At 31.6% G+C, this 72089-nt stretch overlaps 6 protein-coding genes and 1 non-coding gene across 8 annotated transcripts in view; 4 read left to right on the top strand and 3 right to left on the bottom strand.

Moving 5' to 3' along the window:
• The window catches only part of LOC124925609 (probable E3 ubiquitin-protein ligase ARI8), a 7737-nt gene extending 7245 nt beyond the window's left edge, over positions 1-492 (bottom strand). The window contains exons 1-3 of the mRNA XM_047465663.1: positions 352-492; positions 141-265; positions 1-28 (exon numbers count right to left, since the gene is read on the bottom strand). The exon at positions 1-28 is cut by the window's left edge and continues 78 nt beyond it. Of these exons, the coding sequence (XP_047321619.1) occupies positions 1-28; positions 141-265; positions 352-492 (294 nt within the window). The remainder of the gene's footprint in view (positions 29-140; positions 266-351) is intronic.
• Positions 493-20829: 20337 nt separating this feature from the next.
• Positions 20830-20901, top strand: TRNAD-GUC. The gene has a single exon. It is a non-coding gene; the product is annotated as a tRNA-Asp (tRNA).
• Positions 20902-22101: 1200 nt separating this feature from the next.
• Positions 22102-29713, bottom strand: LOC124925600 (probable E3 ubiquitin-protein ligase ARI8). The gene is made up of 15 exons (XM_047465652.1): positions 29573-29713; positions 29362-29486; positions 29144-29249; positions 28983-29073; positions 28682-28854; positions 25919-26023; positions 25729-25817; positions 25529-25636; positions 25353-25431; positions 25169-25255; positions 25004-25051; positions 22846-22917; positions 22532-22631; positions 22307-22439; positions 22102-22222 (listed from the first exon to the last, which is right to left on the bottom strand). Exons 1-15 carry the CDS (start codon positions 29711-29713, stop codon positions 22102-22104), a joined length of 1578 nt encoding a protein of 525 aa, XP_047321608.1.
• Positions 29714-37259: 7546 nt separating this feature from the next.
• Positions 37260-37880, top strand: LOC124921381 (protein-S-isoprenylcysteine O-methyltransferase B-like). The gene has a single exon (XM_047462034.1). It carries the CDS (start codon positions 37286-37288, stop codon positions 37877-37879), a length of 594 nt encoding a protein of 197 aa, XP_047317990.1. The 5' UTR covers positions 37260-37285; the 3' UTR covers position 37880.
• A 3079-nt stretch (positions 37881-40959) lies between these two features.
• Positions 40960-42920, top strand: LOC124922453 (ras-related protein RABA5c-like). Its single transcript, XM_047463180.1, has 2 exons — positions 40960-41397; positions 42350-42920. Exons 1-2 carry the CDS (start codon positions 41058-41060, stop codon positions 42664-42666), a joined length of 657 nt encoding a protein of 218 aa, XP_047319136.1. The 5' UTR covers positions 40960-41057; the 3' UTR covers positions 42667-42920.
• Positions 42921-55594: 12674 nt separating this feature from the next.
• LOC124920881 (protein-S-isoprenylcysteine O-methyltransferase B-like) lies at positions 55595-57120 on the top strand. 2 transcript variants are annotated; one of them, XM_047461457.1, is made up of 3 exons: positions 55595-55958; positions 56177-56258; positions 56379-57120. In XM_047461457.1, exons 1-3 carry the CDS (start codon positions 55953-55955, stop codon positions 56963-56965), a joined length of 675 nt encoding a protein of 224 aa, XP_047317413.1. In that variant the 5' UTR covers positions 55595-55952; the 3' UTR covers positions 56966-57120. The 2 variants fall into 2 exon arrangements, with proteins under 2 accessions (XP_047317413.1, XP_047317414.1); XM_047461458.1 differs by having other exon boundaries at positions 55596-55958; positions 56097-56258.
• A 344-nt stretch (positions 57121-57464) lies between these two features.
• LOC124921847 (uncharacterized protein At3g49140) lies at positions 57465-59871 on the bottom strand. The gene is made up of 10 exons (XM_047462546.1): positions 59734-59871; positions 59543-59645; positions 59386-59450; positions 58918-59040; positions 58738-58845; positions 58420-58579; positions 58246-58349; positions 57971-58120; positions 57800-57895; positions 57465-57730 (listed from the first exon to the last, which is right to left on the bottom strand). Exons 1-10 carry the CDS (start codon positions 59866-59868, stop codon positions 57644-57646), a joined length of 1131 nt encoding a protein of 376 aa, XP_047318502.1. The 5' UTR covers positions 59869-59871; the 3' UTR covers positions 57465-57643.
• Positions 59872-72089: the final 12218 nt, after the last annotated feature.

The raw sequence follows: 72089 nt of genomic DNA, 5'->3' as shown, positions 1-72089 counted from the left end.
CCATGCGTCATGTACATTGGTGGCACTCCTGGGCAGTTCAATTAAATATTTATTAAATCCTTGTGCATGCAACTAAAAGTTTTAGAAGAATGAAAACAGAGTTTTCAAATAAGGCAATGGATCAACGTTGAACATTTTACCAGTGATAATATTGAAGTAAGATACTTGCAGCTGCTCTTGGTATCGAAAGAATAGTAGCGAGAGTTGTGATATCCTCCTCTTGACGAATTCGAATATCTGCCTCTTCTATGACATTATAATTTTTCTGAAACAAATTGAGTAATTAGTTTGAATTAATTATTTGAAAACCATTTGATCTGTTTTCAGATCAATCACCACAATATAATTCACCTCTTCCTGCCTAAGAGACAGGGTCATATATTTGTCAATCAAATCGTCATAGAGGTGGTCGAAGTTGTTCTGCTCAGCGGAGTCGCCGCCAAAGGAATCAAGTGACTGATCATGATGATGGGTATCGTCATTGGAATCCATTTGTAAAGAACAATCAATATCAAAACCCTAAATTTGTCTAGTATAGCTTCTTCAATGTTTTGGTTTTGGGAGGTAGAAGAAATTGTAGACAAGGGATATATGAAAAATGATTCTTCATTTCTCATATCTCATGCTGACTCAATGTTTAGTAGTCTAAGACTTGTTTGATTTGGATTATCTGAGATTTGATTTAAACAATGTGAGTTTGATTGAAATGGTTGATATGAATAAGCCGAAACAAACAAGACTCGAAAAATAGTAAAGATTATCAAATTCATGTTGCTGGTGGGACCCATATATTTACTTAATTGTTTTATTTTTTATTTTAAATATATGATTTTGGTAATCCTTATTAAATAACATTTTTACCTAACAAAAGTTATTTTTTTCCCTTGGTACTCTACTTATTTTGTAATTAATCTTTTTTTATTATTTTTTTTCAAATCACATTTATTATATTTTATTTAATATTATAATTGTATTTATTTGTATTCAAATAGGTAAAGATTATCACATTCATTAATGAAATTCATGCTGGTGGTGGGACCAATATATTTACTTAATTTTTTTTATTATTATTTAAATATAAGATTTTGTAAATCTTATAAAATAACTTTTTTACCTTAAGAAAGTTATTTTTAACCTTTGAAAAATATTGGTACTCTAGTTATTTTGTAATAATTATTTTTAAAATTTATTTTTTTATTAATTTTTTCAAATCATATTTATTTTATTTTATTTAATATTTATAGTAATATTTACTTTTATTAAAATAATTATTTTTTTTAACATAAAACAACTTTGTTTCCTTGTCTAAAAAAAATCTTCTTTAATTAAATAATTCCAAATCAAACTGCCTTACTATTTCAAATTATTTTCCATATTTGGGTCAAGTAATTTGTGATTATTGGTTGGGTAATGGGTGTTATGAATAAGAGATTTTTTAAGTTATTTAGAATTACTTTTTTTTTTGGGAAAAATAAATATTTTTTTGTTAAATAAAATTTAATTATTTTTTAGCTGCTTCAATTATTATAATATTTTTTCTATTTAAAACTTAGATGTTATATAAATAAAATAAAAATATTTTAATATATTAACAAATAAATTGAGTGATTTGGATAATTACAAATCTGATAAATGAACTTTTAGTAAAAGAACGAAAAGAATAAAAATCATTATATGAAATTAGTTCAAGTGGGAAACATAATTCACATTTTATTTTTTTTATTAATTATTGGCTTGACAATTCAATTTGGACTCTTTATTTTGTGTAAATTAATTTCAAACTGTGAAACTTTTTATTATTAAAATTATACAAAATGATGTTTGATCTTAACGATTTCAAATGTCATTAAATTATCATTGCGTAATATTTATAAATAACTATAATATCAATATCACTACTTTAATTACCGAATTTCCGCAAAAGTTGTTGACTACAAATTTTCTAAAATTAAGTAGTTAAAACATTTTAATTCCCTAAAATTTAGTAGTTAAATTAAGGAATATTAATATTTTATTTAATTATTTATAAATATTTACATAAATAATAAGTTAACGATGTTTCAAACAGTTAAGATAAAATCTTGTTTTGTATAACTTTAACCATAATCTCTAAATTATGAGACTTGAAACAAGAGGTTTAAAATCTCAATTGAGCCCTAATAAGGATTCTGAATATGAAAATTCAGCCATTCATTATTTTTAAAACATTTTTTTAATTGTGTTTTAAATTAACATTCCTTTATTATTTATAAATATATAAACATATTTTGATCATATTATTTTAATTTTTTTTAAAAAAAAAACTAAGATTAATTTTCCTTTTTATATATAAAAAAAATAATGTCATATAAAATAAAACTTAATTAATTATTATTTAATCACAATTCTGATATTTGGGTAAAATTTAATTGATAATATTGTGTGACAACAAATAAGTTATAAGCAATTAAATAATTGATATATCTCATTTTTCATAATTGGACAAAGTTTATTTAATTCATTAAGCGTTAGAATTATCTTGTGACACAAAATAAGCTAATTACTTAAAATAATAGTTCACCATTTTATAATTTTATCGGTCCCAATTGTCAAATTGAGATTCCTTAACGAGAGCCAATTGAGATTCCAGACTTCTTCTTTCAAATCTCACAATTTAGATTTAATTATTGTTAAAGTTATACAAAAACGAAGTAACGATTTTAAACACCGTTAACTTATTTTTTATGTGACATTTATAAATAAATAAAAATATATATCAATAATTTAACTACTGAATTTAAATAAATTGAGGGTCTTGATTACCAAATTTTAAAGAGAAAAGTGTCCCACCAAGGGTGATCTGAAGGCTATCATTGTAAGGAAGTTTCTCAATTGGACTGTCTCACTTGCCTCCAATAATGACCCATCCCCTATTGCTAAGGGAGTTCATTGAATGAAAGAAAGGGTTAACCTTAACTTTTTCCCTAAGTTCATAAACTTACCAAACATCGTTCAATAAAAAAACATACCTTCATTCCACACTTACGAATCTTAACACGTAAGATATAAATATATAAGTGACATAAGACAACACATACACTATAGAAACAAGTTATAAGTAGTAACCAGCCTAAAAATTAAATCTCTAATCAAGGAAACAAACTTGTTGTTTGCTTTAAAGGAGAAAAAAACTGAATTAAATCTCTAATCAAGGAAACAAACTTGTTTGCTTTAAAGGAGAAAAAAATCAGTTTTTAGAAACCTGGAGAGGGGATGTTGATCAATCTCTTTTTTTATTTCTATAGTAAATAAATAAACTACTCTTTAAATAAATAAATTATAGAAAGAGACATTGAGCCAATTCTATATTTAACCTAGATAATTGAGGAAAACTTTATATGTAGCGAAATTTGTGAGCCCAAATCAGAATTGTATGGCTCTCATTCACTGATATATTGTTAGGATTTGTATTTCCCAAATTCGACCTGCTGGAAATAATTTGTAAAAAAATCGCAAGAAAGAAGAACAAAAAAAACAAAGATTTATAATGGTTCACTCAAATTGAGCTACGTCCACTTCAGCCGATACTAGATTTCACTATGAAGAAGAAGAAGGAATACATAGTTTGTGCCTCACACTTTCTCTCTCTAGAATTTTGTCTTTCCAATGTAAACCCTTAATAATCACATATTTATAGGGTAAACATTCAGGTAATAAACATAAATAACTCTTGGTCAGGCCTAAGTCTAAAACCAAATACAAACTCAATAAACTCTAATTAACAATGTAGAGTTTATTATAAGTGTAGGCTCCCAAAACAGCAAGGTAAGAAAATTAAGGAAAATACAATTCCTTATAGCCCTGCTATATGGGAAAAACAGAAAGGAAGAAAAAGTAAAGGAAGGGGAAGTAAAGTTGGAACATCTTCTTTTCATTAATGAATTTAATGACATGGAATATTAGAGGGTTAAATGACCCTATAACAAGAAGAGAGGTTAGAAGAATAGAAGAAATGAATGAAATCACAGTATTTGGAATTATTGAAACAAAAGTCAGACAAAGTCAAATAGAGAATGTTGCCCAGGGTTGCTTCAAAGAAGAATAGGAATTTATTGATAACTCTGATGAGGTTAAAAGTAGAATCTGGGTAGGATGTGATAAAAGATGGGTTGAAATCAAGAAATTTTTTGAAAGCAATTAAGTTATTTTGACAGAGGTTATCAATCTGGTGACAAGGGTAAAAATATTATTTGCGGTAGTCTATGCAAGCAACTCTGCGATAGAGAGGAAGACACTTTGAAATGATTTGAGAAGAAGAATTACGGACGACGAACCGTGGGATATTATGGGAGATTTTAACGTTACAAGATTCAGAAATGAAAGAGAGCCTGAGACAGACATAACACAAGACATGCAAGATTTCAATGAAGGCATTCGAGACATAAGCTGCATTGAACCGTCTTCCTCAGGTAATCTATTTTCATGGTCAACTACAAGAGGGGCGGACAATATGAGAAATAGAAGAATTGATAGAGGCCTAGTGAATGAAAAATGGGTGGAGTTTTACCCAAGAAGTCAAATCCATGTTTTGCAACCATGTATCTCTGATCAATGCCCTTTGAAATTCTTTTAGGAGAAGGAGAAAAAACAGAAAAGACTCTTTAAGTTCTTCAACTTATGGATGAAAGATGAAGAATTTAATGAAATCCTTAATGAAACTTGGAACATCAAAATTAATGGAACAAAGATGTTCAAAGTTTGTGAGAAACTAAGATTACTGAAAGGGAAACTAAATAAGTTAGACCAGAAAAAATATAGTGGGATTTCTAAAAGAGTAGAGGAAGCCAGAACAAAACTGGAGGAAATACAAAGCAAGGCACTAAGAGCCTCAAATCTACCTTATAACAGAGAAGAGGAAAAAGAGGCTCTTACGCGATTTAGAGACCTCTGTTCTAAAGAGGAAAGTTTTGCTAAGCAAAAATCTAGAGAAAATTGGCTTTCATTAGGAGACAAGAATACTTTTTTCTTCTATAAAAAATGTTAATCAAGGATTTTAGAAATCAAGTCCTAAGGCTCACAAACTCAAATGAAGATGTTTTATATGGACAAAAGCCAGTTCATGAGGAAACAATAAGTTTCTACAAAGAGCTGATTGAAACAGAAATGAGCACAATAATAGAGGACAGCCAAAGATTGCTTCAACAAATTGTGCAAAGAAAAATCAGTGAAGAAAGTGGTAACCAATTGATTACAAGAGTCAGCATGGAAGAAGTCAAAAAAGTTGTATTTTCGATGAAAGGGGATAAAAGACCAAGGCCAGACGGTTTCAACGCGAACTTATTCAAAGAAAACTGGGAAATAGTAGGTAAAGATGTAATCGAAGGGGTTTTAGAATTCTTCCAAAACAGGAAAATGTTGAAGCAATGGAACGTCACAGTGTTGAATTTGATTCCTAAGAATTCAATTCCGGAAAAAATTCAGGACTTTCGTCCTATTTCATGCTGCAATGTTATTTACAAAATTATTTCAAAAATTATTTCGCAACGTTTGAAAATGGTTATTGATAAGCTTGTAGGATTAGAGCAATCAGTATTTATTCTTAAATGCTCTATTTCCCATAACATCCTACTCATGCAGAGCTTATTGAATGGATATGGAAAGAAAAACATATCGCCATGTGTGGCTTTCAAAATTGTCATTAAAAAAGTTTTTGACTCGATTAGATGGGGATCAATCCACGAATTCCTCCTTGCTGTAGGTTTTCCAATTATTTTCATTGATTGGATTATACAATGTGTTTCCACTCCTCACTTTTTTGTGAGCGTGAATGGTATTCATGGAGGCTTTTTCAAGGGTGAAAGGGGAGTAAGGCAAGGAGACCCTATATCTCCTTACCTATTCGTCTTAATAATGGAAATTCTTGACTGCATTTTAAAAATGCTTTTGAGAAGTCATCATTTCAAATTTCACCCGTACTACAAAGAAGAAGCAATAACCCATATATGTTTTGCAGATGATCTATTTTTTGTGGCTTATGAGGATTTTGAATCTGTTAGTATAATCAAAGAAGCTCTAACAATCTTTTCGAGTATTACAGGTCTATACATCAATGAGGACAAAAGTCAGGCTTTCTATGGAGGGGTTAATGAAGAAAGGAAAGAAAACATATTCAATATTATGGGAATCAGGGAAAGTGAACTACCAGTGAAATACCTTGGAGTACCCCTGTCATCAAAACAACTTCGATACAATCACTTCAGACAACTAATAGAAAAGGTTAGAAATTTTGTCTTGGGTTAGACTACGAAAAAACTGTCTTATGCATGTAGAATCGAGCTCGTTAAAAGAGTCATCTTTGGAATTATTAGCTACGGGCACAACAAATAGTCATCCTAAAGAAAGTAATGGCTGAACTCGATAGAATCATGAGAGACTACATCTGGGGAACACAAGGCAGAGGAGGAAAAAAAAGTCAAATGGAAGGATGTTTGCACTCCCATAGAAGAAGGCGGACTAGGAATAAAAAGTTGTGCTGAATGGAACAAAGCCCTCACCATCAAGAACTTATGGGAGTTGGAGCAAAAAGTGGACTCCCTATGGGTCAAATGGGTGCATACAAGATTTATGAAAGAAGAACAGAGTATCTGGACACAAAGCATCAATGAAAGAATGTCATGGTCATTGAAGAAAATCCTAAAAACAAGAAAATATGCCTTTTAAATGGTAAAAACCACAACTGAAAATGGAAGAGGGTTACTATTCTGGCATGATCTTTGGCTGGATAATATTCTCATTATATTCAAAGAATAAATGCAAGGAAACAGAGTTAGAAAAGAATACATCAAGTACTCATTTAGAGACGTCTATGAAGGTAAATGTGATTCACTTTTGAGGAGTATTCTAGAAGGTGATAGAATCCTAAACCTAATGAGATAGAAGCAACTCAATGAAAGTAATGATGAAATATGCTGGAAAATAGAAAGCAATGAGAAGTTTATTATAGAAAAGGCATGGGAAATGGTTAGAACAAGAGGATATGAGGTAGATTGGAATAATATGGTATGGTCTCCAAATATTAATCTTCGTCACCAATTTATTCTCTGGCTGGTATACAGGAAAAGGTTGACAACAAAAGACAGAATTCGAAAATACATAAACATTCCTGATATCAACTGTGTTCTATGTTCGGGAGTTGAGGAAAGCATAAACCCTTTATTTGGGGAATGTTCTTTTGTAATACAAATCTGGAGGATATATGCTGCAAACATGAACATCATCAACTTTCAAGGAATATGGGAAGAATCCAAGAGTGGATGAAGAATAAAGCAAAAGGAAGATCATTCTATGTAAGTATGTTGAAATGCTATTTTGGAGTAGTAATCTATAATATCTGGAAAGAAAGAAATTCAAGAACTCACAGTGGAAGAAGTAGAACCGCTGAAGATATTTGGAGAGATATAACTTCAGATGGAAATACACTCATTCAATCCTGGAGAGGAATCGAAAGGAATGAAGAGAATAGAAAGCTCTGCCAGATATGAATATTTCGTTTGAGAAAGTCACAAGTAGAATAAAAGTAAAAACGTTGTAGGCTCTAATTGATTATTGTTATTGTCTGTAATTCAATTATTGTTTCATTGTCAAATCTAGAAATTGTCTAGATCTGATCCTAAACTTTTGTATTTTTTTTCCCTCTTTTGGATTTTTTTTAATGAAATGGCACTAAGCTGTTTTCCCCCAAACAAATGTGTAGGTTCCATAACTCAACATATATTTAAATTTCCCACGTTTCACCCGTCACGTGGCTTTAATTTGATACTAAATTAAAAGTTATGATCGTTTGAAATTCTCAAAAAAAAAATAAGGACTTGTTGCACGCGAAAAATAAGTCTCCTAGACGTAACGATGTGTTCTACCATCTAGGTGAATTCCAATGTTCGCCTCTCAATGGTTACATCTCCTTTATTTTTTTTCATTTTCTAAAATAAAATTTCTTAAAATTTATATATATGAACTTATTACTCATTTTATATATCTTGGTTTATCTAACTCAAAATAAATTTTTTTGGAGTCCAATCAACACGAGAATGACTTAAAAAATAATTATTTATTTAATAAAAATACGAAATAAATAAATAGATTAAATTATTCAAATCTAATCTATTAATTATCATATTAGTTATAGTTCGAAATTAATTATTTTCGGAGTCCAAACATGACGATGACTCTAAAAATAATTATTTATTTACTAATACATGCAATAAGCTCGTATATGAATTTTAAAAAATAATAAGATCGAGATTTATTAAAATATATAAACTATAAAATTTAGGAGTAAAAAATAAGTGTTTACTGTATACAAACCTATAATATTTTACGTTTACAAACGTAAATTTAGAGATCATTTTTGAGTTCATTGTTTGGTTACACTCAAAAAAGAGCATTTACGTTATGCCTCTATGCGTGTTAAAGAATGCTCTCTAATTTATAAAATTTTAGCCATTTAAAAATTTGGATTTCATGTTTCATATATCCAATTATTTTTCTAAATCTTTGATATATATATAAGTCTGACATTTTAATTTTAAAGCATTAAAATAATGTCAATACTTACTATTGATATCGAGAATGGTAGAACAATGCACCTAAAAATATCGAGTAAAAGATATAGATTTAAAAAAATAAATCCAAACAAGTCTTAAATAAATAAATAAAATTCTATTGTTTTAAAAATATTTTAAACGCATTTATATATATATATTTTTATTTTTAAAAATAATTTGGAGTCTTTAAAATGTTAAAACATTGGAAATAAAAAAACAAAACAAAAGGCCTAAAGGCCACTTGGACCGGGCGCAAAATATGACGTCGGTTATTGGACACGGATCAGGAGCGACTCTTGGTGCGATTTGGATGCGGTCTAGGTCGGGGTCAATGCCGTATGGTCTGCAGTCAATGCAGAGTGAGGCACAAGTGGACCAAGCGCGACACGAAAATGACTCAGGGGTCGGAGGTCGAGTTTTGGCTGAGTTGAAATTGGACTTCAACTTCTCTAAGGTTAAAACTGCAGGTTTTGGGTTTGGAATCCTCAAACTCTAAGCCAAACATATGGGAGGCTTTTGAAAACCATTTAGAGCATGTCTATAATGGTATGGGCAGAGCCGGTCCCGAGGTTTGGGCTGCCCTAGCCTCGGTAGAAAAAAATCAATATACTTTTTTTGCTCTAAGTCTAGTTTTAAAATTTGATAAAAAAAATTCATTATTGGTGAGATTTAAACCCATAACCACATTGAAACTTTAAATGCATATCTTAAACCACTAAGCTACAACCATTTATGTTTAAAATTACAATAAATATAACTAAATATTTTGATATTTTTAACAAATGGGCTGCCCTGGGGAGTGGGTTGCCCTAGCCCGAGGGTTTGTCGGGCTTACCCCAGGGTCGACCCTGGTAATGGGGTCATCATTCTTTGTGTAGGGGTCGTCAAATCTTCAACGAAAAAGGAATTTTTTGCCAAAAAATTATTTTTTGTGATTTAAGCTTTCAATTCAAATTTTAACCTTATTGAAAGCTTCCTGAAGCTTGTTAGAACTGAAAACAACTTATTGACATCAACTCGCTCAATTTTTTCACCATTTTTAAAATTAAAATTCGAGAGTTTTTAGAATTTTTTTAATTTCGATCAAACATGCATTAAATCTCTTGAAATTTGTTTAAAAATACTCCCAACATTATTTACAAACGATTGAGATAATCATTCAGTTGTACGTCATTTTTGAGTTAGAACTCAAGAACAACAACTCTATTTTCTAAAATTTTAAAATTAAAATTGGGTATATTTTTTGAGGTTGATTGTTGAAAATTAATTTCGACAAAATGTTTGCAAATGATCTTATTATCAAATTCAAATGAAATAATTAGATAATCATGCAATATTGAAGAACACATAAAAGATATACATTTCAATTTTTGTTTATAACATAATTATAACATGTTAGAATTAAGCCAATTCCATTAATGAATGGAAATAAGATTGTAAATAAATAAAATCAAATAAAATTCACACAAATTCAAACGTGAATTAACGGTGAATTTAATCCAAATTATAATTAAATATTAATTGTTTAATTAATATTTAATGCCTAATTAGAAAATTAAAGCATAATGTTAGGATAAACATTTAACTTAAAGTGGCCTATTGGCTAACGTATGGACTCTTCAATTAGCTAGCATTGAAGGTCTAACATTGCATTTCTGCAAATCAATGTATAGACTGATGTTAATTAGTTATGGATTAATTAATAAATGAATGAGCAATATATATTGCTAATAAACGTTTGGATGGTTTTATTTGAAGATTTAATTCTCAACAATATATACTCATTCATTATTAATTTAACATCACTAAATCATCTTATATTTTCTCACTCTAGAATTCCAAAAGTCCTCTTCTTGTTTTGTGATTGTTCTTCGAGTTCTTTGCTCGATATTTCCGTTGAAACCCGATGATAGTTCAGGTATGCTGGTCAAGTTCGACGAGTAGTGATTTCAGTGCAGAATCAATATTGGATTCGTTGTACCCTGAGAGACAGCCATCTACGATAAGCTCCTGCACAAACGAGAGACGATGGAACTGTTTTAAGGGAAATGTGTCTAACAAATGCCTCGAATCAACATCTCAATCTGGTGATTTCATTCTTTGTAATATTGTTTTTCTTTAATTTATTTGTAACATTATTTTTTATATATATTCTGTTATTTCAAGACAAGATATCTAACAATCTTAAAACAGTCTCATTGTGCTAAACTATTTAGTAGTTTGCGCTATCGAAATCTGTTGTCTTTGATGTTTCTGAAATACGAGATGTGATGTTACAAAAGAGATGATGAACGATGCTTGAAGGATGAAGCTAAATCTAAATCTTTTAAAAGAGTTGACAATGGTTATTGTTTAATGACGCTAAACTTAAAAAGGGCAATATCTTATTTATATATATATAATGCTGAGATAATATTATATATATTGGAAAAGAAAATAGAAAAAAAGTTTTAATTAATAAAATTAATTAATTGTGTTATTTAAAATTAATTATAATTGAAACATATGGTTTCAGTTGTATAATAATTAATTATAAATATATACATTCTTAAATTAATTAAACGTGATAATTAATAAGAATATGATAACTAAGAAGAGATAATATATTTATTTATATAAGTATATATTGTCTTATATATTACATTTTGATTATGATGTTAAGTTATCAGTTTAAATGTGTATATATTCATTTGTTGACAGAATTTAGTCAAATATGAAGTATAAGTTGTCTCCGGAAAAAGACAAAAGGTCATAAAAGTGGTACAACGATAAAAAGGTGCATTGGCGTAGTGGTTCAAAGTTCAGACGCAATTGTGCGTGGTGGAAGGGAGGTCATGTGTTTGAATCCAGCTGATGAGATGATTTCTTTTATAGAAATCAGATTTGCTAAAATGGTTGTGGTCATTGATGTTAAAAATCATTCCAATTTCTTGTGTAGAAATTATGAGTTGAATGGAGGGGCTAAGGTCATTGATGTTAAAAATCATTCCAATTTCTTGTGTAGAAATTATGAGTTGAATGAGGGTAGTCAATGATTTCTTTATAGAAATCAGACTAGCTAAAATGACTTTAGTCGTCATTGATATTGAAATCATTCAAATTTCTTGTGTAGAAATTATGAGATGAATGGGATAGTCAATGATTTTTTTGTAGAAATCAGACTTGTTAAAGTCATTGATGTTGAAACCATTCCAATTTCTTGTGTAGAAATTATGAGATGATGTTGGAGATGAATGGTGTAGTTAATGATTTCTTTATAGAAATCAGACATGAGTCTTGATGTGAAAATCATTATAATTTTCTTGTGTAAAAATTATGAGATTGATGGGTTGATAATGATTTTTATAATATATATATATATATATATATAATGATTTGTCTAAATGACATTAATCATGAATGTTGAAATCATTATAATTTCTTACGTAGAAATTATGAAATGAATGGGGTATCCTAACGATTTCTTATGTAGAAATTTAATTTCTCAAAATAATGTTGTCATTAATATTTTGAGACATTTTAATTTCTTGAGATTAAATAAGTTGTTTGTGTTAGAACTTATTCTAATCATGCATTTAAAGAGACACGGCTATAGAAATTAGTCTCGGTGAGAATAAACTACTCATATATGTTTTGAGAGTGCATACTCACTTCACGTCGATTATTGTTCAAAACATGGCAATGTAAGTGCTTCAATTAAGACATAAAATATATTTGTAGTTATATTTAATTTCATTATTAATATAAATCACGCATATTAACTAATAATAGGATGATTCATGTTCATTCATAATAAGTATGATCACCTAAAAATTTATATACATATATAAATAAAGATTTCTTTTCTATCTATTTTATTTTAATAGATAATTTTGAAATTTGTCAAAAATTATGTGTTCTTTGATTGACAAAGATTTGTTATAGAATGTTAAATGTAATCTAATTAATTAAGAAACGAATAATTGATGACATGAATATTTATTTATATAATTAGTTAGTTTTCTATTTGATTAGAGATAAATGGTCAACATTCTAATTAAGTATAATAATTAATATTCTCATTAATTATCATGTATTTTTTAAACGTATTTTTCTTGATAAATGAAATTATATATATATTTGTTTAATAATATATGACATATTATTTATTAGATTACGTTTCTATGTTATTGACTATATATATTATAGTTGTTTTGTCGTGGTGACTAAAATTAAAGAAATAATAATATACAATATCATATATATATATATATATATATATATATATATATATATATATATATTAATTTTGGTTTAATATAATATATTTGATATACATTGTTCAATGCATCATTAAGACTTACTTAATTTGATAATTTTGAAATCAAATAATTACAAGGAAAGTCTTGTTTGATTTGAGAATAATGTGGCAAACGTGCCAATATTACTGGATGCAAACGTGCAACCGAAAATAAATGTTTAAGCGGCTTCGGCCAAAGATGCTTGAAACATTATGATTTTTTTTGTAGAAATAATGTGACATGGTGAATATTTATTTGATTAAATATACTAATTTCTTTTATAAAAATAATGTAATGAAATAAATATTTAATTGATTAAATATTATAATTTATTATGTAGAGATTATGTAAAGAATGATTTATATATTAATAAACATTCTAATCTCTTGTATAGAAATTATGGTTTATACAATTAAATATTTATAATATAGTTATCTTATTCATTGTATGATAAGTATAAAAAAAAGAAATTTGTAAAAGAATTGTGTGACAAATTCTTGATTAAAAAATCATTAATTTAAATCATATAAATGTGTGTGATTTAAAAAAAATGGTACCAACACGAATTTGGGGGAAAATATTTTATTGATAATAAAACAAAAATAATTGTGTATATTATGATAAATAAAAGATAATTTATTGTTAGAGAAATATGTTATGTACAAAAGATAAAGTTGCGTAACTTTACAAAAAGAAATAAAATAACAAGAAGATGTCTTGTTTGTATTTTCTAAGTTTGTGCTCAAATTGATATTATAAATTTGAATTTTGAAATCAAGAAACGTGTCATATTTTGACAATACTTTCATAAATATTTGAATAACGAATGTCTTCAAAATGATTTTATGAAATAAATAGAAAGAAAAGTTTATAAAGTCTTGACATGACTTATAAAAAAAATTATAATAATGATATGAAAAATTGATCATACTTTTATTATAAAGTGGATGTGACAATTATATATCATGAAGACAATGAAAATTGTTTCATTACGTATTTTTTGTACGATATTATATTGTTGAAAATTACGATAAAAATTAATAAATTCATTAATGATATGAATTGCACTACACGAAATATCATGTTGTTATCAAATAATATATTGATATTATTAAATGAAAGACTTTACGTGTACAAGTGAATATGTTTACACTTGAAAGTGCAATCTACGTAAAAAAAAATTCTAAGAAAATTATGATTGATAGATTAAACGTTATAATCTATAATTTGACTTATGTCAAAAAAATAAAATGTTTTTATGCAAAATATATAATCATTTACACGAAGGAGGAATAGTTCAAAGACATTTTGTCTACTAGTTAGCCAAGTAAACAATATTTTCATAAAAAAAATATTTAAATGGTAAGCATGTACGAATGACTATGCTTCTTATTAGAAGATATTCCAAGATTATAATAAATTTCTAATTATTAAAATAATAATTTTAAATTAGATAAGTTTAGAGTCAATGACAAATCTAGACATACACGTCTTAGACATAATATCATTAGACTGCACTCTCTAATGGAGTTATCAAATTTGACTATGTAAGTCAAAGATAACATTGTGGATCCACTAATAAAATTATTGAATAGAGAGTTTGTTTGAAAATATTTTAAGACATCAGCCTACTATAAGTTGGTATGAAGGAAAACCCAACCTATGCAGACTGGAGATCCCAAAACTAGGTTCAATGGGACAACCTAATTGTACTAACTTGGAAAATTATTGTTGAAGATTAATCCTATAACGAAACAATATATATTTTGACGAGGATAAGCATATCGCTTTTAATGATTCTTTGTGAGCAAAGAGATCACTATGTGAGAGAGAAATGGGGCCGCTTTGAAAGATTTGCACGGCTCAATTCTAGACCCTCTTACAGAACCAGGCACGTGTTCCATGGCCAAAATGGACACAACCATGAGAGCATGAAATGTATCAGAGAGAATTTTATGTGAAAGTGTGTTATCGTTTACACAAATGGCAGAATAATTCAAGGACATCCAATCTACTAATTGGCTAGTGAAGTTATATACTTTCATGAGGAAAGGTTTAAAAGGTTACACATACCTATCCTATGTACAATTCAACTGTTGAACCTTTCACTATGTTTATCTTTCAATTTCTATTAACGTGGGGATTGTTGGAATTAAGTCAATTTCATTAATGAATGAAAATAAGATTGTAAATAAATAAAATCAAATAAAATTCACACAAATTCAAACGTGAATTAACGGTGAATTTAATCCAAATTATAATTAAATATTAATTGTTTAATTAATATTTAATGCAAAATTAGAAAATTAAAGCCTAATGTTAGGATAAATATTTAGCTTTAATTGGTCTATTGGTTAACGTATGGACTCTTTATTTAGCTAGCATTGAATGTCTAATATTGCATTTCTGCAAATCAACGTATAGACTGATGTTAATTACAAATGAATGAACAATATTTATTGCTAATAAACGTTTGAATGGTTTTATTTGAAGGTTTAATTTTCAGCAATATATACTCATTAATTATTCATTTTGCATCACTAAATCATCTTATATTTTCTCACTCTAGAATTTCAAAAATCCTCTTCTTGTTTTGTGATTGTTTTTTGAGTTTTTTGCTCGATATTTCTATTGAAACCCGGTGATAGTTCAGGTACGTTGGTCAAGTTCGACGAGTAGTGATTTCAGTGCAGAATCACTATTGGATTCGTTGTACCCTGAGAGACAGCCATCTACGATAAGCTCCAGCACAAACGGGATACGATGAAACCGTTTTAACGGAAATGTGTCTAACACATGCCTCGAATGAACATCTCAATCTGGTGATTTCGTTCTTTGTAATATTGTATTTATTTAATTTATTTGTAACATCATTTTATATATATATATTCTGTTATTTCAAGAGAAGATATCTACCACAACATTAATGATTGTTTACATTAAATTGGAGAATACTCCTACACACTTGTTCATGTTTTTGGTAGAACCAAAATCGAGCTTAAAATCTCTCTACAAAATTTTCTAAAAACTTGAAAACTTAAAAGAATTTTAATGGCGGATTGGCGGATTAATGTAGAGAATGATTGATGGCTGTTCTAATAGTCTTCACTGGGGTTTCCTTTTTGATGGCTTGTTCTAATAGTCTTCACTGGGGTTCCTTTTATAGGAGGCCCAAGCCAGCAAGTGGCTTAAGTCGATCTGATTTCGGACAAAAGCCATTAATGGTTGTCCACTTTCTTAACCAAATTTTATCTTTTTGTCGAGTAAGACGACCTAAGCTTGTATGTAAAATGATAACACAACTACTATGATCATTTCTATTTTTTAATTTCAACATTTGGTCAATGAATGAGGAAGATAAGTTCAGCTAAATTTTTTTAAGAAATGATCGTTCTTATCCTCTTGTTGCGAGGAAGAAGACGAAGGCTTGACCATTGGGCGCTCCGTCGGTTCATGTTTAGCGTCGCATGACTTGGGCGTTGGCTCTCAGTGTAAGTGAAATTTGATTACCCAATTGAAGAAGAAGGGTTGAATAACTTGAATTGTTTCTGCAGATAACTTACCATATGAACAAGTAGCTGGATTGGAGCAAATGTTTCATATGATGGACACTGATAAAAATGGACATTTATGTTTAGAAGAACTTAAAGATGGTTTACAAATGATTGGTCATAATATTCCTGATAATGAAGTTCATATGTTAATGGAAGCTGTAAGTGATAATCATTAGTCATTACAAATAAAAATATGAGACATTTTTGTCGTTCTTTCGAATAGGCTGACATTGATGGGAATAGAATGCTGAATTGCGAGGAATTTGTGACAATATCTGTTCACTTGAAGAGGATAAACAACAACGACGATGAAGAACAACTTCAGTTAGCTTTCAAGTGTTTTGACAAGAATGGAAGCGGTTACATTGAATTTGAAGAACTTAGACAAGGATTGTTAGAAGACAATCTTGTTTCTTCTATAAATGATGAGGTCATTCGAGATATCATCTTCGACGTGGATCTAGACAAGGTAAAAATAAGTTATAATTATGTATGACCTTGCCGGGAAATGATTAAAAATAAATACATAGGATGGAAGGATTAGCTATGAGGAATTTCGAACTAGGATGACAACCGAAGTAGAGTGGAAGATGGCATCGAGGCAATACTCGAGGGCAATGCTGAATGCACTTAGTCAAAGGTTGTTTAAGGATAATAAATCAATACCATATCAACCAGTAATAAAACCACATAATACATAAACAAGATAAAAAAAGAGAGGAGAATGAAGAACAAATTCTCTATGGATATTTGATGCGGTGCGAGTCGAAGAGGCGTTTATGCGAAAGTTGCAGCATCCGAAAATATCTCGCAAGTGTCAGATTTCGACGATTGCCTAGTGTTTTTCGGGCGGAAACGAGGTGTTGTGAAGAAGTCATGGCTTTGCCATGAGGTGTGATGGTTTAAGGCCATCTGACGACGTTTAGGGGTTCAAAATCGCATTTTTATTAGTTTCGGGTGTTTTTTGCAATTTATTAAAAGTTGTTTATTTCTTTTGCAAGCTAGGGTTTGAGTATTTAAAGAATCTTAAAACACTTTGTTATGGGAAGATTATTAATCAAAAAACGAGGTTTCCTCAATATCTATCAACTTTCGGTATTCGTAAGAATCAACGAATCTTGATAAAGGTTCATCCTAGCCACGCACGCTGCATCAGTTGGTATCAGAGCCCAGTCGACCCTGAGGTATGTCGCCCCGAAGACAGCCGCGCAACCCTACCCCTGGTGCTGATGATGGTGACCTTGCTGAGTTGCGACGTGAAAACGCTGAGTTTCGCCGTGATAACGACGATTTGAGGCGGCAGGTTGAATGGTTGACGCAACGGATGGATGCATCTATGCACATGCACCACCCTGAAGATGATGTTACGGTGACAGGTGAAAACCCTCTCGGTGGTCTTCGGAATCATCGCTGGGAGCAGGCTTTCAGGGTGGACATCCCTAAGTTCGATGGTAGTCTACCACCGGAAGAGTTTATTGATTGGCTTTCTCAGGTTGAAGAGATTCTGGATTTCAAGGAAGTTCCTGCAGATCGTCGTGTGGTGCTTCTGTGTTTAGCAAACTGGATCTCAAGAGTGGATACCATCAGATTCGTATTCGCTTGGGTGATGAGTGGAAGACTGCCTTTAAGACTCGTGAGGGCTTATATGAGTGGCTGGTTATGCCGTTTGGTCTGTCGAATGCTCCTAGCACCTTTATGCGTGTGATGAACCAGGCTCTTCGCCCTTTCATTGGGAAGTTTGTAGTCGTTTACTTCGACGACATCTTGATTTACAGTAACAGCGAGGTAGCACACCTCTCCCATCTTCGTGAGGTGTTATCTGTTCTCCGGCGTGACAAGTTCTATGCTGCTTCCTCGAAGTGCACATTTCTTACTGATTCTACCCAGTTCCTCGGTTATGTGGTGTCTCGGGAGGGCCTGAAAGTGGACCCAAGTAAGGTACTGGCTGTCAATCAGTGGCCCCGCCCCTCTTCGATCACTGAAGTTCGCAGTTTTCATGGCTTGGCTTCCTTCTATCGGCGTTTTATTCCTCACTTCAGCAGTGTTACGGCTCCTATCACTGATTGTATGAAGGGGGTTAAGTTCTTCTGGACGGATGATGCCGAGGCTGCCTTTGTTGAGATCAAGCACCGACTCACTTCAGCCCCTATTTTGGTTCTTCCTGATTTTTCCCAGCCATTTGAACTGCATTGTGATGCTTCGAAATTGGGTATTGGGGCTGTACTTAGCCAATCTGGGCGTCCTGTTGCTTATTTTAGTGAGAAACTGTCTAGCGCTAAACTTTGTTTCAGTACCTATGATATTGAGTTTTATGCTATTGTCCAGGCAGTCAAACACTGGCGTCATTATTTATTTCAGCGGGAGTTTGTCTTATATACGGATCATGATTCCCTCAAGCATCTTGGTGGTCAGGACAAGATTTCTCATTGTCATGCTTCGTGGGTCTCTTATTTACAGCAGTTTACTTTTGTGATTAAACACAAGGCTGGTGTGTCTAATCGCGTGGCTGATGCTTTGAGTCGTCGTCATGGGCTGTTGGCGGAGATGCGTGTCCATGTACCCGGCTTTGATTCGTTTGTGGACCTCTATCGTGATGATCCTTTCTTTTCTCAGGTCCTCATTCGCATCCAACAGGGGGATTCGAGGGACTTTGTCTTGGAGGATGGGTTCCTTTTCTGCGGTGTGCAGCTGTGCATTCCAGATTGCAGCCTGCGTTTGAGGATGATTCAGGAACTCCACAAAGAAGGCCATGTTGGGCGTGATCGTACCTTCCAGCTTCTTGCAGCTTCTTATTTCTGGCCTTCGATGCGCAAAGAGGTGGGGCGTTTTGTTGCTCGCTGTCGTGTTTGTCAGTTGGCTAAGGGCGCTTCGACTAATGTCGGGTTATACTTGCCTCTGCCTATTCCCACTCAACCATGGTCTGATGTCAGTATGGATTTTGTCCTTGGGCTGCCACGTACCCAGCGTGGTTCTGATTCGATTTTTGTGGTGGTTGACCGATTCTCGAAGATGGTTCATTTCATTCCCTGCAAGAAAACCTCTGATGCTGTGGCTGTTGCACAGCTTTATTTCAGGGATGTGTATCGCCTTCATGGACTTCCTGCCTCCATAGTTTCTGATCGGGACACTCGCTTTGTGAGTCACTTTTGGAGGAGTCTTTGGCGTTTGGTTAATACTCAGCTGAATTTTAGCAGTGCCTATCACCCACAAACTGATGGCCAAACTGAAGTTGTTAATAGGTCTTTGGGGAACCTTCTGCGCAGTTTAGTTGGGGATCATCCTAAGGCTTGGGATCTGAAGCTGCCTCAAGCCGAGTTTGCTCACAATCATGATGTTAATCGCTCCACTGGTTTCAGTCCTTTCCATGTGATTTACGGGCTGTCTCCGCGTGCTCCTCTTGATTTGTTAGCGCTGCCCAGCAAGGTGCGTCCTCATTCCACTGCTGCGGATTTTGTTGGTCAGTTGGCTCAGGTTCATCAGACCACTCATGACCGCTTGGTTGCTGCTACTGCCAAGTACAAGGAGAAGGCTGATTCGAGAAGGCGTGCTGTTGATTTTGAAGTTGGTGACTTTGTGTGGGTTATTCTGACTAAGGATCGTTTTCCAGCTCATGAATATAGCAAGCTTGCTGCTAAGAAGATTGGTCCTGTTGAGATTGTGGAGAAGATCAACCCCAATGCTTATCGTTTACGCCTTCCCAGCCATGTGCGTACCTCTGATGTGTTCAATGTGAAGCATCTTGTTCCTTTTGTGGGTGAGTCTTCTTCTGATGAGGACGATGCGGTTCCAGATTCGAGGACGAATCTTTTCTACCCTGGGGGGAATGATGCAGTGCGAGTCGAAGAGGCGTTTATGCGAAAGTTGCAGCATCCGAAAATATCTCGCAAGTGTCAGATTTCGACGATTGCCTAGTGTTTTTCGGGCGGAAACGTGGTGCTGTGAAGAAGTCATGGCTTTGCCATGAGGTATGATGGTTTAAGGCCATCTGACGACGTTTAGGGGTTCAAAATCGCATTTTTATTAGTTTCGGGTGTTTTTTGCAATTTATTAAAGTTGTTTATTTCTTTTGCAAGCTAGGGTTTGAGTATTTAAAGAATCTTAAAACACTTTGTTATGGGAAGATTATTAATCAGAAAACGAGGTTTCCTCAATATCTATCAACTTTCGGTATTCGTAAGAATCAACGAATCTTGATAAAGGTTTATCCTAGCCACGCACGCTGCATCAATATTATAAGCTAGATTGAATTTTTTTCATTTCCTTTTTTTTTCTTGAATTGTTTTTGTTATTATATGTAAAGTTCAAATTCTCAATTTTTTTAACAAAACATTATGCATATAGACCCAAGTACTTTTGTTATAAAAGAGAATATCAAATATTTGAATATCTTATGATAAAATTATTTAACACCAAGTCGTTGTAGTATAGTGGTAAGTATTCCCGCCTGTCACGTGGGTGACCTGGGTTTGATCCCCAGCAACGGCGTTTGTTTTTAGACCTTCTTCTGATAAGAGTTTAAAAAAACGGAGTTATTTGTTAGATCTTGTTCGGAGGTTCGATCCTCGACAACGGCGTTTGTTATTTTATACCTCTGAAGGGTATTTGAAAAATAATAATTTAAAATATATAATATTTTGGTTGATATTTAAATTATATAATATTTTGGTTGATATGATCGAATAGAAGTGTAGTGAAAAAATGTTTTTTTAATTTGAATAAGAGTTTAAAAAAAATTAGGCCTTCTTCTGATAGGAGTTTTAAAAAAAAAACGGAGTTATTTGTTAGATCTTATTCGGGGGTTCGATCCCCGACAACGGCGTTTGTTATTTTAGACCTTAATTTAAAAATAATAATTTAAAATATATAATATTTTGGTTGATATGATCGAAGAGAAGAGTAGTGAAAAAATGTTTTTTGAATTTGAATAAGAGTTTTAAAAAATTTAGACCTTTTTATGATAAGAGTTTTTAAAAAAAACGGAGTTATTTGTTAGATCTTGTTCGGAGGTTCGATCCCGGCGTTTGTTATTTTAGACCTTATTCAGATAAGGGTTTTTTAAAAAAAACTAAGTTATGAAATAACCCAAAACTAACAAGACCTTAATTAAAATTAATCATTGACCAATAAACCAAACTAAATTAACTTACACTAATCAAAATAAACCTAGTTAAATTAATCAAAATATAATGCAAACAACAAGAATGATAGTCATAAGAGTACTGATAAACCAAATTAAACACATTTAAAATTAATCAAATATAAAGAGAGAATGCAAACATGATACTAAAGATTGATTTTTTGTCACCTCTTGTGTTTCCTTCACATTGTAAAGCCCTGTTTTTGTTAAATTAAAATTAAAATTCTCCTTTCTTTAAAACTAAATATATAAATTAATCCTCTAAAGTTTAGACTGATTGCAAAATCCAAAAGGCTAAGGAACTTTTGAAGGAAATATGCAAGTCTTCTGCATCGAAAATTTGAAACATCGAAAAGTATAACCAACGTTTGAAGGGAATATTCAAATCTCCGGTATTGAAAATTTGAAACTATATATGAAAAGAAATCAATATCCAAGTTTCAACAATGGCGATGATTGCACATCTGGAATGTAATTGAAGTTCAACGATTAATCGAATCTTGACAGCTTCACGATTCTTTAAAGCTCTAGTTTTTTCACCTCTTATGCTAGCTGTCTCCTGCACTATCTTCTGTGTTCTTGCTACAATCCCCTTGACTTTCAGGATTAACTTCTGACAAATTATTCTCTAGTGCTTTAACCAAGTTCTCAAAGTAATTCCGGGTAATGCTGTAAAAATATCAAATTATAAGGTTGAGGGGTGGAGCTGCCAAAACAGAAGCAAGAACAAATAATTTTTTTATCTTGTGTTACCTTGTTAATCCTGCAAGCTTAGCTCGGAAATCATTAAAATTAGGTGGAGGTGAAGGACATACAATTCTAAGAAAAATCTGTATATCATGTTCAGCACAATGATGAAGCCTTTCGAGACAAGACTCAGCTTCACCTGCGCAGAAAAATACCATATGATTGTTAATAAAACAGACAATAATGCAAGTATAGCTGTTAAACTGTATTATATGTCATCAATCTACATACCTTGCAAGTACTCAAAGAACCGCCTCTTAGCATGTTCACGATATGGTAGGTAGAATCCATAAATATAACTCCACTGAAGAATGCGTCTACATTCAACTATCTACCGGCATAAATACAGATAGGAAAGAAAGGAGAAGATTGAGTTAAGAGTAACTAGTATCAACATATTTAAATATTGAACCATAATGATCTTAACTTTTGCTTCATACTATAACATTTTAAATCACAAATGCCTGAAAAGGCTTCTCAGCTATGCCAGGGCACTAATTTTTTTGAACTTTGTATAAAGAAAGATGATAGAGCAAGAAATGTACCTGTTGCCAGGCATCTATGATGAACTTCAGATGGGCCTCAGGTTGTGATTGTTTTACTATAAGCTTTTGAAGCTGTTTTGCAGAAAAGGATATTCAATTATAATCAATGATACAAAGGTCATGAAAGGTATTCACACGACAACACAAGGCCAGCAAATTAATAGTATTTTTTTAAATATCTACTTCTATTTAAAAAAAAATGAAAGATGTGTTCAAACGTAAGAATTTTAAATTCCAATAAGATTAAAAAAATTTCATCCCATACAAGCCTAATTTTTCGGATTGAGGCGAACGCGCGAATCCTGAGACAATCCTTACGCAAGTGTTGAAAAATGAGAAGTCATTAATTCTGAGTCCGCCGTCAACAACGTCAAACTTCGTTGAGTCCCATCTCACCAAGTGAGTGATTTTATAAGAGTTCGAGCTGCCCCAAAGAAAATTCTTAATGAATGTGTACATCCTGCTGGCCACCAATGTAGGGATAGGGAAGAGTGACATAGTGAATGTTGGGATTGTGGCAAGGAGGTTCTTAATGCGGACCAATTTGGTGCGAGAAGTTTGTTCTTCAAAAGAGCCAACCTGATTCTCATTTTCCAACTTGGACCAACATGTTGAAAATACGAAGGCAATTGGATTTATTTGGCCGAGATGTTGTGAACAAAAGCAACAAGGAAGAGGGCATGTTTGATCTGTTTGGTTTGGAAAGAAAGAAATATGTTAGATGAATTTGTTTTGTGGAGATGAAACTATTGGAACCCTCTACTTATGCCTACTCCAATTATTAGCGGAGGTATAGAAGGACGTATGATTTTTCTCAAGAACAATAACACTACTCTGATATCATGAAGAACGAAAGGGGAATGTTTGTGGAATTATTTTCTCATGTCTTTGATAGGATAAACACCCATATAAATACATAAAAGGTAAATAGCCAATATTGATAATAGTAAATAAGTTAAGTTGTGGTACTTGTCAAGACTCAAGAGCTCCGGAGACTTTTCAAGAGTTAACGGGATTAATCTAAATTTCTATTTCCACGTAATTAAGAACCAATCTTGAAACGATGGCAGAAGAAACGCCCTAGATGAAGATGCGTGTGTTGAATCAAATGAATTGTTGGCTCTAGATTCTCGTATTATTCCATAATTCCATAATACAAGCACTTAAAGGTACCAAATACCCTATTCCAAGTCCTATTATTGAGACGTCCATTGGAGTTCACAACATTTGTTGACAATAATTCTGATGATCTTTCTTTGAACATTGCAACATCTTCAAGAGTTCTTGCCAATTCACACGGGAAGCCATCAGAAGAGCAACCTAGTTCTTTTGTGCTAAATTGTTGGAGACACTACATTTGTTGACAAGATTTCTGATGATCTTTCTTTGAACATTGCAGCATGTTCAAGAGTTCACGACAATTCACATAGGAAGCCATCAGAAGAGCAACCTAGTTCTTTGTGCTAAAGTGTGCAGAGGAGCAATACATCTTTCGAGCAAATGGCTGAAGAAGCTCCATTTTTGGGAAGTCGATTTTTCCATCTTGTACTATTGGAGATTAACTAGATATTTCGACTGATTCATCTTACTTTTCCCCACACGATGCACATAAATGAAAGGTATTTTCCGAATTGTCTTTCAAAGAGGAAGATGGTGTTTTCTTCAACACTCAACATCGAGGGTTTTGGAAGGAGGGAGTATTGGTAAGGAAGGGAGACTAGGTTCCGAAGGGTCAATCACACAACGACACGTGGCCGGCAAATTAATAACAGTATTTATCCTTCCAGTGTATTATAACAGTAGTTACCTTTCTAGTTTTTTATCTTTCCAAAATAAGTAGGATAATAGTTACCTTTCTAGTTTAGGGCTACACTAATATAAAAACATATATAATAAAACATATATGAGAGATTCTTGTAACCCCTATCAAACTGCAGCTACTTATTAATAAAAGGAGGAGGCAGAAGATTAAACATTTACACTATATAACATCATTGAAATAACATCAAAACCAAACGTGAAATTATGGGAAACCAAAAAAATATAATGTTGGCCTAAGCAACATCCCACATTAAATTTTGATACATTAAGAACAGCTGCCTTGAAATCAGCCATGATAACAAATAAACTCGTGAATAAGCAGCTCAAGTGGACTTACATTCACAGTGTGCAACTCATGTAGATCAACGAGAGCCTTCCTCCTCGACTGCCATCATTAAAATCTTTTAGACATATGTCATGAAGTTGACATAAGGAGAAACATAATAATAATAATCGCTTAAAATGTCAGTGTGATACCACAACTTAAATTCAAAAGTTATACCATTGAATTTGCTGCCCAGCGATCATGGTAATGATTATACATCTCCAATGATTTATCATGTGTCTGCTTCCTCACTGTGTCATCATGCTATTAGGTTGCAGAGGTAAACATCAGAATCATTAACATATTCCAAAAATATACATTTAAATCACAATGAGATAGATATTAAATCGCAAACATTTACTCTTTGCTTGTCTCTCTTATAACTGTTACAAGCAATGTCGTGGTCATTCTCATGGTCTGACCATTTCCCAAGACACGTCCTGCATAAAGAACAAAATACAGAAAAATATCAAGATTATCCCTAAAATGGTGCTTTATCCAACGATGGACATGTCTATAGAGATAAGAAATCTATACCAGCAAAAAATAAAGTTGCAAGGTGGCCTACACATTATGCGCATACACCCAACACTTTTCTCAATTGGGACCTTACACTTGGGACATGGTTTGGTATTTTGAGTTATCCTGTTGGTAATAAAATGACATAGACGTTTTAACAAACTCAAGATAAACAACAAAAGATAACCAGCAGCACCAAGAAAATATAAAAATCTTACCAGTTTACACTGTTAAAATAATAATTAACGTTTGAAAACCAATTTGCAACAGTGCTGCAGTCTACAGAAGGGTGGGATTCTTCTGTGCACTGCAATTTAAGGACATAAAAAAACAACTGGGTAATCACAAGAGATGGGATCTAGAAATCATGCATCTTACACTATTAATTAGCAACAAGCCACCACTTACATTCCAACAGAATCTATGTGAACAAAGGCATGTAACATCATAGCTTTCACTACCAATAACGAATTCTACAGCATACTTACAGCCTGGAGCAGGACACCATTTTATCTGCAAACGAATTGATTTGTAAAGAACCAGAGTAAAAATCAACAAGAAAAGGGTATCATTGAGAAACCAGAATCACAATGACTAATTACTTTGGATATATAAATAAACTTTGCATGCTAACTATTCTATAAATTGTGATTGTGAGCATATTTCAATTACAATGCACATATTTGTCTTTCCAATAGACATTATGTGTAGTCATTAACATAATCCTCTCTATGGTTCGTGGATCCTCCTCTCTTTCCCATGTATCCATTGAAGTGTCCTGACTCCTGACCAGGAATGGTGTGTGTCAAGTGGCGCATTGGTGCCTTGAGTGAGAATGATCACTTGAGATAGGCTTCTAAGAATCAAAATACATGAAGAAAGTCCCCTTCTCTTCAAAATTCTACATGGTATCTGAGCTTTAGGTGTCATTTTAGGGGTTTCTATTCAATCGTCTTCAGCTGGTTCCTAGACAATGGTTGTTGTAGCCATTGATGGAGGGAGGGCTACAATAGACTAAAAATATAGTCTTTTGTTCTGGGTTTTTTCTACTATCAACTGCAGAAACCAAAGTGAACCTTAAATTCAACTATCTTCTTCCTTGCTGCCTATTGATGCTATTAGAAGGGCTTTCAACCCTCGCGATTACCTGTCACATCCTGTCGACGACCAGCCTTCAAGGCTCCGCGAACCAGCGTTGTTGCTGTGCTCGCCGCCGTTCTCCGTTGTATTGCGTCCTCATAGTTTTAAACTATGATTATAGTCCTCAGAGTATCATAATGTTTGTGATGTATTCCTCGTATTATAATGATATTAAACCACTATGCTAGTTCCAAAAACATTCCATTAGAGTGGGTCACGATTAAATTTTACGTTCTTAACAGGTCACAACAAATGGTATTAGACCATTTCTTTCTAATGATGATTAGAAGATCAATAAGTTTAAAGAAGGGTGCGGATAAAATTCTAAATCAATTGAACACATTTAAAAAAAGCACCGTGATTTGAGGAAAGATGTTTATGAAATATCTCAAAGATTCAAGACAATTGAAAATGAGTAGTTGAGACAAACTTCAAATCTTAGCTAAATCTGTAAGAACATGGTGAATCTGAACAAAACAATATAACTCTCGTTAAATCAAAGATCGAATTAATTTTCTCATTACAAATGACAAGAAGGTCCAAGAACGCATATATCGGTTAAAATAGTGCAAAAAATTCAAGAAACAATATTCAAGTGGACCAAGACTTAACTTTTCTGAAATTTTGTTGACAACCTTTATAAGAAAGTTTCTCGGGACAGTCTAATCGAACTCAGTGTGGGTCTATAACAAAACAACTCAATATGAAATTTGCTCATTTTGGCAGTAGTAATCTCTGGGATTAGATAACCAAGATTACGAGATTCTTTGATAATCATCACGTGGAAAATGATGACCAGGTGAGTTATGTAGCCTACTATTTGGAGGGATTAGCAGTTCACAAATTACTCAGATGAAAGATGGATAATATCGTGGACAAAAAAAAGGACATCGAGCCGTGGTTGTGGAATTTAATTGAATTAGTCAAGAAGATGAACTAAATGACTACAACATTCTGAAATAGATGGAGATGAGATAAATGACACCACATATAGATAAATATTATACTCCCAGTTTCTTGAAAAGATTTGAGTCATCTAGCATTGACTAATTAATGTGAGTCATCTAACATTGACTAATACATTTCGACCAACTCGACATTGACTAATGCATCTCATCAATCTGGTATTGACTAATGCATCTGAGTCATATGATATTAATGCATCTCAATTATATTGGCATTGAGTAATGTATCTAGGTTATCTGACATTGACTAGTGTATTTAGGAAATTTGTGAAAAGATGATAGATATGAAGAAAGTAGGAACATTTAACAAATATATTAATATGTTCACCAAGTTGGTTTCTTATAGTAAGTTTCCAACATTCTTTGGACTTGTTTAATATTAGAAATAGTTAACTTGTCATAAGGCAACTCTAGATCAGAGAGATATATAAGATAAAACATATGGGCATTGATTAAAGAATCTAGGAAGTATTTGGAAGAGTTTAAGTCAATGGGGAGATTTGTTAGCCTTAATTTGTTTGATACAAAGAAAAAGAATATTGAACAAAATGAATTCTTTTTTTAGTTATGTTAATAAAATAATATTTTTTATTGTCTTTTGATGCTTACTAACATAGTATATACTTTAGATCCATAAGAAACATTGCTAGTTTATTTACGTAACCTAACCGAAAACTAGTTTTGTCGTCTTACAACAAGATGGGGTTCTTAGATCATAGTCGTAACTAGACAATGGTTCCAAAATCACGAGTTCATCTAATAGTTTCCTGAACTTAGAGAATTTATTTTAGCGATGGGATGTTTGCGAACTATTATTTACTTAATGTTTTTATTTGATATCAACCCACAAATCTAGCATTGTGGTTGTTTATGAGTAGTTGACCTTAATATCTTTTTGAAACTAAGTACAAAATCTACTAATTAACTATGTAATAAACTAAGTTCAAAATCTATATTTTTAATAAACTGTTATCATTTATATGAATAAATCTCTTACTCATCAAAATTCTACAAATACTTTTCAATTGAAAATACTTATTCACAACATCCAAAAAAAAAATAGTACCTTAGGGTTCTCTTCAACATAGGATCTGATAAGGAATTGAGCATACTTCTTTTTATCTTTTTTTAATGCCAAAGAGTTTATCATATCTTGATCAACAACAGCTATACAAGTTGGATAGGGGCATCTCAACATCAAGCACCCAGCACCATCACCAATAGAAACCTTGATGTAAGCTATAAAACAATCAAATGTAAAGATAGAACATATTAAGATTTTCTTCTAATAAATTTAATTGCGCCCCAGTTTAATGTCGCAATTAATGTCTACGTATTCAATACTTTGTATAGACATCGAAACAAACCTTTCCAACAAGTACGACAAAAAAAGTGACCACAAAAAGTTGAACGAAATTGTCGCAAAGGGTAACTCTCAAAACAGATATCACAAGTTACCTGTCAAAATATCCAACATTCATAACACATTTGTAAGTTACAAAATGATCATAAATAATGCATAACTTACTTTATTAGTATTTGGGTATTCAACAATTGGCTCTTCTAATAAGCCCACAGCCTTGCGAACACTATTTTCATCAGTAAACCATGCGTCATGTACATTGGTGGCACTCCTGGGCAGTTCAATTAAATATTTATTAAATCCTTGTGCATGCAACTAAAAGTTTTAGAAGAATGAAAACAGAGTTTTCAAATAAGGCAATGGATCAACGTTGAACATTTTACCAGTGATAATATTGAAGTAAGATACTTGCAGCTGCTCTTGGTATCGAAAGAATAGTAGCGAGAGTTGTGATATCCTCCTCTTGACGAATTCGAATATCTGCCTCTTCTATGACATTATAATTTTTCTGAAACAAATTGAGTAATTAGTTTGAATTAATTATTTGAAAACCATTTGATCTGTTTTCAGATCAATCACCACAATATAATTCACCTCTTCCTGCCTAAGAGACAGGGTCATATATTTGTCAATCAAATCGTCATAGAGGTGGTCGAAGTTGTTCTGCTCAGCGGAGTCGCCGCCAAAGGAATCAAGTGACTGATCATGATGATGGGTATCGTCATTGGAATCCATTTGTAAAGAACAATCAATATCAAAACCCTAAATTTGTCTAGTATAGCTTCTTCAATGTTTGGGGAGGGAGGTAGAAGAAATTGTAGACAAGGGATATATGAAAAATGATTCTTCATTTCTCATATCTCATGCTGACTCAATTTTTAGTAGTCTAAGACTTGTTTGATTTGGATTATCTGAGATTTGATTTAAACAATGTGAGTTTGATTGAAATGGTTGATATGAATAAGCCCAAACAAACAAGACTCGAAAAATAGGTAAAGATTATCACATATATACATTCATGATATATTTACTTTATTTTTTATTTCTTTATTTTAAATATAAGATTTTGGTAATCTTATTAAATAACTTTTTTACCTAACAAAAGTTATTTCACTTTGAAAAATATTAGTATTCAAGTTATTTTGTAATTAATCTTTTTCTAAATTTTATTTTTATATTATTTTTTTCAAATCATATTTATTATATTTTTTTAATATTATAATAGTATTTATTTTTATATTATTTTTTTTCAAATCATATTTATTATATTCAAATAGGTAAAGATTATCACATTCATTAATGAAATTCATGCTGGTGGTGGGACCCATATATTTACTTAATTTTTTCTTCTTTTTTATTAAATTATAAGATTTTGGTAATCTTATAAAATAAACTTTTTACCTTAAAAAATGTTATTTTTTAACTTTGAAAAATATTGTACTCTAGTTATTTTGTAATTAATTATTTTCTACAATTTATTTTTATATTATTTTTTTCAAATTATATTTATTCTATTTTATTTAATATTTATAATAATATTTACTTTTATTTCAAATAATTAATTTTTTAACATAAACAAAAAAAAAAATCTAAAAAAACTTTTATTTTTTAATGAAATTGCAATAAATTGTTTAAAAAAAAGTCAATATTTAAATAATTCCAAATCAAACTACCTTACTATTTCAAATTCTTTTCCATATTTGAAGTTATTTGTGATTATTGGTTGGGTAATGAGGTTAGGAATAAGAGATTTTTTAAGTTATTTAGAATTAATTTTTTTGGAAAAAAAAATTGATAAAATTTTTTAAATTATTTTAGTGTTTAATTGGTGCAATTATTATATTATTATATTTAAAATTTAAATGTTATATAAATAAAATAAAAATATTTTAATATATTAATAAATAAATTGAGTGATCGGATAGTTTAAAATATGATAAATGAAGTTTAAGTAAAAGAATGAAAAATAAATCATTATATCAAATTAGTTAAATTAGTTGGCTTAATAATTCAATTCGTACTCTTCTTTATTGGGTGTAAATGGGAATTTCAAACTTATAATTTTTTTTATTATAGAAGATGATGGTTGGTATTGATGATTTCAAATGTCGTTAAATTATCGTCTATAAAATATTTATAAATAAATAAAATATTAATATCACTAATTTAATTATTGAATTTCAGCAAATGTTTTGACTACAAATTTTAGTAGTTAAATTAGGGAATATTAATCTTTTGTTTAATCATTTATAAACGTTTATATAAATTATAAATTAAAGAAGTTTGAAGCTATTAAAGAGTTTTGTATAACTTTAACCGTATATATCCTTAATAAGGAATCTCGATTAGAAAATTCAGCCATTCATTCTTTCTAAAAAAAAAATAATTTTTTTTTTAAGTTAACATTCCTTTATTATTTATAAATATATAAACATATTTTGACCAAATTATTTTAAATTAAAAAAACAAAGATTAATTTTCCTTTTTTATAAAAAAAATAATGTCATATCAAATAAAACTTAATTAATTATTATTTAATCACAATTCTCATATTTGGGTAAAAACTTTTTGATAATATTTTGTGACAACAAATAAGTTTCCAACAACTAAATAATTGATATATCTCATTTTCATAATCGGACAAAGTTTATTTAATTCATTAAGTTAGGATTATCCTGTGTGTGACGCAAAACAAGTTAATTATCGATTGCAATATATAATTTTTATATCTCATTAACATAGATTTGTCAAAACAAAGTTGTTTTTAGCTTAAAATAATAGTTCACGATCTTTTGATTTTATCAGCCCAATTCTCAAATTGGGATTCTTTAATGAGAGCGGTTGAGATTTCAGACTTCTTTTTTTAAACTTTACAAAACTAAATATTGTTAAAGTTATACCAAACGAAGTAACGATTTCAAACGCCGTTAACTTATTATTTATGTGACATTTATAAATAAAAAATATATATTATTAATTTTACTACCGAATTTAAATAAATTGAAGGTCTTGATTATCAAATTTTAAAGAGAAAAATATTCCACCAACAAGGGTGATCCGAAGGCCATCGATGTAAGGAAGTTTCTCAATTGGACTGTCTCACTCGCCTCCAATAATGATCCCTCCCCAATTGCTAAGGGAGTTCACTGAATGAAAGAAAGAAAGGGTTAACCTTAACTTTTTTCCTAAGTTCATATATAAACTCACCAAACATCGCTCAATAAATGAAGTCCTTCCATATTGACGAATCTTAACACGTAAGATGTAGATATATAAGTGACATAAGACAACACATACACTATAGAAACAAGTTATAAGCAGTAACAAGCCTAAAAATTAAATCTCTAATCAAGGAAACAAACTTGTTTGCCTTAAAAGAGAAAAAAAATAAGAGTTTTTAGAAACCTGGTAAAAGTTGTTGATCGATCTCTTTTATTATTCCTAAAGTAAATAAATAAACTATTCTTTAAATTTCACACGTTTCACCAGTCACGTGGCTTCAATTTGATACCCAATCAAAAGTTATGTTCGTTAAAGTTCTCCAAAAAAATAAGGACTTGTTGCATGCGAAAAATAATTCTCCTAAACGTAGCGATGTGTTTTAATTACCATCTACGTGACTTTCAACGCTCGCCTCTCAATGGTTGCATCCTTCTTTTTCCATTTTTATTTTGTTATTTTTTTCAATTTCCAAAATACTTACAAAAACAAATAATATTTTATTAATAACAAATAAATTCATTTAAAATATATATATATATATTAACTTATTACTCATTTTATATATCTTGGTTTATCTAACCCAAAATAAATTGATGACTTCAAAAATAATTATTTATTTAATAAAAAATTGAAATATATAATATATTAAATTATTCAAATTTAATCTATTAACTATCATATTATTTATTTATAGTCCGAAATTAATTATTTTTGGAGTCCAAACATGACGATGACTCCAAAAATAATTATTTATTTACTAATACGTGTAATAAGCCCGTATTTTAAAAAACAATAACCTCGAAATTTATTAAAATATATAAACTATAAAATTGAAGAGTAAAAATGAGTGTTTACTGTATACAAATATATAATATTTTACGTTTACAACGTAATTTTAGAGATAATTTTTGAGTTCATTGTTTCGTGACACTCAAGAAAGAGCATTTAAGTTATGCCTCTATGCCTATTAAAGAATGGTCTCTAATTTATAAAATTTTCCTTCATTTAAAAAATTGAATTTCATGTTTCATTTATCCAATTATTTTTCAAAATCCTAAATATATATAAGTATAAAATTTTAATTTTAAAGTATTAAAAAAATGTCAATACCTATCATTGATACCGAGAATTATAGAAAAATGTACCTAAAAAATTTCAAGTAAAAGATATAAATTTTAAAAAATAAATCCAAACAAGTCTTAAATTAAATATGTTTTTTTTATTGTTCTAAAAATATTTTAAACGCATTTATATATATTTTTTATTTTTTAAAAATAGTTGGGATTTTAAAATGTTAAAACATTAGAAATAAAAAAATAAAAAAAAAAAACAAAACAAAAGGCCTAAAGGACATTTGGACCGGGCGCAGAATATGACATCAGTTATTGGACACGGTTCAGGAGCGACTCTTGGTGCGGTTTGGATGCGGTCTGGGCCGGGGTCAATGCGGTAGGGTCTGCAGTCAATGCAGAGTGAGGCACATGTGGACCAAGCGTGGCACAAAAATGACTCGAAGGTTGGAGGTCGAGTTTTGACTGAGTTGAAATTCGACTTCAACTATGCTAAGGTCAAAACTGCCGGTTACTCAAACTCTAAACCAAACATGGGAGGTTTTCGAAGACCATTTAGAGCATGCCTTTAATAGTATGGACTATCATTCTTCATGTATGGGGCATCTAATTAGGAATTTTTGGCCGATAAAATCAATTTTTGTGATTTAAACTTTCAATTCAAATTTTAACCTTATAGAAAGCTTCCTCAAACTTGTTAGAACTGAAAACAACTTATTGACATCAACTCGCTCAATTCTTTCACCATTTTTAAAATTAAAATTCGAGAGTTTTTAAAAAAATCTTAATTTTGAGCAAACATGCATTAAATCTCTTGGAATTTGTTTAAAAACACTCCCAATATCATTTACAAGCGATTGAGATAACCATTAAGTTGTCATTCTTGAGTTAAACAATAACTCAATTTTCTAAAATTTTAAAATTAAAATTGGGTATTTTTGATTGAGGTTGATTGATGAAAATGAATTTCGACAAAAAGTTTGCAAATGATTTTATTATCAAATTCAAATGAATAAATTGGATAATCATGCAATATTGAAGAACACATGAAATGTACACATTTCAATTTTTGTTTATAACATGAACTGCAACATTAATGATTGTTTACATTGAATTGGAGAATACTCCTAGACACTTTGAAGTTTTTAGTTGAGCTAAAATCGAGCTTAAAATCTCTATACAAAATTTTCTAAAAGCTTGAAAGGTTTCTTTTAACGACGAATTAGTGTAGAGGATGATTGATGGCTTGTTCTAATCGTCTTCACTGGGGTTTCCTTTTATAGGAGGCCCAAGCCAGTAAGTGGCTTAAGTCGATCTTTTTGGACAAATGTCATTAATGGTTGTCCACTTGCTCAACCGAATTCTATCTTTTTGTCCAATAAGACGATCTAAGCTTGTAGCTAGGTAAAATGATAACACGACTACTATGATTATTTCTATTTTTGAATTTCATCGTTTGGTCAATGAATGACGAAGATAAGTTCGACTGAATTAAGGGGTCGTTCTTATCCTCTTGTTGCGAGGAAGAAGACGAATGCTTGACATTGGGCGCTCCGTCGGTTCATGTTTGGTGTGGCATGTCTTTGGCGTTGGCCCTTCCATCTGGCCATGTGACTCATCATTGGATTTTCGCGTAGCTTAAGCCTTGTTTGATTTGAGTCAAGCAATTTTGGTCTCGTTTGGTCTTTTTTTTTTTATTTATTTACCAATAAAATAAACAAATTAATTAAACATAAAATTCATTTTTTTTTTCTATTTTATTTATTATTTTGTGTATTTTAAAACTTTATTTTTATTTTTATTTTGGGATTTAAGTGGCCACGACATTTTTTTAAATAATTATTTTATTTGTGTAAGTATAAATTTTAATTATTTTAGTACCATTTAATAAACATTTTTCATAAAATAATTATTTTTGACTTATTTTTTTTCTATATTTTAATTATTTTGAATATATAAATATAACCTTTATTTAAAATAATTATTTATTTTTAATTTTATTTTAATTATTTTAATTTAATTTTAATTATTTAGGATTTATGAATACAGTGTTTATTCAAGATAATTATTTATTTTATTTTTAATTATTTATTTTAATTATTTTGAAAGTATGAATATAACATTTATCTAAAATAATTGTTTATTTTATTTTTGACCTTTATTTTAATATTTTGAATATATAAATACAAGATAGTTATTTATTTTATTTTCAGCATTTATTTTAATTATTTGAATTTATCAATATTTATCCAAAATAATTATTTATTTTATTTTTTACATTTATTTTAATTATTTTGGATTTAGGAATAAAACATTTATTTAAAATAATTTTTTATTTTATTTTTAGTATTTATTTTATTTATTTTATTTTTGGGTTTGGATTATTTCGAAATTTAATACAAAGTGGATCGCCTAACATTTGTATCTCCTAAGGAGTCTATAATTTTTAAAATATTATTTTATTTACTCAAAATTTGCTTAAATGTTTTTATAAATTAGAAAAGTTAAATTTTAGTATCTAAAAAGAATAATTATAAATATAGTGTATAAATTGGCTATTGATTTAGAACCCAATTTTTAGTAGTGTTAATTGGTATATTTCATATTAATTAGTAATCACTAGTGCTAGCCGTGAATACTATTATTGCTTGAATTATTGTAATTGTTAAAAATTAATTGATGTCAAAATTCATCAGAATGATTTTAAACAAAATATTACAAGTTGCTTAAACATGAAGTGGTCTTCGTATTGACTCCCATGTTTAACCTAATTTTAGAGAATAAAAAAATATTTTTACATTTTATTTTTTAATATATATACATGATTCATACTCACAAAATAAGTAAGGTATTGAGTTATTATTTAAAAACAATAAGTGATTGATAATTTTAAAAATGTGAAAATTTATTTTATAAAATAATTTAAAAAATATTAATATATAATGATAAAATAAAAAATAAGAATTTAAAATATATTATATTTTAATTTATTTGATTAATGAATTAAATAATTGGATGAATAAAAAATGAGTAAACCAATTTTATTTGGATTGAGTTACTAAATAAATCAAATAAAAAAAGATGGTCTTATACTGTTTGAGTTATTTTAATAACATAAACAAATAAACATTATTTTCCTTAATTTATTAATTAAAATATTTTTTATTTTAAAATTTTATTTTTTATATTATTTATATATATCCATAACTTTTAAATTTTGTTACAAAAAAATTCATAATTTATTCAAAATTATCGATAATCATCAATTTTTTTTCACTCTCTAAATTATTCAAATAACCTTAATCATCCAAACAAGTCCTAAAAGTAAACAAACAAACAAAAATATCTTGATAAAAAGAACATGCTAACCTACAACAAATACAAATATAGAGACATCAACCAAAACAAAGATATTGATAAATTATAATTTCAATTCTATGCTTAAAAAAAATTAAAATTTAAAATGAAATGAAGAGAATTGTTTTCTCTAATATAAGAACAAAAATTAGAATTCGGACCTAAACAAAATGGAATTTAAAACAGAAAATGCTAGATCTTAATGTAATTTTAATTCTAAATTCAATTCATCATTTAAATCCATGAATAAACATCATAATAATATTTTATTTTGGGAAGGAAGAGGCTCTGGAATCGTGATCTCATTCTCCAACCATGTTCTTCAAACTGTTCGATTAAGCAAGCAAGACGACGATCTGATGTGGACTGTGGACCAATCAATTCGATACTAGGGTTTCCCATCATCTCTCTCTCGTAAGCTACCCATGTGCTCGATGAGATGATATGTAATTAAGCTCCATTATTATAATGATCTATGGATATCATAATCCTACATTTTCTCTTTCAAATCATTCATTATACTATTGTGTCTTTGAATCCTTGTTTAGTTTTGGAAATGTGGAGACTATCTGTTTGATGATCAGGTCTGAATTCTGAAATAAGGCTTCTTCTTCTTCTTCACTAAAATTGGCATACAGATTTGCTTTTGGCAACAAAAATGACAGAAATCCTCATTTATACACCTGCAATGCAGTTGTCTCAAATGTTTTGGGCAATCTTCTTCTTCCATACTTCAGAGTACATCCTGGCAGTCATGATCCACGGTAGATCAAATGTTACTCTCAGCTCTTTTTTGATAAGCAAACAATACCTTATGGCGATGCTCTTCTCTTTGGTGGAATACTTTCTTGAGCTCTACTTTTTCCCTGGATTGAAGGATAATTGGTGGATTAGCTATTTGGGACTTGTAATGGTTATTATAGGGGAAATCATAAGAAAGTTGGCAATTCTTACAGCTGGTCAGTCCTTCACCCATCTCATTAGAGTCCTCCATGACCGTCGTCATGAATTTGTCACTCACGGTATTTACAGTTTCGTTCGTCATCCTGGCTATTCTGGTTTCCTCGTTTGGTCAGTTGGCACACAAGTTATGATGTGTAGTCCAGTTTCAACTGTGGCATTTGCTGTTGTGGTTTGGAATTTTTTTGCAAAGCGGATACCTTATGAAGAGCGTTTCCTCAGACAGTTTTTTGGGCAGGAATATGTTGAGTATGCTCATACTGTTCCTTCTGGGATTCCATTTGTGAAGTGAGAAATAGTTTCAGGTTTGTATTTTAAATTATTATTATTATCTTCTTTTTATCTGTTTAGTCTTTGTTGAATCATCTTAAAAGTGCTCTGTTAGATACAAGCATTTTAAATAATGAGGAAATGAGGCTTAGAATGAATAAGTCAGTTTCTTGGTTCACAATCATCTTTGCTTTTTTTAAAATGGTCATTCTGAAAATCCTTGATAAGATTGTGAGGAAGAGACTCGTGACTTTTTTTTTTTGAAGCTAGCACATCCCACTTCAACTTAAAGCGATCTTATATCTTAAGACTCTTGTCACTTGAACTATTCTAGTGGGTTTGTTATGACTTGTATTTACTTTTGTTGGATTGTTTTCACCACATATATGAGACCTTTGCGTAAATGTTGATTAATGGAAGTTAAAGTGACATACATTCTTTTAAAAATGATGTGAATTGTTCTTGTTTGTTGGCTTCAATTACCTGACTTGGTGTTTGATAAGTTACTTTTCCTGTTTCTTTTTTAGTTTTTGACTATTGGGTGTTTATTCTCATGCTATTGGTCTGTGATTGTTCAGATTTCGATACTCCTCGTTGTGGTTCTTATGCTTGGCGACAAGCTTGGGTCGGTGTAGGATGATCCATTTTGCCTATTTGGAATCCGGATGGGTGATCCATAAATTTCTAAATTGTAGGATTAAGTTCAATTTTCAAAAATATGGATCCATGGAAGAAAAGTGTTTCCAAGAGTTCATGCCTTTTCTTTAGGCTGGAAATCAAATTGAAAATATAGTTATAATTCAGTTTTTTTTTACTTGTTTGATATTTAGAAAATAAGAATCTTCTATGTATACAAGACATGTAACAGTTTACATGGTTATTGAAGATTGCAAAGTTCCTTTTCAATTTACAGACAAATCTTGCAAAACTCAGTAAAGAACAAAAAGGCACACATCTTGAATCAAAATTCATTGCTTCTGACACATTTCAGTGAAATGACAGAACCCAAATTCTCTTCTTCTTTTTGTCTATAGAATATACTTACTTTCGTATATTCAACATTAGATTATTAATTTGATTTAAGTAGCATTTGTTTTCGTAGACTAAACTAATTTAAAAATGGAATAACACCTCAATAAGGCATAATATTTAATTATCAATTTGATTAAATAGTTTATTTTTTAAATAATTTTTGGATTAATTAAAAAATATTGATGGGATAATTTTGAAAATGTGTTTTTAAAAATAAAAGTATTAATATATATTTTTTTAAAAAAGAAAATAGATAATATTTTAATTAGTGAATTTAGTAATGTAATAACAATAAAATAAATAAAATGATGTAGGATTATGGTTAAATTTTTAAATCTTCCATGTTAAAAAATATAACTTATTATTTCTTTGAAAAATATGTAAGTATATTATCACTTTTCATTTTTTTTTAGAGTTTTTGACGCAGTTTTTTAGATTTTATTGAAATTTATCCATTTTTTTTATAAATTCTTTCTCAGTTAATATCATTTTTATCATTAGCTTAATCAAATTTTGAAAACTTAAAATAATTTTATTTTATCTTTATAAAATTAAAATACCCTTATTTGTTATAAAATTAAATTTTAAATATAAAAGATTATTATACAATAATTTAACCAATTAAAAAACTCAAACAACCTAAAATTTATGAAACAATGGTTTTAAGACAAAATCTTAGAAAATCTTCCAATAACCAATATGTTCTTAATATTATCAAGAAATACTCAAAATTAAAATCGTTAAGTGTATTTGGTAACTTAAAATTTGTATTAGAATTGGAATTGTAATTCTTAAGTTTGATACACTCTTTAATATTAAAAATTAAAATTAGAATTTCAATGAAATTGAATTTAGTGTAGTTTTTTTTATAGTTATCAGTTGTACTATTTTTAGTTCGAAGTTATAATTTTAAAATTTATCCTATTTTTATGTGTTTTAAAATAAAATAATTTTATTTTATTATTTAAAATACGAATAAGTTTTTAATTGATAATTTTTTTAAATTAAAATTTTAAAATATTGAATTGATATCTTTTTTTAATTTAGTTAACATTTTGAACTATATATATTTTTAATTTAAGAAAGTAGTATATTTAGATTAATATTTTTTTTTTTAATATATGAAGTTAATATGTGGAATTTATATTTTTTTTAATGAAAATAGAAACTTATAACTTGACACTTAAACTATATTAATTGGTTGTGTCAAACCAATATTTTAATAAAATATATAATATATATTAAAATTATTATTTTTATTTTTTTTTTCAAGAAGAATTGTAGTTAAATTACTATAATTATAATTTCCAGATATATGAATTGAATTGTAATTTATTGTTAATTCTTATTAAATTAGAAAAAAAAAATCTAATGACAATGTCCATTCTAATTTGATGAGAATTCTCATTCTAATTCAAATTTCACTAATTCAAACGTACCCTAATAAATAATAAATTTTATATTAATTTATTTTTATTAAACTTCGTATCAACAAATAACATATAATTACACTTTTATTTTTATCAAATCTCACAATTTTATAAAAAACATATATAAAAAATCATAAAAAAATTAATCTCATACTCATTCCATATTACAAAATTGAAACTAAATGTTAAAACTAATATTATGACAATATTTTTCCACCTCTTTATCAGAAGTCAAAACAATATTAAAATATTTTCAAATGCCTATTAACATTCCTCTAAAATATTTAATAAATCTCAACAATCTATACCATTGTAAATGAAAAAAAAAAAAAAAAAACTCTCTTACCAAGGTCAAATACTATGTAATCTTAAACCACAATTTAATCCTCTTTAAAATTACCATTGTAATCTTATAATCTATTTAAAATTATACAAATCCTCTTCAAAGTTTACATTAGAAATTAATTTTATTATTCTTAATACATTAAAAAATCCATAAAATAAAAGCCCACTTTCTTTTTTCGTCGCTATATGACTTTTGAATGACCTTCAAATTGACAGCTCTCTTTCAAACGGCTGTCTTGCTGTCTCCACGTTCTTTTCTCCCCTGTCCCATTTTGCTTTCTTCTCCATTATCTCTGTAATTTGGACTAAACCCATCTCCATTAAACTCTCTATCTCTCTATATATACAATCAAATCTACATCTTGAAGCTAATAGAACAGAGAACTCGAGAAAATGTCTGAATCGGACGATGAAGCGAGCGGAGAGGATTATCTATTCAAGGTGGTAGTCATTGGGGATTCCGCTGTTGGCAAATCTAATCTTCTTTCTCGATATGCTCGTAATGAGTTTAATCCGCATTCAAAGGCTACAATTGGCGTCGAATTTCAGACCCAGAGCTTGGAGATTGATGGAAAGGAAGTCAAGGCTCAGATTTGGGATACTGCTGGTCAGGAACGTTTTCGTGCTGTCACATCTGCTTATTATCGAGGTGCTGTCGGCGCTCTACTTGTTTATGATATTAGTCGCCGCACTACCTTTGATAGCATCGCTCGTTGGCTCGATGAGCTTAATAGTAAGTAATCTTATCTTTTTCATTGTGGATCTATTGCAGCGTTAATTTTGTGGGTTAGGAATTAAAGATCTGAAGATTTAGATGAATTTGAATCTAAACAATGGTTGTTTTTATTCATGAGATTGGGATCTCTGCAAAATCTGTGCTTGTTTATTCTTCATTGAATCAGTTCTTTATTTTCTGGTATATGACTGACTGTCAAATATCTATATATTCTTCTTCTGGTTGTTGATTCTCAGTTTTTACCTGTCATAGGAAATAAAGTAGTGATGATGATATGAACCTGTTATGGCCCCTTTTGATATCATTTGATCTGTAATCAATCCTATTAGCTTAGAATTCGCTATGTGAACCAAATAATTTAGAATCATGATCCAACCCATCTTCATTTGCTAGAAGCTGTGATCTCACCCAAATACAACTACAAATTTGGTGATTTCTCTTTCAGGTTGAGATCCAAAAAGTGAGTATTTTGGAGCTTATTTGATTTGGTTTTAATTCAATGATAGTTGAGAAAGCAACCCATCATTTGATCCAAGTTCAAGATGCAATCTGAACTTCTATCATGTTTGGTAACCTAAATAACTCAATAAACCATCTTGTCACAATTGTTTTGGAAAAAGATAAATCAAGATGAAACAAGCTCCTGGCCTTGTCTCTTTGCAGCATGTGAATGATCACTTTGGCGTTGTAAATGAGTATGAGTTTGGACAAGAAAACCTGGATAAATTTCTTTGGAAACACTTTTGTTTGTCAAAATATCTCATCCAGATGTTAGATTTAGATAAGATAATACTCTGAATTAAATTTATTAAAGTTTTCTCGGTTTACAAATGGGCATTGTGTCAATTTTTCTTGGATCTTCTCTTCTTCTAGAATATGATCAAAACTAAAAGTGGAAGTTTTAAATATGTTGGTTTTGATCCATTGCGAAATAATTCTTTGGTTGCAGCTCACTGCGATACAACAGTTGCAAGGATACTAGTTGGAAACAAATGTGATCTGGAACACATAAGAGATGTGCCTGTGGAGGAAGGAAAAGCTCTTGCAGAAGCTGAAGGATTGTTCTTTATGGAGACATCTGCTCTCGATTCCACAAATGTAGTACAAGCTTTTGAGATGGTGATTCGAGAGATTTACCGCAATGTAAGCAGGAAGGCTTTGAACTCCAATTCTTACAAGGCACAGTTATCAGTCAATAGAGTAAGCCTTGATAGAGAAGTGGATGGTTCATCTAATAAGCAAAGTTCAGGCTGCTGCTCTAGGTAGTAGTTGGCAAGGTTCATCATCTGTTTTTTTTTCTCTTCTTTTTATTTGCAATTATGGTTTGTTAAATTAATTGAAGGAGATGACATTCTTAAATCTGTTATATTCTTATATATACATATTACATACAATACTTTTTGTGGGCACCTTTGATTTGTGTTAAAAGGGTTGTTTTTTTAATGGGGCATGGTTTCATTTGTAAGCAAATTTTGTATCTGAATTTTGGATTTTGTTGAGAATCTGCCAATTAAAATTTCTGGGTATAGATATATATATATTTGGTATGAACATTTTGGTAGGTCATGCAACATTCAAATGACTCTTCGAATTCAAGAATTTTGTTAGGGTTGGAAGAACAACAATTCTATTTTTGGTGTTCTTTTTAGGTGTATATTGGAGTTGAATATAGATCTAGCTTGAACAAAGTTTCATATAAGATTCTAATAAATAAATATTGTATGTTCTATTCTTATTAATAACATTATGATTTATAAGAGTATTTTGTATGGAGAATCGGTAATTAATCATTTGCTTAAGAATTCATAAGAGACATAGTTTACATTCTTCAAATAGTATTTTATGAAAAACCATTTTAATTAAAATATATTATAATATAAATAGTCCAAATATTCATTGTGGTCCATAATATTTTTATTTTAAGATATAAAATGAAAAATGAAATACAAATATACACTATACATATACATATTGAAGGCACTGTAAGAGGATTGAAATTAACATTCTTATTAATATTAGCTCTAGTTGATTGACTAATAATGAGAGGTTAATCAAATCTAGAGCTTTTTTAATGTAGGTTTATTTTAAAATAATATGTTTTTTATTTAGAAGAAAACTTTTACAAATTAAAAAGGCTTATTTGATTATTTAGAAAAAAAATGATAAAAGAAATGTTCTTAATATTATAAAAAAAAAAAATTAAATGATGAGATGGAAGTGGTAATTGATAGACAAAAATTGATTTGAAAATAATTTCAAATAATCCACATTAAACAATCTTTAAATATGATGAAAAGTTAAAGTGAATGATGATCAATCATACATGTAAATGATTTAGTCTCAAATAATCATCATCATATCTAGGCATATATTTAAATATGTCAACAAATACCACTAAAAATGTCGGTATATAATTTGCACCAGTAAAAGAAGACAAATTGATGTTATTTATCTCATGGCATGCTAAAGAATCAGAGCAATTTTAGGATTCAAAGTAATTGGTTTATCAATATCATCAATAACCAGTCCACTGAAAACCACTTTATAGAATTTGAGGTTAAGTGATGGAGCAAATGGTCAATAAAAAATTTCTTAAAAATATTTTTTTTTTTAAAGTTAAATATTTTGTTCAATTATGAAATTATATGAGATAAGATTTTAAAATATAATTTAATGAGTTATATTTATGTTTTTATTTTGTAAGAGAGTTAAAATTGAGAGTTATTTTAAATTTGTAAATTCATATAATTTAAAGAAGTCTATCTAAAAATATGGTGAGAGTTTATTTTTAAAATAAAATATTAATTATATGTTATATATATATATAATTAAATATAAAATTAATCTAAAATATAATAATAAATAAATAACACTAAAAAATAGTATAGATACAAAATTAATTATAGGAGTGTATTTAATGAAAATAATTAATAATTTTATTTAAATTTATAAATATAAATTTAGTTTATTTGTGTAAAATTGTATAAAATTCAAATAATTTATAGCTAGTAAAATAGTAAAATTGTTAAATATTACTCATTAATCTACATTAATATTTTTTTAAATAAAATAAATTAGCATTATCATGTCATTATTTAGAGAGAACGTGTGTATTTGTAAATTGTAATGTAAATGTAGTTTGGGAAAAGAAATGAGAAAGATGTATAAAAAATGAATGGATGTGCTCGTGTGTCTATTTGTGTGCAAATACGTGATTGTGTTGTGCATTTCGATGGAAATGCACCACAACGGTAAACAACAAATGCGAAATTTATCATTTGTTTGACAACACTTTCCCAAACCGTTTAAACCTATGAGGAAGCTAATAAATAGGTATGCAAAATACAATCAACACAGTCCTAAAACAGTGAGTAACACACCAAACAAGCACACACAAACAACACAGAATTTTAGCGTGGAAAACCCCTCAATGGGTAAAAACCACGGAACACCTAGTGCCGCTTAAAATCCACTATCACCAGCAAGAGAGCAATACAAAAGTCTTCTCTAGACAATACTAGAGGCATACAAATTCATAATACCCTTGGAAACATGCACATCAAGGATATAGAAACAATCAAAGAACAAGAAAGGAAGAATATCACCAAAAATAACTGCTACTGTTCCGACAATGAAACCCCGACCTCCAGACCTCAGAATCCGATCTCCACCGTCCAGAATGTTGGCCAAAAAGTTTTGAAGCTACTGTCCAAAAATTAGGAGGATCCAACGGTGTAAACTCCGGCGATCATCAAAACACTAGGGCTGCTGGAACTTGAAGTTTTTCCCTCTTTTCTTTCTTGATTTTCTCCCTCTTTCTTTTGCTCTTATTTCTTGAAAAAGAAACTTCTTCCCTTTTATATTGCTCCCAAATAAGTGAATTAAGTGGGGCCCAAAATGGGCCTATTTGCTGGGCTTTTCCTCATGGACTAAGGAAACAAAAAACCCAACAAATCTCCCCTTTTTCCTGACTATGAGGAAGAGTTTGTCATCCCGGCGATCGAACAACACACCTTCAACTTTTCCCTTTCCAATGCCTTTGTCAACATATCAGAACCATTATCATCAGTGTGAACTTTATTAAGTTCAAACAACCCATCTTCAAGAGATTCTCCAATCTAATGATACCGCACATCAATATGTTTCGTTCTCTTATGAAACATGGAATTCTTAGCAAGGTGTATTGCACTTTGATTATCACAAAGAACCACGTAGCGCTGTTGCTTGAAGCCAAGCTCCTGCAGAAATCTTTTCAACCACAATAGTTCTTTGCAAGCTTCCGTTGCTGCCATATACTCAGCCTCTGTTGTCGATAAGGCCACACACTTTTGCAATCATGATTGCCATGAAACAGCTCCCCCTGCAAATGTCATCAAATATCCAGAAGTGGATTTTATGTTATCCTTATTTCCAGCCATATCAGAATCTGTGTATCCCATAAGCACCAGCTTTTCATTTCCAAATGTGATACCCAATTTGGAAGTATCGCGCAGATATCTGAGAATTTATTTAATTGCTTCCCAATGCTTCCTACTAGGATTTGACAGAATCCGATTAACAACACCAACTGCATGAGCTAAATCCGGCCTTGTACACACCATAACATACATCAAGCTACCAACTGCTGAGGCATATGGAACCTTATCCATATCTTCAATATCCTCCTTTGAAGTAGGACAATCTTTACCTGTTAGCTTAAAGTTGGTAGTAAGAGGAGAACTAACCACTTTAACTTTGTCCATGTTGAACCTGCAAAACACCTTCTCAATGTATCGCTCTTGTGACATGTGAAACTTCTTGGCAGCTCTATCTCGAGTGATCCGTACCCCAAGAATCTGTTTCACTAGCCCCAAGTCTTTCATTGCAAAAGACTTGCTCAACTGCTGTTTCAACTTAGCAATTCTTCCTACATTCTTGCCAACGATAAGCATGTCATAAACATAAAGCAATAAAATGATGAAATCATCATCACCAAACCTCTGAAAGAAAATACAATGATCTGAAGTAGTCTTTCGGTAGCCTTGCTCCCCCATAATAGACTCAAACTTCTTATACCACTGTCTCGGTGCCTGTTTCAGCCCATATAGACTTTTCTGAAGTCTACACACATAGTCTTCTTTACCTTCTACCTGAAACCCTTCAGGCCGCTCCATATAGATTTCTTTATCCAATTCACCGTGAAGGAAAACAGTCTTGACATCCATATGCTCAACCTCAAGATCAAGACTGACCGCTAAACCGAGAACCACCCGAATATAACCCATCTTCACAACCGGAGAGAAAATCTCATCGAAATCAATACCTTTTTTCTGGCTGAATCCTTTGACCACCAATCTAGCTTTGTATCTGGGTTGTGAGGTGAACTCATCAGTCTTCACCTTATAAACCCACTTGTTCTTCAATGCTCTCTTGCCTTTAGGCAACTTCACCAACTCATAAGTATTGTTCTTATACAAGGAATCCATCTCATCTTGCATAGCTTCAACCCATTCTTTCTTGTACTTATCTTCTATAGCTTCTGCATAACACTCCGGCTCCCCCTCATCAGTGAGAAGAACATACTCATTTGCAGAATAACGTACAGAAGGATGACGATCTCTCGTAAACCGTCTGAGTGGAACACATGGTGGCATGTCTAGAACTGGTAACTCTAGATGAACAACTTCATCTACATCTTGCTCTTGAGCATCAACATCATCAGCACCATGGTCATAAATAGGAACATCATCTTCAACCTGTGTGTCAACATGTTGTAGAGGAACTAGACCCAAATCAATAAGATCATCACTATGTCGAGGAACTGTCTCTATCTTCTCGACATCCTTCAAAATTTGATCTTCAATAAACACAACATCCCGACTTCGAACAAGATTTTTCTAAACTTGATCATAAAGCCTGTATCCAAACTCATCATCGCCATAGCCGAGGAACGTGCAAAGCTTAGACTTCACATCAAGCTTTGACCTTTCATCTTTGGGAATATGCACAAATGCCTTGCATCCAAAGACTCGCAAGTGACTGTAAGAAACGTCTTTGCTGCTCCAAACCCTGTTAGGAACATCAAACTGCAAAGGAACACAAGGGGTTAGATTAATAACATGTACCGCTGTGTTCAACGCTTCACCCCAAAAGGAACGCGGCAACCCTGAATGTGAAAGCAAACATCTGACTCTCTCAACCAATGTTCTGTTCATCCGCTCTGCTAAGCCATTCAACCGCGGTGTCTTTGGAGGAGTCTTTTGATGCCGAATACCATGCTCTCTACAGTAAGCATCAAATGGCCCAATGTATTCACCTCCATTGTCTGTCCGAATACACTTGAGCTTTTTTCCAGTCTCTCTCTCAATTGAGACATGAAACTACTTAAACACATCTAAAACTTGATCTTTAGACTTCAAAGTATAAAGCCATACCTTCCGGGAGTGATCATCAATAAATGTGACAAAATATGAGCAAACACCAAGTGTTTTTGTCTTCATAGGACCACAAACATCGGAATGAACAAGATCAAGTATGTTCTCTCTTCTGTAGGGAGGATGACTCTTGAAGGAAACTCTGTTTTGTTTACCTTCAAGACAATGAGAACATTTACACCTGATAACACTTCCTTCTTTGACAACAAAGCCATGCCCTTTTCACTCATATGACCAAGTCTCTTATGCCATATCTCAGTCATGTCAGCATTCTCCACAACATTAACAATGCTCTTGGAGATCTTCGGTTGTACCACATACAACTTTGAGCACCTTTTACCTCTTGCCACGATCAAAGAACCACGAGTGAGTTTCCACAAACCATTACCAAAGTAGTTGTTGTATCCATCATCATCAAGTAAACCTGTAAAAATCAAATTTAATCTCATATCCGGGACATGTTTTACATTTTGTAAAACCAACTCCATCCCAGTATTAAATTTCAAACAGACTTCTCCAATGCCAACAACCTTTTATAGCCCACTATTACCCATCTTGACATCCCCAAAATCACCTGGAGTGTAAGATGAATAAAAATATCTTCGTGATGTAACATGACATGAAGCTCCACTGTCAATAACCCAACTCGCCTCATCATGTGGAAAGTTCACCAAATTATCATCACAACAAACAAAGAAATCATTAGCGATAGTATTCACTTCAACCTTGTCACTTCCATCGTCATCTTTCCTTTGATTGTTGTTTTGGTTGTTGTAGTTTTTCTTCTTGTTCTCTTTCTTTGCCTGTCTGCAGAACTTTACCGTGTGCCCATTTTTACCACAATAGTAACACTCAATATTAGCATACTTCCTTTTATCGGAGCTGCTAGTACCACGCCGATTTCCTTTGTTACCCGACCCTCTACTCTGACTTCTCCCCCACTTTTCAAAGACCAAGACATCTTATTGTGAAGAGGAATCCTATGACTTTCTTCTCATCTCTTCATTCATAACACTGCCCTTAGCCAATTCCATGGTGATAATACCATCCGGTGCAGAGTTGGACAAGGATGCCCTAAAAGTCTCCCAAGAATCCGGTAATGTACCAAATAGCCATAGACCTTGAATCTCATCATCAAACTTGATACCCATTCCTGAAAGTTGATTCAGAATGCCCTGAAATGCATTTAAGTGATCTGTAATAGGAGTGCCATCTTTGTACTATAACTTAATCAATTGCTTAATCAAGAACAGTTTATTGTTCCCAGTCTTCCGAGCATACAACTGTTCAAGCTTGTTCCACAAAGTACGAGTATGTGTCTCCCCAATAATATGATTCAACACATTATCCTCCACCCATTGCCGAATATATCCACAAACCTGTCTATGCAAAATAGTCCATTCTGCATCAGTTTTATTCTCAGGTTTATCAGTAGCAAAAACAGGTAAGTAATAATCTTTCACATATAAGAGATCTTCCATTTTTTCCTTCCAAACATGATAATTAGAACCATTCAAATTAATCATCCTACTTGTATTAGTTTCCATCATTCAAACAGTTCAATTCACAAATAAGCAACTAAGGCTCTGATACCACTTTGATGGAAATGCACCACAACGGTAAACAACAAATGCATAATTTATCCTTCGTTTGACAACACTTTCCCAAACCGTTTAACCTATGAGGAAGCTAACAAATAGGTATGCAAAATGCAATAAACACAGTCCTAAAACAGTGAGTAACACACCAAACAAGCACACACAAACAACACAGAATTTTAGCGTGGAAAACCCCTCAATGGGTAAAAACCACAAGACTCCTAGTGCCGCTTAAAATCCACTATCACCAGAAAGAGAGCAATACAAAAGTCTTCTCTAGACAATACTAGAGGCATACAAATTCATAATACCATTGGAAACATGCACATCAAGGATATAGAAACAATCAAAGAACAAGAAAGGAAGAATATCACCAAAAATAACTTCTACTGTTCCGGAAATGAAACCCCGACCACCAGACCTCAGAATCTGATCTCCACCATCCAGAATGTTGGTCCAGAAGTTGTGAAGCTGCTGTCCAAAAATTAGGACGATCCAACGGTGCAAACTCCGGCGATCATCAAAACACTAAGGCTGCTGGAACTTGAAGTTTTTTCCTCTTTTCTTTCTTGATTTTCTCTCTCTTTCTTTTGCTCTTATTTCTTGTAAAAGAAGCTTTCTCCCCTTTTATATTGCTCCCAAATAAGTGAATTAAGTGGGTCCCAAAATGGGCCTATTTGCTGGGCTTTTCCTCATGGACTAAGGAAACAAAAAACTAACACATATGTGTTGTGCTTGTGTTTATGTCATGTCGACTCATGATTGTAACAATTTGTGATTGTGTGGTGTCCAACTCACGACCTAAGTGAGATAGTATCATGTTGTTTTGTTTCATACAAATATAGTATTGAATTGTGTTGACCCAATCCATTGTCCACCTCTATTCTCACAGTTAATAAAAGATATTGTTTCTCAAATCTATCATTAAGAGGTGAGTTAATCATTTGATCATTGTTGGTAGTCATGGTTGAAAATGAGTTGGATGACTCATAAATTTCAATCTTTTAAAATTGTTCTATGATGAAGAATCCATCAAGAATTTTGACTAGTTCATCACTTGAAACCGAGTCTATATGCTCGACTTAATATTTTTTTACCCTATCTTCTAAAGGCATGATGACAGAGACTTACGTATCACGCTTGACTTGCCCATCTTTTCTAGAAATTCTTGTAGGTAATAAAGTTTGTGCTACACCATAGATGCTAGTAGAGGATTGTCACGATGGTAAGGTTTGATGGCGATCACTTTTGGCTCATAGGTTTCCTCATTTCCTCGACACAATCCACCGAGCACCTTGAAGATGCATCTCTTATTGGACACGATAGATGACTTTGAAATCATTAGGTCAATATTTCAAGTTGTTGGTATCTCAACTTTTACTTTTTCTAGCTCTTTTATCGTGTTAGGATAATTCATGTTAAATTTGTAGTGTCGAAACTCGTCTCATGCATGTCGTGTCGTGCATTGACTTGTTTAAAATATCACGACCCATAGACCCATTTGTGTCGTGGTAATCTAATTTTTAAATTTATACATTGTATTTAATTTTAATTTATTTTTATTCAAGTTAATTTTTAATTTATTTTAATTATTTAATTTAGTAGGTTCAACTTTAATTATATATATATATATAGTTTCTCAACTTTCACACATTCTCAAATTTCAAAGCTCAATCGAAACCCTCCTTAAAACCTTTCTCGACTCAAAAATTGCATCTAAAGACGTTCCCTCCAAGGTCTTTGGATGCTCTTCCTTGGTTCACATTCATAACCAAAACCGAAAAAAGTTGGACCCTTGTGCCACTAAATGCATCTTTCTCGAATATTCACCAAACCAAAAAGGTTACACGTATTATTGCTCCTACTCTACAAATACAATTTATTCCATAGTTGTCTCATTCTTCGAAGATCAACCTTTTCACCACCGTGTTGAGGGAGAGAATCTTAATAAGCTTTAACACAATGGTTCTTTAGAAGATATCAACCCTCCTAGTACTTATACATAAATCCGTACCCAAACCCATAATCACACCACCACCGTTCAAACCCACAATCACACCACCACTGTCCGAACTCATCATCACACCACCACCGTCCAAACCCACAATCACACCACCATCATCCAAAAAGGAGCTGAAAGTATACGTTCGAAAAAAAAACACAACTTGCACCCATCTTTGAATCCTCCTCAGACCCGAGTCCAACAAAAATTTTAGGAACGATAGTTAATTATGATAGTTCTTCTATTGATTTACCCATTTCTCTCAGAAAATATGTTAGATCATGTACAAATCATCCAATCTCGAAATTTATTTCATACAGATGTCTTTTGGAGTCACATCGGGAATGTATCGCTCACTACGACAACCTCACAATACATATTTCCATTCATGAAGCTCTCAAACAACTATAATGGAAACGTATCGTTAACGAAGAGATTATTGTACTTGAAAAGAACCATATGTGGTCACTTTATGAGCTTCTCAAAATGAAGAAATCTATCGGATGTAAATGGATCTTCAAGACAAAGCAAAACTCTAACGGATTAGTTGAAAGTTACAAAACCCGCCTTGTTGTCAAAGGTTTTTCCTAATCATATGGGATAGTTACTTAGAAACTTGTGTACATGTTGTGAAACACCATTCAAATACTCCTATCCCTTATGGCTAATAAAGATTGGAATCTTCACAAACTTGACGTAAAAAATGCCTTCTTAAATGAGGACCTTATACAAGTAGTCTATATGAACGTGGCTCCCGATATTAATGCTTCACCAAACAAAGTTTGTCGCCTCCACAAGTCTCTCTATGACCTAAAACAATCACCAAGAGCATGGTTCGAAAAGTTCTCAATCTCTATCATTGAGAACGACTTCTCTCAATGTCAAGTCGATCGCACTATGTTTGTCAGGATTGCTCCAATTAAAGGACCACAATCCTCATTGTCTACGTTGCTGACATTATTTTAACCGGTGATGATTAAGTAGAGATTCAAAACTTGAAATAATTCATTTTAAACCGATTTAACACCAAAGATCTGAGACCTCTCAAGTTCTTCTTAAAAGTGGAACCCACAATCACACCACCACCGTTCGAACCCACAATCACACCACCACTGTTCAAACTCACAATCACACCACCACCGTCCGAACCCACAATCACACCACCATCATCCAAAAAGGAGCTGAAAGTATACGTTCAACGAAAAACACAACTTGCACCCATCTTTGAATTCTCCTCAGACCCGAGTCCAATAAAATTTCAGGTACGATAGTTAATTATGATAGTTCTTCTATTGATTTACCCATTTCTCTCAGAAAATATGTTAGATCATGTACAAATCATCCAATCTCGAAATTTATTTCATACAAATGTCTTTTGGAGTCACACAGGGAATGTATCGCTCACTACGACAACCTCACAATACATATTTCCATTCATGAAGCTCTCAAACAACTATAATGGAAACGTATCGTTAACGAAGAGATTATTGTACTTGAAAAGAACAATATGTGGTCACTTTATGAGCTTCTCAAAATGAAGAAATCTATCGGGTGTAAATGGATCTTCAAGACAAAGCACAACTCTGACAGATTTGTTGAAAGTTACAAAATCCGCCTTATTGTCAAAGGTTTTTCCTAATCATATGGGATAGTTACTTAGAAACTTTTGTAAATGTTGTGAAACACCATTCAAATACTCCTATCCCTTATGGCTAATAAAGATTGAAATCTTCACAAACTTGACGTAAAAAATGCCTTCTTAAATGGGGACCTTATACAAGTAGTCTATATGAACGTGGCTCCCGATATTAATGCTTCACCAAACAAAGTTTGTCGCCTCCACAAGTCTCTCTATGACCTAAAACAATCACCAAGAGCATGGTTCGAAAAATTTTCAATCTCTATCATTGAGAACGACTTCTCTCAATGTCAAGTCGATCGCACTATGTTTGTCAGGATTGTTCCAATTAAAGGACCACAATCCTCATTGTCTACGTTGCTGACATTATTTTAACCGGTGATGATTAAGTAGAGATTCCAAACTTGAAAGAATTCATTTAAAACCGATTCAACACCAAAGATCTGAGACCTCTCAAGTTCTTCCTAGGAGTGGAAGTTGCATGATCAAATAAAGTGATTTCTTTATCCCAAAGAAAGTACACTATGGACATTTTAAAAGAAACATGCATGCTTGGATGTAAGTATGTCGACACTATTAGACTAAAGAGAGAAAGATTGTATTGAATTGTTATTCATGGTTACATAGATTATGTCTATTATATAGACATTATAATTGACATATAAGGAAACTAAATAATATAATATTAATATTATCACATTTTATAATATTGTGATAATATCTTATAAATATATTATATTATACTCTAACATCCCCACTCAAACTCATGATGTAACAAAAATAAAAATTAAGAGTTTGATGGTCAAAAATGAAAGCGCGAACAATAAGAAGTTACGCATCATTCTTAATCTTCTTATATTCTTTATCTCTTTTACCCAATCCATTGACTATTCACCAAAAAAATAGTTCTTTTTGATTCAGACCAACCAAAATTAACAATCAAACCAAAACTAATCAAACCAAGTTTCACAAACTCCTCCAAAAAACCAAACTGAAATCAACAACCCACAACAACTAAACCAAACCAAAACCAATCAAACTAAACTTTACAAACTTAGGGAATACCCAAACCAAATTCAACTCCCTATTCTCAACAACAAAAAACAAAACCAAAACCAATCAAACAAAGACCAATCAAACCAAGCTTCAAAAACTCACTTCTGATTTCCTCTCCTCCAAGACTAATAATAAAATCAACATTATTCTAAACCAACTAACTCAACCAAATCAACATTCGATCCGTCCAAGTTACCCTTTTTACTTAAGAACAAAACAACCAATAACTCATTTCCACCAAGCTACCAAAATCCCTAACCTAGACGAAAAAAATCCACTCAAATGAAATTCAAAACCCCAGATAAGCTACTTAAGATCACCGACAAAAAATATTATTAATAATAAATGATTAGAGCCCTCCATCAATGGCTAAGGTAACCATTGATGGAGGCAGCGAAAGACTATCACTTGATTGACTCAAGACCGATAACAAAGCTCTGATACCATGATAGACTAAAGAGAGAAAGATTGTATTGAATTGTTATTCATTGTTACATAGATTATGTCTATTATATAGACATTATAATTAACATAGGAAATTAAATAATATAATATTAATATTATCACAATTTATAATATTGTGATAATATCTTACAAATATATTATATTATACTCTAACAGACACTCCATAGACTAGCTTCACAAACTTGAAAACAACACAAATAATACCCCAATTAATAAAGACATATATTAAAGACTCGTGGGGTGACTCTTGTACTTGTGTCATACACGTTCATATATTGTCTTTGTAGTGAGCGTTGTTAGCCAATTTATAAATTGCCCTTAAAAATATCATATAAATGCTATTTTTAGTGAGAGTAGTGAGTATTGTTGACTTATAGATATTGACTTTTTTTAGTAAGCGTTGTTGGCTTCCAGATATTGCCTTTGTAGTGAGCGTTTTTTAGCTCATTCGTGTCGTGCTAATCTATTTTTAAAATGCTTATATAGTGTATTTTATTTTAAATTATATTATATAAGTTAATCTTTTATTTAATTTTAATTATTTTATTTTTTATGTTTAATATATATATATATATATATATATATATATATATATATATATTGGAAATTTGATTGAAGTAAATCAATTATCTATAAGTTACTTAAAATTGTTTTCAGTTATAAACTTTTAAAATTAAAATTTTATTTTAAATAATAAGACTTATTTTATTTTTTAATTATACATTATTATTAAATAAATAATAATTTCTTTGAATTTATAAATACAAATTAATTTTTTTTCTGTACAATCATTATAAAATTGTGAAATTAAAATTAGTTATAAACTAATAAATTTAAAATTATAAAAAAATAATTAATTTTAAAAAATAGGCCAAACTTGCCGGCAGACCCATCATCACCACACGGCCCATTAGCCCTAATCACCCTTCTTCCTCTTTTTTCTTTTCTTTTCTTTTCTTTTCTTTCTTTCTTCAGATTCGCGTCTCTCTTCTTTTCGCGTCCAACCTCCAGGTACCATTTTTGTCTCTCACTCATCATTTTGTTCTATTTACCTCGCAAAATCAATATTACATAGAGAGGATGACGAAGAAGTGATTTCATCTCAATGACATTTATGGTGTTCTTTATACATTTCTAAAGGATTGTTATAATTCTTGTTTGATTAAACTTGTTAATTCTTATATGATGATGATATGCATGCTCTTATTTCAATTATTACCCATTGATGATGCCCCTGTTTCTATACTATCTTAGGCTTTAATTCAAATATCGGAAAGATTTTGTGCTTCTGGATTTTCTATTGCATTTGTGTCTTAATCTATTCGATTCTAGGGTTTCCAATCATCTCCCTCTCACACCCCAGACCCTATGTGCTCGAGATGAATGTAAGCTCCATTATAATGATTTATGGTATCATCTTACATTTTCTCTTTGAAATCATCCATTATATTAGACCTTGCCATGCAAATGATGCAATATGTCTTATTTCACTATTTACTTTGATGCCCTGTTTATGCTTACAGTTATAAATTTGTTGCTGCTATCTTGGAGGTGTAGAGGCAAATTTATCTTCTGATTGAAATTGTGTTTCCTTCCACATCAGATGCCATTCTTGAAGAACTATCAATGGCCTCTACTGGTCTATGCTTCAGTTTTGGAAATGTGGAGACTGACTGTTTCATCAGGTCTGAACTCTGAAATAAGGCTGTGATTTCTTCTTCACTAAAATTGGCATACAGTAGTAGTAGCTTGTTCAATTGATCCGTGAGAGATTTTCTTTCTTTTATCTGGCGACAAAATGACAGAAATCCTCAGTGATACAGCTGCAATACAGTTGTCTCAAATGTTTGGGGCAATCTTCTTCTTCCATATTTCAGAGTATATCCTGGCAGTCAAGATCCATGGTAGATCAAATGTAACTCTCAGTTCTCTTTTGATAAGCAAACAATACCTTATGGCGATGCTGTTCTCTTTGGTGGAATACTTTCTTGAGCTCTCCTTTCTCCCTGGATTGAAGGATAACTGGTGGATCAGCTATTTGGGACTTGTAATGGTTATTATAGGGGAAATCATAAGAAAGTTGGCAATTCTGACAGCTGGTCGGTCCTTCACCCATCTCATTAGAGTCCAACATGACCGTCGTCATGAATTTATCACTCACGGTATTTACAGTTTCGTTCGTCATCCTGGGTATTCTGGTTTCCTCGTTTGGTCAGTTGGAACACAGGTAATGATGTGTAGTCCAATCTCAACTCTGGCATTTGCGGTTGTGGTTTGGAATTTTTTTGCAAAGCGGATACCTTACGAAGAGCATTTCCTCAGGCAGTTTTTTGGGCAGGAATATGTTGAGTATGCTGATACTGTTCCTTCTGGGATTCCATTTGTGAAGTGAGAAATAGTTTCAGGTTTATATTTGAAATTATTATTATCTTCTTTTCTCTGTTTAGTCTTTGCTGAATTATCTTAAAAGTGCTCTTTCTTCTGATAGTATTTAGCCACCTTTTGTTAGATGTAAGCATTTTACATAATGTTAATGAACGAATGATTGAATTGAGGCTTATGAATACAATATTTTTATGACAGCAAAATATCTTTTTAAAATTAGAGAAATCTGTTTCATGGTTCACAAACATCTGTGCCTATTTAGGGTTCAGATTCCATTCCTCCTCGTATCATGGTTCTTCAGTATCCAGATGATCAATACATTTCTAAATCAGGGTCATATTACGTTCAATTTCTATATTTGGATCCACTGCCGAACCGAATCTCACCAAAAGCGTGTTTCCAAGAATTCATGCCTCTTTATGATGAATCTTGTAAGTAAGTTTTGTTGTAGGCTGGTAAAAATTGTAATTTATTGGAAATTTGGAATCTTCTAAGTATACAAGACATGTAACAAATTATTTACATGAGATGCCAATGAGAATTGCAAAGTTGTTTTCCTGTTTACATACAAAACTGGATACTAATAAACACTACAAAACTGAGCAAAGTAATAAAAGGCACCATCTTCAATCAAAATTTTATTGTTTTGGACACAATTTCGTGAAATGAGTCGATGACAGGTGGCTTAAACCTCGTCTGCATATAGTTTCATACAAGCAGGTGATAACAATAGTTGCCGAATTTGTCTCTCAGCCGCAGCCTCATTCCTGGCCTGCGTCATCAAGACAATAATGTTAAACATGGAGCCTGAATTGCAAGTTCGGTCAATTTTGATGCTTACCCGGTCTTTGAATGCAAATCGATGAGTTTGGACTTCTACCCCGTAAGAAACCCTAACATCAACACCAAGACTATCTACTCCGATCAGACTAGCTCCCTATAAAGAAGTTTCAAGCGAAAATTGAAATTAATGAGTGGCCATAAAACAGAAGCAAAAAATTGCAATTTCTACCTCAACACTTAACCCCCTCTTTTTGCAGAAGGCTGCAAGAGCAAAATTGCACATAGACCCTCTTTCATTATAGTTCTTGACTATTTTCAAAGCCGAATGCACAAGAACATCAGCCTCGGCCCCTTCAAAATCTTCCATGCTAACTGTTGACTGCAAAACGAGTTACTGTAAGTTAAAGATTCCGAAGAATATAATTTTGTAATATCTATTTTCAAAAGTGATCTCATGTATATCCAACTATCCCTATCTAATAAAGAGTGATTTAAGTGACTTGCCTGAACACCATATACAGAGAACACCTCTAATTTCAGAATCTTCAATCTATACCAAACCGAAGGACACTTTTTATCCTCCCTTATAAACTTGGATGGATCCTTCTCTAGACAATAAAACAACCATGAGCAAATCTCACCACATAAATGAGTTGAAAATGCTTAAACGGTAATAACCTGTAATAATATCAGATAAGTTCGGGTCTGGATCATCTTTCACAACTTTTCGTAGATATAGTACCTCTTCGGCCTCGATAGTGACAGGTTTGAGATATCCTATGATAGAAACGCCATTCGATGGATTCTTGATCTTTCGAGTATACTCCACATCAATAGACTAAATGGGGAGAGCATCATCAATATTTAATATGGTTTTAAGTCCAAATAAGTATGACATTTTCAACTTTTATTGAATTCATAGTCATCAGACATTCTACAAACTTCATTGGCAGCATAAAAAGAAAAGAAAAAAATGTAACAGACAGAAGAAAGCACCTTTGTTAAGCATTTGGCAAAGTAAATGGGATGAATCTCATTCAAGGTGATGTCCACAGGCATCCCCCATTGGCCAAAATCTTTGAAAATATCGGAACGATGACGAGCCTGTCGGAGATAATGTGTAGAGTGATAAATTCCAACTGAAAAATAAAATAGGTGTGGGGAGTAAGTCCTCACCTCAAAATAATCCTCATCAAAATGAATATCATCCCAAGAAGAGTCTGACCCTAAATTAGTATACTCAGCAGTATGCATTCTTTTGTTCTCATATATTTTCATATCCATGCCGATTAAAGCATTCTGGAAACAAAACATTTAATCCATGATTATTACATGAACAGCCAGATTGAAAATATTATCACATAATTCTGGCAATTGTTCTTCAAACTCTGAAGAAACTAAAAGTGCTCATGTTCAAAAAATGAATTAAAACAATCTTGTTTGCCATTTGGTGGATTATATGGGGTTGATGGAAACAGAACAACGTAGGAAAAACTTTGACTAAGGTTAAATTAAAGGACTGTCTTACATTTTAAAAGGAAGAGAATATTTCAAGTTGAGAGTCTTTAATCGATTTTTTGGCATGATTGTCGCCTTCTTTTTGTGTAAATAATACTTTTACCTTTATAAAAAAGAATCCCTTACCACAGGGTTACAAGCTAAAATGTCATGCAAGATATTTTCATCATCGAAAATCTCGAAAAATATATCTGAAAGCAAAAGAATTAACATTAGACAGAATTCAGAAGAATCTCTAATCATAAACATAATAAGGGTGTGTAAGAAAACAAGGAAAACATACTTCCATATTTATCAACAAAATATTGGAATTCAGCCCATGAGATATAATCATGTGGTTCAGAGTGAACAGTGGAAGGAAATATCAAAATCGAGCTGCTATTAGCCTATCAAAATCCCAAAACAAGCTCAATAATTCCACATAATGATATGATAATGGAAAAAAAATGACATCTACTCAAGAAAAAACAGCACCTCAACAACAGTCTTAGCCATTTCAGCTGAAGTTAATTTGCTGTCATGTAATCTTTTGCAAACTTTTACCTCTTCAAGTGGATGAAAAGAATCTCTAGAAACCGAAACCTTTGATAAACAGATATCTCGTGTCATAGGCAACCTATTTGAGTGCCTGTTATAACTGTATAAAAAGAGCAGAATCCTTAGTAATAGGCACTGAAATGTTTGGAATTTTCTATATCTATTATCTGTTTTACCTTATTCTAGAATGATGAAGAAGCTTCTGATACTTGAAATGTGATGTTAACCAACTGACAGTGGTTCCATTTCCATATGATGTTGAACAGCAACCAATGCTTTCCATTTGATGAAGATTATTAGACCCTGAATATGAAAATGAAAATGAAAAGAAGGAGAATATATATGTAGATGAATATGAATATGATTCCTTTTAGCTCCTTGTTATGTTCTTGAGATTGAAGAAAGGTATCAATGGAACTGAGCTGGGATTGGCCAGACACAGAGACCCATTATGTACACGCGTCGGGCTGTGCTTAGTTTGAGAGTTTGAGTGGAGGTCTCTTTCAGTCATTATCATTCTTTCTCTCTTCCCCGAGATTCCACCTGATTTTACTGTACAAATTGCGGCAACTGCTTTTCCTGTTGCCTTGGAGTTTGTTTGATGTTGATTATTTAATATTTTTGAATAGTTCAATTTTCAACTAAAATATTCAAATTTTAAATATATCTATTTCTGTTTTTAGTACTTCGATTGATCTTTGGTTATTAAGGTTTTTTCTTAAAAACCCATGTTTGATTAAATTTTTAAAAATCAGTATTTTATGGTTAAAGATAAATTAATTTTATATAATTAAATGAAAGATATTTTTGGGATTTAAATAAATAAAAAGAGTTATTAAAATTTTGAAATAATGGTTGAGTTTTGAGATAAAAATCAGTAAAAATCCAAAATACCACTTAATCAAATGAGCCCTTAGTTTAGGTTATTGCTCTTTGATTTTTTTTTTGTGATTGCTTCCTTTTTTTTAATAGTTTATTTAACCTTTTATTTGTTAACACCAAAAATAATGAAATAAATATATTTTAATTCGTTTTGTTTTTGTGTGTTAATTCACTTGAGACGAACAATTTGTAGGTCAGTATCGCTTTGAGTCTATACGAAAGTGTATTGTGACTTCGCCCGCTCAGACAGTTCATTATTTTTTGGGTCAGGACAGAATGTTCACACTCAAACCTTCTCAGAAAATCAACATTGGTCTCTCTTGGTTTCATGGTCTATTTTAATTTGTCTTTTTTTTTCATGAATTTATATATTTTTTGTTTTTATGTCATATTTAGTTGTTTATTTTTACTTAAATTTGACTATAAATTTTTAAAATTGGTTTTTATTTGATTTGAGTTATTTTAATAATCAAAGTCTTGTTAGGACTCTTATTTGTGTTATTTCTAATTACTTTTTCTGTTTGAATTATTAAATATGAGTTATTTGAGTAAAATGATATAGATTGATATTAGATTGTACATTAAATAACTAGAGATTAATTTATAATGACAACATTAAGAATATATAGAATAAAGGATAATATAGTAAATAGTTGATTAGAGAATGAGTTTATTTGAAACCAATCTCAATTAATCCACACCAAACAAGACTTAGATATGTTTGGTATTTTATCCAAATAAATCATTATATATATTTTTTTCAATTAATTGAAGATCAAACAAGCTTTTGATTATGTAATTAATGACTAAGACCTTTAAGTCAAGCACAATTGAAATCATCTTAATCCCACTTCAAATTGACTAAAAAAGTTTTTTAATCTTTTTTTATTGATAAATAATTAAATTACATTATATATACATATAATAAATATTAATATTAACAAAAATAATCTCATTTTATTCTATTTTATTATTATTATTAAAACTCATCAATAATATATAGTTTTTAATTATTCAATTTATCAATTTAATTATTAAAATATTTTATTTAATATTATAAATTTTAAATATAGACATTAAAATAATTCAACAAATTTAAAATTAAAATAACTTACTTTTTATATTAAATAAAATATTTAAAAAAAAACTCAGAAAAATTACAAATAATCCAACATGACTGGTTACTCTTCAACAAACCTTTCTAGTTTCTACACCAACTATTTCCCAAACACTAAAATAATTAAAATTAAAATTTCAATAAAAATTTAAATCACAATATATAATATATCAATATATCCATTATCTTTCAAAATATTTAATAAATATAACATACAAAGTTTTTCATAAAAAAATTTGTTTTACAAAAAATTACACATCTAAATTTTATTTTATTCTTTTAACCTAACACATAAATTTAAAAAAAAATCAAACTAGTCACCTACAGTTTACACCCGATTTATAATTTAAATTTGGGCTCATTTTAATCTATCACAATTAATCTAAACAAATTAAAATAGATTCAAAATAAATTATCTTTTAAATAAATTATTTTTTATTTTTTAAATTGAAAAAAAGTGAACGTCAAGTCAAATGGGGCCTAAATGCATCAGGGCACCTAAACCCTAAAACAAGCAAGTCCTTCAAAAAATGATGCGAAAAGACAAAAGATGAAGAGAAAGCACGGGTAAAAAATACATCGACATAAACCGCCGTTAAAAGTCATAATACCGTCGCTAATAATTATTAGTGTTAAAAGTCATATTGCCGTCGTTAATAATTATTAGTGTTAGTGAACAAAGTTGTCGTACGTCGTCGTTAAAAGATAATGGTTATTATCAACGGCGATATTCCCCTAACACCAACGTTGATAATCCTTGTTCTCGGATTTTTGGAATATTATTATTCTCTTATTAACGTTGGCATTCCCCTAACGCCGACGTTAATATTAACACCAACATTAATATTGTTCATTATCAACGTTGGCGCTCCCTTAACGTCGACATTACTATTGTTCTTTATTAACGTCGACACTTCCCTAACGCCGATGTTAATGTTGTTCTCTTTTAACGTCGACACTCCCTAAACGCTGACGTAATATTGTTCTTTATCAACGTCGGCACTCCCTTAACGTCGACGTTAATAATGCTTGCTCTCGAGTTTTTGTAATATTTCTGGTTCTCTTATTAAGGTCGAAATTCACATAACGCTGAAATTAATATTGTTCTTTATCAACGTCGACGCTTCCCTAACTCTGTCGTTGATAATGCTTGCTCTCGGGTTTATGGCATTTTTTAAAAATTTTATTAAACCTGTTTCATATGTTGTTGTACTACTATTAGAAAAAAAATTCATTCATAAATAAAAATCAATTCCAAGTTTCAATAAAAATCTCAAATCGTATTAATACAAAAATTTCAAATCGTATGTCAATCACTACTGATCGGGGGGAGGAGGGGGCATCCTAGACATAATCGTCTATATAGCCTCTTGTTGTGTATGCATCATCGCACACATCTCTTCAATTTCACGTCCATATTGCGCCATTTCACGTCTCTGCTGCTCCATCCGTTTTTGCATGTTCCTGTTCTCCTCGATCAGCACTTCCGTCTATTGACGTTGAGACACACGTGAGTTGTTGATGCTTGAGGAAGAACTTCCCCGTTGATCTGCTCTAAAGTGCGTTGGACGTACTCCCTATCCCATCTCGGTCACCCTCCCATGTCCATGTGGTCCCAAAGCAGCCTCAAACACATCAAACAACGACATATCAGGGTTTTCTTCTAATCGCTCACGCATCACATTCTGCAATAACTTACAACACTATTAGTAGTTTTATACTTAGACATGCAAATTAAAACGATAGAAATGATTAGAACTTACGACAGTCTGCAGAATATGCGGAGAAGGCACGAGAGTCGGATCCTCGATGGTCGCTCTCCTAGTATACTCTATAGAAAGAAGTATGCATAATTAAGGGCGTGTCCAATCTCCCTCTCATGTACAAATAACATACACACCATCTGTTAGATATTATGAAAATTTTATACTCTTACTAAAACTTACCATATGTCGCTCCACTAGCGAAAATGGTTTGTTGATGGTGTGGTGGGTGTATACGAATTTCGATATGGTGTCGACATTCGTCGTACTTTTTTATGCATAAGATAGTTATAGTTGTTAGTTAATGGTCAATTAAACATATAATGAATTAAAATGACTATTATACCTTAAATTCAATCATGAAATAGTGATGGTCAAGGAGATAATTCTAATTCTCGTAGTTGAATTCACGAGGAGGATTTATTCTAATTGCCTTCTCGTCGTCATTATGTGGTTGGATGTAGTCCCCCTTGTTCGTATATCTCCACATATCCCATGCTTTCTTCACACTTGACATCGCCCTATCTCTATATATGTCAATGTGATTGGGTGATGACTCGAAAGGATCGTGAAAAATAATAACATATTTTAAGATTAGGAAAACTTCAAATTATAAGATAACACGTTAAAAATATCAAACTCCTAGAGATGGACCACCATATATGGTCTAACTGAGCATGTGACAGATCAGACCAATTTCTTAGACGATGTGGCACCACCATGGGATTACGGACGATGGTACCAATATACCGAACCAGTAGATGGAGTTATCGCATGTGGGCTTTCCATCCACCTCTCTAAATTCTAAACTCATCTTCTGCCCAGTTGGCAGTTTCATGAGAACTGTGTTTTTGTTCTTCTCCCGTCCTCTCCTCCTCGATGAAGACCCTACAAAATAATAGTGAAAAGACATTTGTTAAAATTTGTATAATCATTTAAATATCACATATAAGTTGTAATTAATTACCTACAATCTCGAGTATGGAGGAATCCTCCTTTAGGGTGACAAACGCCTCGAGAATGGTGGAATCATCCAGTCCCTCAATTTCCGAAAGTGATCCCATATAGCTCATATGATCATCAGATTGTACATCATTTATACAAGCTCGAAGATCGTCTATCTATCTCGATAGAGCTGATCGTGTATCCCGTCCCTTAGGTGCCATGATATCTGCAAGAAAAATAAAGTTAAAATTTTATAGAGGTGATCCTATTCTATTTGACCTAAATTAACCTTAAATGCTCGAATAACAGAGATTTATTTTTGTGACAATTTTCCATTCAGATTTAGATGACATATCCGTAGCGTAAAACACTTATTGTTGTTGATTTGCAATTATAAACGGATCATGAATCTGAGTTCTCAATGTCTATTCACATTAACACTTACAAACTCATATTTATCTACTTTTATACCACAGTCCTTGAAATGTACATCAAACCATCTACACTTGAAAAAAATTACTCGGTTACCACCAAAATATTATACTTTTATGATATATGTGAGTACTCCATAGTAATTTATCATTTCGGCCTCATTGTTGCCAATTACTAAGACACCACTATTTTGCGTGGTTAATCCTTCGTCATGATTCTCAGTGTTGAACTTATACCCGTTTATTTTACAAGAGTTATATACTTCTTATCATAAATTGTCGGGACACTCCAAATCTTTAGACTTAATGTTCGATCTGATTATCATTTAATTTCCCCACTTTCGTCTTGAAAAAACTTATGTAAAGTTTACCGCGTTCAAGATTAGAAAGATTGAGTCTCCCTGTATCGATCAACTCTTGCGTGAATTCGCTGCATATAATGAAAATCAATTATAATTAATTAATTACAAAATTCACACTTAGTTTACTAATCATCTTATCAACTCTTACTTGTAATATTATTCGACTTTGAGACAATTTTTTTAAAATATGTACATGAGCATATATACTCTCAATCACCCGGTTCATATGTGTAAAGTGTTGCAACCGATAAATTTTCCATTGCCAAGAATATAGAAAATATTGAAGTTGGATGTATTGATGTCTCTATTGACTCGTAATCTTCTAAATATCGAGCACATAAACTCATACTCTCGTGTAAAAGGTAACTCTCACTAATTGACCCTTCAAGAAATTTTTTGTTCTGAATGTACTTTTTAAGGTACCCATATATTGTTTAATTGCATACAACTATCGATACTGGACAGACCCCCTAGCAAAGCCTCAAAGGTCAAGTGTACATGCAAATGTACCATTATATCAAAGAATGAATGTGAAAATATCTTTTCTAATTTACAAAAGGTCAAGACAATGTCATCCTATAACTATTCCAAATTATCTAGATTTAAGGATTTTTGACACAACAAACGGAAGAACCTAAACAAGTGCACTGGAGCATCATACACATCATCCAAAAGTAAAGCACGTGTGGAAAGTGGAATCAAATACTATAATAGGATGTGACAACCGTGACTCCTTAATCCAGAAATTTTCTTATCAATTACGTTTACACACCCTCCAATATTGGAGAAGAACCATTCTGACATTTGTACATATTTAAAAAACATACATAATCGTTTCTTCTGATCTGAGTAAAGTGCGTATGGGGCTGCCGAACATTTAAAAATACCATCAACCTCAATGAGATGCAATGAATGATTTATGTTCAATAATTTCAAATCTTTACGAGCTCTAAGTCTATCCTTCCTTTTTTCTTTAAAATCCATTATAGTGCCCAACACGCTATCATAAATGTTTTTTTCAATATGTATCCCACCCAAATTATGCCTCAATAACAATATTTTTCAGTATGGTAGTTCAAAAAATATACTGAGTTTATTCCAATTATCACCCCGAGATTCATCAGACATCTTTCTCTTTTTGGGATGGTATTTAGTCAAATATATGCCTTTCAAATATTTTGTTTGCATTAATATTTCTGTTCTAGACAAAAGATCAGGTGTCGGTCTTAACTCTGTATTACTGTCAAAAAATCTCTCTTCCCTACGCCAACGATGAGTAGGTGGAAGAAACCATCGATGACTCATGTAACACTCTTTCTGGCAGCGTACAAATCTCTGCGAAGCTGTATTCTTATTACAACACGAACATGCAAGTTTATCCTTCGTACTCCATTCGGATAAATTTGTATATGCCTAAAAATCATTAATGGTCCTTAACATAACTTTCCGCACATTAAAATATTCTTTACGGCTCGCATCGTAAGTCATCACACCGGTATGACATAACTCTTTTAACTCGTCAATCAATGGATGGAGAAACACATCAATGATATCCCCAAGACTTTTTGGCTCGGGGATTAACATGGAAAGAATGAAGTTATTTTTATCCATGCAAATTGTAGGAGAAACGTTGTAATGGATAATAATAACAGGACAAATGCTATAAGAATTCTTTCCATTTACAAAGGGTTGAAACCCATCACTTGCGAGAGAAAGTCTTACATTATGAGGTTCGAATGAGAAATCTTTAAACTTTTCATCGAAGGACGTCCATGTCATTGAATTAGCTAAATTCCTTAAGACTTCATCATCAACATTAATATTATATTTATGCCAAGTCATCTTAGGAGCGGTTTAGATCACATGTACAACCTTTGCAACCTCAGTGCAAGTGAGAAATATCGTATAATTTTATTTGGAATGAACTTCCCTTTCACCTTTTTCCGAAGCGTACCATTTGATTCATTGATCTTTCATCTAGAAACACCACAAACTTTACACTCGTCCAAATCTTTATATTCTTTACGGAAGAACATACAATCATTTCTACAAGAATCAATTTTATCATACGTTAAACCGATGTCAATAATAAATTTCTTACACTCATAGTATGAACTTGACAATTCAGAATTAACTGGTAATATTTTCTCTTCGAGCAATTTTAATAACAAATCAAATGATGTGTTGGTCCATTGACCAACATTTTTTATGTGAAATAATTTAAGTAAGGTGGAGGCTTTTGAAATTCAGGATCCTTCGTACAAGGGAAGTTCTAAATCATCCAACAACTGGTAGAATGCCTTAGCATCGTCATCAGGGTGTTCATTATGATAGGATCGGCTTTATCGTTAGAGACGGGGGTCTGGCTAAGGATGAAGGCTTATGAAAAACGGTTTGAAAGAAATCCTGTTAGGGATTTAATTCACTTTCTATTCTACGCAAACTTGTGTAAACACTTGAAACAGATTTAAGGCGGAATTGTTTACTTGGGTTTGAAGCACAAGACGAAATATGAAAAGATGACAGAAAATGAAGAACACAACAGTTTGTTTATGGATGTTCGGAGAAACTCTCATACGTCACCCTTTCTTCCAACCACCGGAAGGATTCACTATATGATGAGAATCAAATACAGTTTACACACACACTTAGCTCACTATTGAACAGAACACTTTCTGTTCAATTACAAGAAGATGAAGAATATCACTCAGCTAATGGTGTTTTGATTCTAGCTCTCTCTCTCAATTCACACACAGTACAATCAGAAAGAAGCTTCAAGAATGAGTTCAGTAAGCAAGATGATTGAGTAGTCTCTCTGCAAAATCAGAATGCTTGGTTGTTCGTAAGGTTTCGTGTGTTTCGTCCGTTGCTCTAAGGATTGGTTAAATACTGATCAGGAGCTAATGGTCGAATCTTCAAGAATGATACGCGGCGCTCTTCTATTGGAAAGCCTCCATTGTACACAGCAGGTTCTGAGCACAAGGATCGTGGCCATACCGAACTGGTAGTGCGCCGAATATTCCATCAGGGATATACCTGCAAAACGGGTAATGTAAGGAAAATTCTCTTACGTGTCATTCCTTGATTGGATGCATATAGCTGTTGTACTAATCTTTACAGGGAAGTGGAGTAGGAGTAGGGTACAGCTATAACACGTGGGTATGAGAAATGCTAGATTTCAAGTGTACTGCTTGAATCAGAGCATTAGACGTATTTCAGTTAGACGAATCAGTCTAATGAAATAAGTCATTTCCTTCTGATGAAAAACGTCTATTAGACCGCCTGATCTACTATAATTAGACTCGCGTCTAATATCAATAACCATTAGACGGGTACGTCTAACTCCACTGAGTTAGACTACCACGTCTAATTCCGGTTCTACCTCAGACTTGTCTGAAGGAGTTAGACCCACGTCTAACTTTCAATAATTAGACAACCCATCTAATTATAATAACCATTAGACGGGTACGTCTAACTCCACTGAGTTATACTACCACGTCTAATTCCGGTTCTACCTCAGACTAATCTGAAGGAGTTAGACGCACGTCTAACTTTCAATAATTAGACAACCCGTCTAATTATAATAACCATTAGACGGGTACGTCTAACTCCACTGAGTTAGACTACCACGTCTAATTCCGGTTCTACCTCAGACTTATCTGAAGGAGTTAGACCCACGTCTAACTTTCACTAATTAGACAATCCGTCTAATTATAATAACCATTAGACGGGTACGTCTAACTCCACTAAGTTAGACTACCACATCTAATTCCGGTTCTACCTCAGACTTATCTGAAAGAGTTAGACCCGCGTCTAACTTTCACTAATTAGACAATCCGTCTAATTATAATAACCATTAGACGGGTACGTCTAACTCCACTGAGTTAGACTACCACGTCTAATTCCGGTTCTACCTCAGACTTATCTGAAGGAGTTAGACCCGCGTCTAACTTTCACTAATTAGACAACCCGTCTAATTATAATAACCATTAGACGGGTACGTCTAACTCCACTGAGTTAGACTACCACGTCTAATTCCGGTTCTACCTCAAACTTATCTGAAGGAGTTAGACCCACGTCTAACTTTCAATAATTAGACAACCCGTCTAATTATAATAACCATTAGACGGGTACGTCTAACTCCACTGAGTTAGACTACCACGTCTAATTCCGCGTATTCATTAGACCATCCGTATAATTCTTTACGTCTATTAGACTTACACGTCTAACTCCGATGAGTTAGACTGTACGTCTAATTCTATTAGACTCACGTCTAATTCCGTGTATTCATTAGACTACCCGTTTAATTCTTTACACGTCTATTAGACTTACACGTCTAACTCCGATGAGTTAGACTGTACGTCTAATTCCGTGTATTCATTAGACTACCCGTCTAATTCTTTACACGTCTATTAGACTTACACATCTAACTCCGATGAGTTAGACTGTACGTCTAATTCCATTAGACTCACGTCTAATTCCGTGTATTCATTAGACATCCGTCTAATTCTTTACACGTCTATTAGACTTACACGTCTAACTCCGATGAGTTAGACTGTACGTCTAATTCCATTAGACTCACGTCTAATTCATGCGTCTAATAGACTGCCTCCGTATAACTCCTTTGAGTTAGACTGAGCGTCTAATTTCATTAGACTTGCGTCTAACTTAATGCGAATGGAGATCAAAATCGGTCTAATGACCCTTATTAGAACCAAGTTTAAAGACATGTTTGTCTTAATACACCTGTATCAAAACTTATAAATTATTTCATCATCAAAATATCAGGGGATAAATTATTTCAACACTTAGTCAAAATAATTTGACCCAACAGATTATTTGAGGCTTCAACGATTGGATACAAATCGTTGATATCTTTTCGTTCATTTCATCATTAACGACATTCTCTCATAATCCACCTTAATTTTCATTACTAAGGCCATCTAATTCATCATCATCATCCTCATCACCCATTTCATTCGAAGATCTCGTTTCTCCATGAACGTACCAAAATTTGTTATTTTGACGGATTCCAAGCGTAATTAGATGATCTCTCACCACTATTATATCCTCATAAGTTCGATTTGCACACTTTACACACATACAAATTTCTTTTAATAGACCTAATCGCGAAGTCTTTGAATATTTTAACCCCTTGAATATAATTTGGATCATATCGGCGTAGAGTCATCCAACTTTTATTGAGGACTTCCATTTTAACTAATTACAACACATAATCTATAGTTCTAAAATATTTCTATCAGCATACAACAAAATAACATCTACTTAGTTCAATTAATATCAACATATAATCAACTAATCAACATACTAACCTAATTTTTCAATAACATATTAAATATACTAACAACAAACATTATTTAGAAATAGATCAAACAATCTATCAAATAAAACATAAATAAAACCTAAAATATATAAATAATATTAACCTAAATCAAACATAAGTCTATAAATAATATCAACCTAAATCAAACCTAAAATCTAAATCAAACCTAAATCTATCAATAATATCAACACCAGATCATATCTTAAGAATCAAGAAAAGAATCATTTAATCCTACACCAGATCATATAATTTTTATTATTATCTTGTTATGTTCTTAACAAAAGAATCATTTAATCCTACACCAGATCATATAATTTTTATTATTATCTTGTTATGTGCTTAACAAAAGTATCAACCTCCAAACGTGTAACACCACATTCTTCAATGACTTTCTTCAAACCAAACCAATTTCCTCCGCGCATCTGCTCCATCTCATTTCACATCATAATTTCATGTTATTTGATGAATTTCTTATAGCCACGAATACGAATGTGATGACTTATGAAGAGTCATTAGAAACTTTTTCAGTTCCTACATGTAATGAAGAAGAAGGGTAAAAAGAAAGTATGGTGATTCAAGTAGTGAATGAAGAACTTTATATGTCGATAATAATCAAGTAATTAAATAAACTACATTGATGGACCACTTCAAGTCAATAAACCATGACACTGAAGTGACTGTAGGACTTGGTTTCTCATTGTCTTCTTCTTCAACCAATATGTGTTCTTCTAACCAATGGACAATTAGGCTCTTCTGAGAAATCTTCATCTTCAATTTCCTTCTAAGAAATTGAAGATAAAGATTTCCCAAAAGAGATTGATGATCATTGAGAATGAAATCAGTAGTTTCACTTTTCACCACTAATGGAAATCTCAAATTCTTAAAGGAGAAGCGAGAGAGAAACGTGTTATTTAATAGGCCATGAAACTTATTTAGTAAAAAATGTAAGCAACGACATTTGTCGGTGCCGTGGTTGATATTATATATTATCAGCCACGACATTATGCTATCGATAGGGACAGATCCATTCGAGGTCTAGGCTGGCTTAAGCCCATCCCTACCTAATTATATATATATATATATATATATATATATATATATATATATATATATATATATATATATATATATATATATATGGGTTAGGGCATTAGAGATGATAGAGATTTATATATTTGTTTGATTATTGATTATTTTTTATTTTTGGGGGTGAAAGTAAGAGGTTGTGACGAGTCTAAATAATTATTTTTTAAAGTTGATTTGATATGGTTATTTTAATATTTTAACAATTTAGGAGTATTTTTTATTTCTCAATTTATTATTTTGTTTATATTCAAATAATATTTTCCAACAAATAATTATCATTTTTAAATATTTAATAAGGGGCGGATCTCTTTTAGGGAGCCCATCCCGAAAATATATATCTATATTACGGTAAAAATGTGATAT

The sequence above is a fragment of the Impatiens glandulifera genome, chromosome 1 (assembly GCF_907164915.1).
Source record: "Impatiens glandulifera chromosome 1, dImpGla2.1, whole genome shotgun sequence".
Lineage (NCBI taxonomy): Eukaryota > Viridiplantae > Streptophyta > Magnoliopsida > Ericales > Balsaminaceae > Impatiens > Impatiens glandulifera.
This window is presented reverse-complemented; position numbering and strand designations above follow the sequence as displayed.

Coding starts and splice junctions, on each gene's coding strand:
- LOC124925600 (XM_047465652.1), bottom strand. CDS start 29,713: ATGGATTCCAATGACGATACCCATCATCATGATCAGTCACTTGATTCC. Junction 25,432..25,528: donor TGCAACTTTATTTTTTGCTG/GTATAGATTTCT, acceptor TTCTTTATGCAG/GACGTGTCTTGGGAAATGGT. Junction 25,256..25,352: donor ATAAGAGAGACAAGCAAAGA/GTAAATGTTTGC, acceptor GCAACCTAATAG/CATGATGACACAGTGAGGAA.
- LOC124921381 (XM_047462034.1), top strand. CDS start 37,286: ATGACAGAAATCCTCATTTATACACCTGCAATGCAGTTGTCTCAAATG.
- LOC124922453 (XM_047463180.1), top strand. CDS start 41,058: ATGTCTGAATCGGACGATGAAGCGAGCGGAGAGGATTATCTATTCAAG. Junction 41,398..42,349: donor TTGGCTCGATGAGCTTAATA/GTAAGTAATCTT, acceptor CTTTGGTTGCAG/CTCACTGCGATACAACAGTT.
- LOC124920881 (XM_047461457.1), top strand. Junction 56,259..56,378: donor GAGACTGACTGTTTCATCAG/GTCTGAACTCTG, acceptor ACAAAATGACAG/AAATCCTCAGTGATACAGCT.
- LOC124921847 (XM_047462546.1), bottom strand. CDS start 59,868: ATGACACGAGATATCTGTTTATCAAAGGTTTCGGTTTCTAGAGATTCT. Junction 58,350..58,419: donor CTTATCTGATATTATTACAG/GTTATTACCGTT, acceptor TTTATTGTCTAG/AGAAGGATCCATCCAAGTTT. Junction 57,896..57,970: donor AGAGGGGGTTAAGTGTTGAG/GTAGAAATTGCA, acceptor ACTTCTTTATAG/GGAGCTAGTCTGATCGGAGT.